General features: G+C 36.0%; 1 pseudogene; it reads left to right on the top strand.

Annotated features, from left to right (window-relative positions):
* Positions 1–36,467: 36,467 nt before the first annotated feature.
* Positions 36,468–55,654, top strand: LOC100685144 (annotated as a pseudogene).
* Positions 55,655–72,089: the final 16,435 nt, after the last annotated feature.

The raw sequence follows: 72,089 nt of genomic DNA, 5'->3' as shown, positions 1-72,089 counted from the left end.
CAAAGCCTGATTAGATAAATTCCCCAGTATCCTTGCCAAATTTCTACTCTCTGGTGGTTTGACTCCAATTTGGGAGTCACCTTCTAAGCTGTTCACCTTCTCTGGCCCTAGCTGAGATCATCCACGCCATGACCCATCACCCTTCCTTAACTCCATGCCAAGACCCCACATCCATTATGATCCCCGTATTTGGCTTTGAGAGAAATGTATTCCTCTTCTAAGGCAAGTTATTCATCCTCGTGTTATAATCCTCAAGAAAGATATATTTCGAGACAATCTGTTGATTTAGTTGGAAGCAGATGGAGAGAAGAGAGAAAGAACACTGGTAGCCTTCAGGAACATTTTCTCGCTCCCGAAATGTTACTTGAAGTCTTTATCAGTTACAACTTCCCCTCTTTGAGTGTCCTTTCCTAGCACCTGACAAAACATTTGACCCATCAGAGTTAGTAGTGTGGAGTACTGCTGTCAAAGTGCACGGATTTGTAGTTCAAAAAACTTGACTCCGGATACCCCATCACTTTTCAGTGGTGTGATCTTGAACACATTGTCTTATTTTTCTCAGCCTATTCCTTCATCTGAAAAATAGTGACTAAAAATACCTATCCGGAAGAATTGTATGAGAATAAAATGTGCTAAAATATGTGAAGTACTTCCTTCAATGTTGCGTGAAATAATGGTCCCTAAAGACTTATTTACGGTATGATGATAGTTATTTAACAATACTTTGCTGATGTACTAAATAATTACGGCCTGAGATCAGAAATGTTGGAAGTATAGCAGCAGTCAGGTACAGGAATGATTCTGTAACTCCCACCTATTCAGCATACACTTATAAAATGTGGTATTTTTCTCACATGGATTTCCTGCAGGGGCTCCTCCAGGGTTCCATTTTATTTTCCTTTGCCATAATTCAGGGCCATGAGGAAAAGATACCAGGAGAGAAAAGCATTATTCTCCTGCAGAGAAGCAGCTCAAAATCTGTCTCATCCTATTAGGATATGTAAAGCTGTTTCCTGATAGTGATACTCATATGCTTTCCTATAATACGCCCCGTACATTCTATATGCTATTCTGATTTTATCGAGGTAATTTAAAAAGAGTTGTATGTAATCCTCAAAGCTCTTTTCAGAGCAGTGCTTTGTATAAATAGTCAGTTATCGCTTTTCTTATTTTGTCACTTCATTTTGGGTGGGCTGCTTTTTCCTAGAGCAGTGTTTCTCAGTCTTGGTTATACATCAAAATCACTGGAGATTTTTTTTAAATACCATGGCCTAGCTGTACCCTAACCAGAGTAAGCCATGACCTCTAGAGGTGAGGTACATGCTTAGGTATGCTATAAAATACCTCCCCTCCCTGGACATTCTACTGTGAAGGCAGGGTAGAAAATCACTATTCTAAAGGAAATCAACATATTTTTCCTGGGCTAACAGCTAACCTAACTAGCCACATTAGCTTAACCAATCACTTTAAGTGACACTTTAAATGAACAACCTAAAGGTAGTGATAGAGGCATTTTACCTAATGAAAAAGCAAAAATAGCCAAAGCAAATACAGTTATGAGATATTGGACAACCTATAATAAATAAGCAATTGACTACTTTGGTTCAGTGGAAAAATCACGGAGTCTGAAAATCTGGGTTCAAGTCCAGTCTTATATTAAAAAAAAAAAAAGATCAGATTATAGACACTATTCTATGCTCTGGGTACACAGCAGTGAATAAGTCTATTAAGGTATTGCACTCACAGAAATAGCTAGACCAAAGAGAATAACAATAACCTTCCTCTACCCAAAAGGAAAATATTTTAGATTGTGATAAATGAAGCTAAAAATTAACAATGGGACATTGGTAAGTTGGCTAGACAGTGAAAGTAATAGGAGGTACAGAGGTAGTAGTTGGAGTCTCCAGAGAGTGGCTACTTGAGGATGTGTTTAGTTGAAATCCAAATGATGACCTGAACACAGGCAAACTTCAGGTGACACCTCCAAGCAAAGAGAAAATTGAGTACAAAGACACAAGGGCAGGAATAAGCTAGAAGTGTTAAAGTTACAGAAAAAAGTTACTATATATCTGTAAGATAGGGACAGTGTGTGAGTGATAAAGGATTTCAGTATATCTCACTCCAGACAGTCCCCACCTGATCTCATTTAAGTATTTCCCTAATGTCACCCCATCAGGGACAGAGGCAGAAAGGCTTTTTTTGACCATCCTATTTTAAACATCCAACTGTACACACACACACACACACACACACACACACACACACACACTGTCTTTCCCTTTAGTTGTTCCTTTCCAACCAATATGTCAGTTCCACATGAGCAAATACATGATGGATCTTTTGGAGCATATGAAAGGTGAAAAATATTTTTTGAGTGAATGAGTGGGTAAAAGAGGGAGGCAGAAATCAGATTATACATGGATATTCAGCTCATGGCAAGGGATTTGGATGTCACTGAAGCATACTAAACAAGGAAGTGCTGTGGTCTAAGGCATAATTTTAAAAGACCCTTCTGGTTTCTGTGGAGAGAAATGGTCAATACGGAGACAGGAGTAGAAGCTGAGCATTAAGACCTCCCTATTGTTGTCTGGATGAGAACAATGATGTCCTGGGAAGTAGCATAGCAGATCTGAGAATGAAGTCAGGTAGACTGTTTAGGTATTGGTGAAGTTCAAAATGTGTAGCAGATATGCAACAAGAAAAGTTGTGTAAATAGATGAAGGTCAGTGGAGAAGTTGGGGCTTGAAATAGAAATGTGGGCTGTATTATATTTTAGATGGTATGTAAGTTATGTGACTTGTGAAATCATCCAGGGATGTAAGTTATGTGACTTGTGAAATCATCCAGGGAGAGAATTTAGATAAAGTACAAAGAGAGGGTCTAGTGTCATGGCCTGGTGGAAATCCTTCATTTGGAGGCAGGTGAAGAAGGGCCAGCCACACTGAGGAGTCATTGTTGGGATAGGAGAAAAATCAGAAGATTCTGGAATTATTAGAATTATTAAAGAAATATTTCAAGAAGAAGGGCATGCTCAGCTGTGTTGAATAATGCTAGATGAAGAAATAAGATGAGGATGGAGATCTGACCCATGGCTTTGCAAGATGTTGATATGAGGCCATCATAATCAGATCCAATTGAGTAGAACCACCTGAATAAAGTATACTGAAGAAGAATGAGGAGGTCGGTAATCTCGGGAAAGATTTTGAGCCTCTGTTTCCTCCTTTCTGAACTGGAAGTAGCAACATAGCAGATGCTCTCCTGACTCTACACAGTTATGTATGTTAAAGTCTCTCTCCACAATCTTGACATATATGCAAAATATTTACTATCATTGTTGTTATTATTCTGTGGCAGAAGAATACTGTCATTCAGATGACATAATAAGTTGAGACAAACCAGAATAAAACAGATGTTATACTTGACATTGTATTAATCTCTAAAAAATAGCTTTTAGTCACATTATAAATATCCAATGGTTTAGATATTTCCTTCTTTCTTTCATATCTATATTTTTAAATCATTATTTGCCCATGTCATCCAAAGTGTCTAAGAGCATACTAGTAGATTCCAATGAGTTAGTTTCTCCACCTCTAAAATGTCATGTGAGATGAAGTGTTTCTGGGTCACAACAACAACAAAAAGAAAATATCATCCCCCAAAGCTCCCCAACTTCTGGGGTGAGAAGTATGACGTGATTACTAATGAACAGGTATTGGTTGTGGGAAATGGCCTCCTAAATGTGTTTTTCCAGGGAATTAGAAGAGATTTTCCAGAGCAACGGTTCCCTACCTTGGCTACACATTGATATTACCTGGGAGTTTTGACAAAAACTGATGCCTGGGTCTCACTCCCAGATATTCTGATTTAATTGGACTGTGGTGCAGCCTGGACACTAGAATTTTTAAAAGGACTTCACTTGATTCTAATGTACAGTCAAGACCAAGAATCACTGGAGTAGAGGCAGAGAATTACAAGCACAACGCAGCCCAAAGAGGACATTCTCCTATCAAGGCAATGCAATAAATCCTCAGGTATAGCTCAGGCTCTTTTCACCTTGACTTTGTTGCCCTACATTGTGTCATTTCTTTTTTAGAGAGCACTAAATTCTGTTACTCCTTAAAGGGAATAGTAACTGAAAAAGAATGATTAAAGGAATGATCAATGCATAGCATTTATAGGAAAAAAAAGGAAAGAAAAATCCAAAGTTGGCTTTTAATATAACCATTCCCTTTGCTGGGCAAGTAATAACAGCTCAAGGGAGAACGGACAAAACTCTACACTGATAGCTTTAACTTATTAATGTGAAAGTTATTTCCTTAAATTCCCCAGTGGTGATTTTTAAAGCGCCTTTTTCATTCACTTTACCAGAGGCTGCTCGTATTTAATCTGAGGTTACAGTGCTTTCAACATTTAATTCAAAAAGGAAGTACATTTTTAAAATTTTCTCTAATTATATTCCCTTCACTAAACATGGAAAGGTATGTCTGGCGCACTAATTTCCATGAGTAATGGAACATTTTTTTTCAACTCCAATGGGGTTAAGGTTTTACAGCTAAGTTTTCCACTGTGCTTGAATTTTTAATTAATATAATGGATCAAAAAAAAAATCAATGTGTTTTCAGTTTATATTTGTATGCATCATTAGAATATTTGGTTTAAAATGTGAGGAAAGAAGACATTGGAAAGTATATAAAAGGCTCAATATTTTGAACCATTTGAGGATGGGATAGCCTAAATTAATAAAGTGTCTAAAGTACAGACTGATTTAAAGGAAATACAGTCAGACATTCACAATCATTCAGTCTCTGGCTAAAATGAATAGATACAGTAGCCTTAGCTAATATTTACATACTGCTAATTATATTCTCTCCACATATAATGTCTATACAAGCACTAATACATAAAACCCTTGTATGAATCCTCTGAGATAGGTACTTGTGTATCCATTTCACAAATGAGAAAACAGAGGGACAGAGAGGTTAATAATATATCCAAATCCCACAGCTGTTAAGATTCAGAGCTAAGATTCCTACTCAGGCTGTGGGGCTAGAAAGTCTACATCTTAGCCACTCTTATTTTGTGTTAAAGAGTACACAGTGCATAGAAGCAGTCACATACCAACTCACCAACTAAGGTTCACTCTGTTCAAAATGCAGTCTTCTGTACTATAAAAGATGGAGATTACCTGAGCCACAAACATTTTGATCTCATTGTATATTTGACAAAAGTTCACAATAATAAAATAGATGTGTCATATAGGGAGACTGGCTGCCAACTCTAAGCAGAGTCCTATATTATGGCAGTATTGTGAAGTTGTCACCGCATAGGCTTGGGTTCTTAATTTTACACATTAGAGTAAATCTGTATTAGAGTTGATCAAGCTATTGGGGACTGATTTATTAAACAAAGTTCCAGCAGGACAATGTATTCATTGTGTATTAGGGGCTACATTTACCTTTTGAAAGATTGCAATATTCGTGTCTTCCGCTTAGGGAATCCTCAATACTCCTTGGAAACTAAATCCAGCTTATGAGGTTTCTTGTTGAACATGGACTCAGTGCAAAGGAAACTGAATGCTACTTTCCAAAATAAGAATCTTTTTAAATATAACACAAGCCTTTTTTACTATAGAGAAATGAAATACACTAAAATATACCTCACCAAAAAAACCTACTATCCAAAATATCTTTGGTAAACATTTGAAGGTAAACAGTTTTTTTTCTATACTAAAGAAAACAGTTGATACCACATATTTTAAGGATGGCTATAAATTGATTTTTACCTGAAAATATAATTAAACATGCTCATTAGTAGTAATTAGAAGTAAATTAGATAATTTACATATATAATCATATAGCTATGTATAATTATAGTTACATATTATAATTACATAACTTTGTCTATAAAAGTAATGCAAAAGTAACACATACTCATTATTAGAATATAGAAACTTCAGAGAAATATAAAGAACACAAAAATTCCTTATAACCCTAAAACTGATTCCACAAATATTGACTGTGCATCTACTATGCTTTTAGCACTGGGCCACCAGCAGTGCAGAAGGCACTCACAGAGACGTCAGAAAAAGTGAATGTTCAGTTAGCATATGGTATGATATGCCATCATGAAGTAATCATGGAATACACGAGAACACCGAAGAAGGGAGCCTAACTCAGAATGCTTTCTGATTCAGCAACATCCAAGCTCAGACCCAAGGGCAAAACAGAAACTGAGAGAGGCAAACCTAACTTACTTAAACACACTTAGGCAGGTACCTTGAAAACAATCTGGCTGTTTCTCAAAAGGTTAAGGATGGAGTTATTATGTGAGTTATCAGTTCCACTCCTAGGTATATTCCCAAGGGGGGAAAAAAAAAAATATATATATATATATACCTGTAAAAAGTTGCACAAGAATGTTCATCAGCAGTATTATTCATAGACGCCAAAGAGTGGAAACACAAAAATGTTGATCAACTGGAGAATGGAAATATAAAATGTGGTCTATCTACGCAATAGAATATTATTTGCCTGTAGAAATCAATGAAGTACTGATATGTGCTACAATACGGATGCACATTGAAAGCATTGTAATAAGTGAAAGAAGCTAATTACAAATGATCACATATCAGATGACACCATTTATATAATAAAATCTCCAGAATCTATAGAGACAGAGAGTAGATTGATTAGTCACTGCGTGGGCTGACAGAGGTGGGTGAGGGGAAATAAGAGGATTGGAAAGTGAGCTAAAATGTGTGGGGTTTCTTTCTAGGGTAATGAAAATATCCTAAGGTTGATTATAGTGACTGGTGTTCAACTCTGTTAATATATCGAAAACACTTGAATGGCAAACTTTAAATGGGTGAATTAAAGGTATGCAAATCATATCTCAAAAAGAAAGGTGAAAGAAAACATACTTGGGAGGAGCTATCATTGTTAAATGCACCTCCTCTAATATAGGATCTCCATTTTCTGGATTTTGACCTCCAAGAAATCCTATGAGAAGTGTATAGGTAAAAAGAAAGAGTGTGGATAGGTAAACTACATTTCTGTGGCCCATAGTTTATAACTAATAGTGAGTAGTTGGGACTGATACTCAGAGCTTTTGATTTCACAGAGTTCTCTCTTGAATTCTTTGTAGCTGACCTAAAGTGCATCATTATCTAGTACAAGGAATATAGTGATGTGATGTTTTACGTACAATTTATGATGTTTATATTACTTTAATATTTGCTTTAGAAAGTGGAGCTGAGACAAGAAAGATCGTGATTGCACTAATACTGGGCACAGGGAGGATAGTAGAATACTATTTGCACTGTACTGGCATGTGGAGAGGAGGCCAACTGGCCAGGGAAGGGAGTTTGTTTCATCCAGAGGAACTGACCTAGGCCATGCTTGTCATCAAAGGGAAGAGGTAAGGGCGCAAAGGTAAGTTGCTTTAGAGGGTATACCAAGAGTTCTACTTGTGGCTCATTTCCTTTTCAGTTGTGTATCCTTAGTCTTTCCTGAGAGGCTACTGTAGGAGAGAAAACAAAATTGTCCTATACTCTTCCAGGTTCTTGGCTGAAATCTCCCTGTAACAAAAAGATCACAGGAGAAAAATACATGTAATCCTGTAGAAGAAACCTACAAGAACCCAGATTCAAAGAAGTGATCAGAGCAAGAATCTTTTACACCAGTTAGACAAAGAAAAAATACATTTGTGAGGAATTGACAAGGCAGATGGATGTGGGCTAAGGGTGGTAAAATGATGGAGTAACAAGGTTTGGTAAATTCTTCATCCCCAGTGATAAGCTTGCCTTCTTCCCTCCAGCTAGAAAGAGGGTGCCTTTCACATGCAACATTTATCTCCTGCTTTCAGGGGAACCAAGAAGGTCAGACTATCTTTCTTGCACTTGAAAAAGGCTGTTTTTCAAGTACCTTTAATTCAAAATAATTAATATGTCAAAGTGGCATATTTTTGGGTGACACGGACTGAATCACCACGCTATAAACTCAAATCTTCCCCATTAAAAAAAAATAAAAGCCATACCTAAACTACTTTCCTTTCCTGTTGCCTTATCATTTCTTTTCATAACATCATCCTCAAAATAACTACTCACTCCCTCACCTCCCATGTGTGAAAATAAAGGAAACTTGATTTCAAATGGAGTTAGGAAGTCCTGGTGGAGGTTGGGGTCGGGGGAGGGGGGAAGGTAGGGGGGAGCTCTCCTGCATAACCAGCAGGAAGAAGGAAGATCAGAATTATTTCCACAAGGAAGGACCCTTTTCACATAGGAACTCATCTTTTGCTTTTAAGAAAAGGAGGGAAGATCCCTCGCTGACCCAGCAACAATACACCAACCATTGTTTGCACCCAGTGAGAAACTGCCCCAACTTCGAACTCTTGTTCTTTTCCAATAAACTTTTGTTCAAAACAGCCTCCCTAATTTCCTCCTAAAACCTGATAAAAGCTGACCTTCCTTTTATCTCTTTGGATTTGACTATGGTTCACCATAGTCTGTTTGTCCTGAATTGTAATTCCCCCGCTATTCCTGAAGAAACTCATTTTTTTACCTAAGTAAAATTGCCTTTTGCTCTGTTTAAAGTTAACCCATGTATCAATACCGTGAAGCCTCTGGCAGTTAGCACCACTCCACTGAATCGCAGAGAGCACTGCCAACAGCTGCCTAATTGCCAAATCCATTGTTGTTGCCTCAGTCCACCTCTTAATTGAATTCTGGCAATAAACTGCTGACCACTCCATTCATCTCCCACCACTCTCTGCTTGACTCTCGAGAACCGTCCCCTTGTCTCATTCCACAGAGCCAGCAGGCCCTCTCAGTCTCTTTCTCTGTCTTTACTTCTTAAATGCTCACATTTCCTAGGCCACTATCTTCAGCCTTATCTTATAGCTTGAATAGGCTAGTATGTCTCAAACTTAGCTCACTGGAGCATCTGGAATATTAGGGTCGCTGCTGGGGTTGTGGGGTGAATAGTGGGCAAGTAGTATAGCTTCTGGAGCCTCACTCCAAACCTGCTCAGTGGCCATCACCTTGTAAATACCAACTTTTTTTAAAAGACTTAAATGGTGTCATAATTTGCCTTCTCTATGAAGGCTTTTCAGACCACTCTTCTCTCTCTAGGGCTGCATTACTATTGGAGATAGTAGCCACTAGCCACTTAAATTTTAATTAATTAAAATTGAATTTAAAGTTCAGTTTCTCATTTCAAGTGCACCAACCATATTTCAAATGTTTAATAACCATGAATGGCTAGTAGCCACCATATTACATAGAGTAGACACTGAATATTTCCCCCTCACTGCAGAAATTCCTATTGAACAGTGTGGTGCTCTAGTGTTTGAATTGACCATTTTTGGGGGGCTTTTTTCTGGGTTTTTTCACCAGTACATACTTCTATTATATTGCATACAACACTTTATGCTCTTTTTATTTGTGAACTCATCAAAATATGTGTATCCTGATTCTACTCTATGCCAAGTACCATGGTAATTGTTGGAGAAAGAAAGACAAATAAGGCCTATCCAAACATATCAAGGTAATTTTGTCAACTGGAATATGGTTTAAAACAAGAAAACTTCCTAATGAATATACTTTAATCAGCATAGAACAGATAAGCATGTATAAACATGACTGATGTTTTCCATTATTATTCTAAAACTCAGTCCTTAAATTCATAGCTCTAAATTCAAAATGGAAATGGCCATTAATGATTTGAAAGTTACCAATTTCGTCAATGAGAAATATGCTTTTAATGTATTGGTGACCAAAATACTTGCTTCTAACATTCAAAACTAGACCCATTAGCAATGTTATATCTTCCTATATAATAATGTGAGTCTAAGTGATGTAATAACTGAGGTGCTACTGCTGTTTATATTGGAATTCCAAATTTTAAATATCAATTAGAAATCAAAGTTTGACCAAATCCAGTAGGTTTCCCTACTCTAAAACCAAATTAATCATGTGTCTCCATTATTCTTATTGTAAAGAATCATTTTCCCCCAACAGTCCCTCAACTGTTTTAAATCATTATGATGTCACAATTTAAACCTATTACTATAATTAGATCCCCAAAACTTCTTTGAACACACATAAAATATATAGAAATGCATATAAAATATGAAGAAAAACTATATTTTTTCAAAAACTAAAGTTTCCAGATTATATAACTTTTTAAAAAGCAATTAGATTTAGAGATAATGGTTTGAATAATCCCGTAAATCAGTGCTCCTTAAAGTTTGGCCCCCACCTCAGCAGCATCAGCAGCATCATCTAGGAATTTGTATGAAACACCAATTTTTGCCCTCTCCTCCAGACTGACCAAATGGGAAACTCTGCAGTGAGGCCCAGACAAATGTACTTTAGCAGACTCTCCAAGTGATTGAATGCATCCTAAAGTTTGAAAAGCATTCTCTAAAAGAAGTCACAACAACTAATCTGATTGAAATGTCACAAATAAAAAGGTAAAAACACGAGGAAAACCTAAGTGGGGATTTGGAGTAGTATAGCATATGCTATATGTACCAGATTGAAACTTGAAGTGTTAAGTCAATTTTGTCATATTATAGATCAAATTGAAAGCACAGTTATATCAAGCAGGTTGGGCATACACTCAAAACTCAGAAGCCACCGCAGAACAGCTATATACCGTAGACATTTCACTCTATAAAGGAAATTCCAGTTGAAAGAAATACAGCTAAAGAAAAACTGTGCCATGTTTTCTAATTTAGTCCTGATCCAAAACAAATCTTACCGATTTCAAGCCAGGATTTTAGTGCTCCCTTAGCATTTTTAAAAAAATATGTCACTGATATTTTATAGAATTTTTATGGTTAAGTGCATATATAAAGTATTTCAATCTTTGAACATTAAGGGAATACATTATTTTATTACTTATAGGAATAGTAACTAATTATTTGGCTCTAAATTTTCTTTTTTCTTTCAAATCTATGCTCTAAGTTTCCTTGTCTTGCAGTCTGTCCTTGGAGGCTGACTTGTATGGTGATAAGGCTCTCCTACTTCTGAGATATGGCCAAAGGGACTCATCACCAAGAGACAGAGGAAAGAACGCCAGAATGTCATTCCCTGCCCTCTTCTTATGTGGCTGCCTAGGCCTGATTGTTTCCTTAGACCAAAGGCTAGAATTATTTCTTTTTTTTTCTTTTTAAAGATTTTATTTATTTATTTATTCAAGAGAGACAAAGAGAGAGACAGAGACAGAGACAGAGACAGAGACACAGGTAGAGGAAGAAGCAGGCTCCATGCAGGGAAACCCGATGTGGGAATCGATCACACCCTGGCCCCAAGGCAGGTGCTAAACGCTGAGCCACCCAGGGATCCCCTAAAGGCTAGAATTATTTCAACACAGCCTCCCCACATGACTCTCTTAGACAAGGTTCCAATAACCTACTCCTCACCTACATATGTTAACAGTGTTACTTGCCTCAGAATATTACACTGTCTTATGTTCTGTTTTGTTTTTTTTTTTTTTCTAAATCCTGCTTATACTTTTGTAAATATTATTTTATTAAACCTTAAATTAAGTTATGCTATTTAAGTGTGGCAACTAGTTCCTGTGTAGAGCCTAGTTGGTATAGTTACTCTTGATCACAGTAATAGTGATATACAGATAACTATTACAAAGGCAGGAAAATACTATCTTTCTTCACTAGAAATGGTAAAGGGAGAAGAGCTGGAAATAATTGCATGAGATATTTTCTGTTGGGTGTTGTAAGTTATGAAGGAAGATTCAAGACACTGTCATAAAATTTGATTGGAGAAGGGCTTAAAAAGTGAAAGTGGTTGATTAGAGGGAAAACAGAGTAGCATGAAGTCCTATTAGGAATCGATCAAAGGTTTCCTTTGATGACCTTTTCCACGCTCATTATGTGCCATGCATGGTGCAGCTGTGGCATTGTGGATGTACAACGATGAAGCTGGAAACGATCCCTGTCCTGAAGGATGGAGAAATATGGAGGCAATGTCTCTGATGGAAGAGCATGTACAAAATCTTAGGGTTGGTAGGGTGGAGGTGGAAAAAGAAAAAAAGGGCCCATTCTAGTAATTAAAATAAGTTTGATGTGCTTGATAAGTTTGATGGAATATAGAGTTAGAAAAGGTGAGACATAAAGCTGGCTTGCATCAATATTTACATCATTACTCACAGTAGAAAGAGTACAATATGAGAGTACATCCATGGAGAAAGACTTTGATAAGCATGAGAAGCAAGGGATATTAGAATCTGTTTTCAACCTTGCTACCTGCCTTTCATCTTCAAATTTTGAGAGTTAAATTTTAAAAAGTCCATAGCTCCAACAGATGAACAGAGATAATAATCTAACTTGGAACAGCTCTTATTTTCTCTAATTTATTAAAAATTGCTTTAGACTCTGGAATTTTCTGGATGCGTTCAGATAGCAGATTTGATTCCTTGAGTAACGAATTTGAATGTTTAAGTAGTATGTCACTTACTTGTATGTTCCATTTAGAAAAAGATATGGAAATACAATTTTATATATTTGATACATACAAATCACAATTTTTTAAAAAATTAAGTTCATATTTTAGACCAAGAAAATATGGAAAATATTTATGATTGATATTTTCAAGACACTCGTAACTTTAACAATAATAAATTAAAAATTTACCTTTTAAAAACATTTGCAGTTTAACACTTTTTTTTATTTTTTATTTTTAATTTTTATTTATTTATGATAGTCACAGAGAGAGAGAGAGAGAGGCAGAGACATAGGCAGAGGGAGAAGCAGGCTCCATGCACCGGGAGCCCGATGTGGGATTCGATCCGGGGTCTCCAGGATCGCGCCCTGGGCCAAAGGCAGGTGCCAAACCGCTGCGCCACCCAGGGATCCCAAACATTTGCAGTTTAACACAGAATTAAGATCATCCCTCAAGAATAGAGAAAATATATTAATATATTTGTGTAGAGTATCTCTATGACAGTTGTAAAACCCTAGTGAGTTTACACACTCCTGGTGAAATGTTGGTGCAAGGACTAACATAATCTGTTTTATTTGAAGCTGAGGAAACTTCCAAAGAATGATGCAACAATGACCACAGCAGGGGTTACAGGGGTGGTCTAAGCAGTCTCCAGGAAGACTCTCTCTAGTTTCTGACACTGGATAGGCAGTCAGGAAAGGATGACAAATAGGTCAGAATCAAATAGGTCAGAGCCTGGGCGGGAATTCCACACAGATGCACTAAAACTCTTGTCTTCTTTTGTAGTCCTCCTTCTTCTTTTCTTCTTCTTCTTCTTCTTCTTCTTCTTCTTCTTCTTCTTCTTCTTCTTCTTCTTCTTCTTCTTTTTCTTCTCCTTCTCCTCCTCCTCCTCCTCCTCCTCCTCTTTCTTTTCAAGATTTTATTTAGTACTTATTTATTTATTTATTTATTTATTTATTTAAAAAGGTGGATAGAGGGGCAGAGGAGAGGGTGAAAGGTTTCCCTTTTGAGTGCACAGTCTGATGTGGGGCTGATCTCACCACCCCGAGATCATGACCTGAGCTGAAATCGAGAGTCTGAAGATTAATCTACGGAGCCACTAGTTTGCCCCCACAAAACCTGTGTCTTTTTTTTTATTGCCTCTGTCATCAGTGACTGGGCATGTGCTGAGGATCCTTGTGCTGGGGACCTTATCATGGAAGTAAGCACACATCTATCCCAGTAGTTAGAGAAATGGAAGAAAAAATCCAGGGAAGACAAAGCAGCCATAGTCTCAGCAGCTAAACAGCAGAGAATCTCTCCAGCAGCCTGCTATAACAGGTAATATTATATTTTTAAGTGGCTAGACAATAGGTATACAAAGATTATAATGTCCTTTCTACATTTTTGTATATTTGACTATATTAAAATAATATGTTTCCATGGAGATCCCTGGGTGGCTCATCAGTTTAGCACCTGCCTTCGACCCTGGGTGTGATCTTGGAGTCCTGGGATCGAGTCCCACGTCGGGCTCCCTGCATGGAGCCTGCTTCTCCCTCTGCCTGTGTCTCTGCCTCTCTCTCTCTCTCTCTCTCTCTCTCTTTGTGTCTCTCATGAATAAATAAATAAATAAAATATTTAAAAAAATAATATGATTCTGGTTTCAAAATGTCACTCAAAACAGGTGCTCCAGAATGGTCCCTAGCAATGTTCTGCACTAAGGGAGAGCCCTGGAAGAGCCCCAGAAGAGACAGAGCAGGGCAGCACAGTAAAGCTGTCCGTCATTAATGACTCCTAGCAGCCCTGAGTGCTATAGCTCTATGACTGTGGGAAACAGGCTAACGTTTTGGAGTATTTATGAGACTTTCCTAGAAATTCCCCCAAAATACTTGTAATGTACATGTGGGGATTTGCAGAAAACTGGACATTTTCTGTGAGTAAGTAGGTTTACCACATAGGACAGTTCAGGTTACATATAATTTCTTTCAGATTTATTCTCAGATACTTAGTAGTAGCCATGAAGAACCATGAACCTAGAATTTTAAATTTTGTTCATTATTAAATGACAACAAAATGCTGATTGATAACAGGTTAATGGATGGGACAGTAAATATTTCCTTGGTATTCAACTTTCCAGGTTATTTTAATTCCATAAATATAATTAATGATACCTAAGATACCCACTTACTTTGAAATAGTCTGCCTTAGTGAAGATATGAAAAATAAGTGTAATGAGACATTGAATTTAAATGGAATGTACTTATCATCTAGTCTGCGTACAAAATAGTAGTCATTCAGTATAGAATATGGAATGTAGTGTTTATAAAAAGAATTTGTGGACAGTATTTTAAAAGTAGAAAGATAAAGGAATTTAAGGTCCTCTCATTAAATCAAAGGATTTACCCCTAAGGTTTACAGGACAGAATGCAGGCAATGTCTTCATCCTTTTTATCTTTAAATATCATAGTTGCTTTCAGAAGCCTTTTGAAGGACTGACAGTTTTACTCAGGTGCAATGCCCCCCCCCCCCCCATCCAGAAGCAAAGGTTTGCACCAGGGATAAAATAACTTTTGAGCTCTCATAACAAAGCAAAACTTTTCCTACCCCAAGTTGCTCATTAAAGACAAAATGCATAGACATACTGTACTTAATAAGAGATACTAGGGGAGATTTGAGAAGATTTTTTTAATAGACAAATTTAGATGTGTGGCATTTTTTTTCTAAAACCAAATAAATAAGAGCATCTATTTAAGCTTATCTCTTATTTATTACATTTTATTTTGCTGACTTTGGAAATTTTATAATATTCTCCTTCATTTCCTCAAAAGCCCTCAGTCTATGGAAACCCCTCCTCCCCCACAGCACACACGCACGTAGATATACACATAGGCACAGAGGTATACGCACATGTTCTTGAGGAGAAAAGCTTTGCATAGATCAAGTATAGTTTCTCTTGGTACTTGAAATAGATTGCTGTCATTTATTAAGTACTATTATGGAAAAGGTGAAACTCTTCCGAGTTCTGCTTTATATATTTTTTATATGGCATATACATTTTCTCTAAATTTTGTTACTATGCACAAGTTTTCTACAAAGACTTGTGCTATCCTGAGTTGGCAGACAAAACAAACGTCATTTCTTAAGCCCTACCTGGGAAATTGGGAGATATTAAATGAGCTTGTAAAAGAGTATCTAAAAATCCAGTAAATCAACTGAAGGAACTTTGTGTGTGTGTGTGTGTGTGTGTGTGTGTGTGAGTGTGTGTGTGAGGGGATTAAAATTAACTTGACTGGATGAAAATGTATCTCTGTGGAAATTTTGTCAACTATTTGTACTGTGCAAACCTGGCACTTCATCCGTTATTTTTGTTTAAAAAATTATTTCAAAATGAGGAAATGTATTTAGGTACAAAAGAAATAGAAATCACTCTAGGCCTTTTGATGAGATCATGATTTATGTATCCTCTCTTTACTTCTCTCACCTGCCCACAGCATCCATGGAATTTTCCAGAAAGCTGTGAAACTGTAACAATTGTACTTTTCCAAAGAGGTACCAGAAACTCTCAAAATGTTGCTATCACAGTTTAGTAGTCTGCCTCTGAGATTAATGGACAACTAGTTTTCAGAAACTATCAGAGACGGGAAAACTATCCCTTCTCTAAAGAAGAAACTATACAGAGAGACTGTGAAATGCTTTGATAATCTTATGCCATGTTCCCAATCATGAGGAAGTAGGCTTGAGGGCAGAATTTTATCTTACATTCCTCTTTCATATCCAATTCCCTGCTTGTTACTCATCTAACAAACGTATGGAGCAAGAATTATGGATTTAACACTGGTCCTGTAGAGGTGAATGACTCATGGGAGAGAGTATGTTAAGGAAAGCACACACATTTAGAAGCCAATGAACCTGGGGCACCTGGGTGGCTCACTCAGCTAAGCGACTGCCTTCAGTTCAGGTCATGATCCTGGAGTCCAGGGATCGAGCCCCGCATCAGGCTTCCTACCGAGCAAGGAGTCTGCTCCTCCTGCCCCACCTCTGTTCATGCTCACTTTCTCTCAAATAAATAAAATCTAAAAGAAGGAAGAAGCAGATGAGCCTAAGTTTATAGAACAGCCTCTCATCTGCTGGGGTACTGAACCTTAGTTTTCTCATATGAATAATGGAAATTAGAAATAGACATCTCAAGAGAGGTATGGTTGTGGTATCATGTATAAGATGGCAATTAAAAAAAAGAATAGAGAATGGGAAGTGGAGTCACAATGGGAATGTGCTCAGCTAAAAAGTTTGGGTTTTGTTCTTTAGGCAATAGCAGGAAGCTGAAGGATTTGAAAAGACATTGGCATCCATGTTTACTTTGAAATGCAAGGCAGGTTGGTAGGTTAGGAAGTAAATCAACATGCTCCCAAAGCACCACATGATGCATTACAAAAACAAGCATATGCATATAAGTTAGGTTACCCAGTATTGTTTTGAAAAAATCTTTGCCACTCTTCCTCTTCATTATGGGAATGATGACTTTCAAACTTATTTTTTCCCACACAGAACCCTCTCTTTAGATGAAATCTTAGCCAGGAGCATAAACAAATAAAACAGATAAAAGCAGGGTGATGCTGTTGAAGATGAGTAAATCAAAGGGCTCTTCACCAGCAAAGTACTAAATATTCTCTTCATCCTATGAATTTACATAGTACTCATTGTCTACATCTCTCACCTCCTGCCAAATGATACACTCCCTTGAATTTTATTTTTATGTGATTCTATAGTATTCCTTTAACAAAATCAGGAGCTCTCTGTAACAAGGATCACAATTCCTAAGGCATTATACTTCTTCAACACATCCAACGATGTCTTCCACATAGTAGGTGTTTCCTACTATTTATGTGTTTCTGGGTTAATTGAATATGATGTGTAGGTTTACACATGAAAATTCATTTCCATTTTTCTCTACATTTTCATTTTTCTCATCTCTACATTTCTACAAGATGTCTTCACTTAGGTTTCTTAGATACAGACAGTTTAAAAAACAGTTGTATGTATGTGTCAAAAATGTATATCAGAAAAATGACATGTATAAATTTATCAAATTAATTTCTCAGAAAACTAATGCATAACATCATTCTTGATAATGTTTTAGATAAAATATGGGTAACTAAGAAATATGAGAATTGTTCCTTTTAGACTGTTGATCAGATGAAATTATTTTTACTTACTGAACTGGCTTAGCTTTCACTAGAGGTAAAGCTGACTTACTGTCAAATCCAACCAATTTGTAGTTCTCTCAAGAGAGAAGAGGCTGGTACAACTAGCTTAGTACAAACAATCAGGGCTTGAACTATAGGATGGCAATGAGCATTAAAAGAAAGAAGAGATGCAAGAGTTGTGTCTTCTCTGTTCTTAGCTCCATATTGCACTAAGCTTGTATTACATACACACACAAAAATAGACACATATTCAGATGGGAAATTTCCTGCAATTGTCACAAGGCTTTCTATGCGTTCAATTTGTTAAATATTATTTTAACACTTTCAGAAAAAAAAAGTATCTTTGTGTTTATTCTTTTTTTTTAAGATTTTATTTATTTATTTATGAGAGACACAGAGAGAGAGAGAGAGAGGCAGAGACGCTAAACTGCTGAGCTACCCGTGCTGCCCTCTTGTGCTTATTTGAATTAAAATAGATCTCACTAGTAATGAATAGCAGGAATATTGTAAGTCCATTCTGAATTTTAAACAATACGCTACAGAGGAACACACACTCATACACTCCTAGCTTGCCTATACAAAAGTGGGGGAAACAATCAAATATATGTAATCTGTATTTCATTTATTTTACATGCTCTTCATCAGTAGTACTTTGCAGTGCTTCCCAAATAACTGGACGATTTAAGTTGGTAAACCTCCTCAAGTGTCTTTTGAAAAGGTTCATTGGAAAAGCGATAGCAATTAAAATTATTGTAGCCACATTTCATACTTTGTTTACATAAGTTAGCATCTTAAAGGTAGTTAGCATCTTAAAGGTATTCTATTTTCAGTATTTATATGAGTATTCAGTAATCTCTGTAGTGACCTTTTTAAGGCATGTGTTCTTCAAGAAGGAATTATAGTGACTCCTGCTGCCCCCTTCAATGACTTAGAAACCATAAAGGTCTGTCTATCTTGACTTTAAAATATGTCTATTTCTTAGGCACCTGGGTGGCTCAGTTGGTTAAGCATCTAACTCTTGATTTCACCTCAGGTCATGATCTCAGGGTGGAGGGAGTGAGCCCCACATCTGGCTCCACACTCAGTGAGGAATCTACTTGAGATTCTCTGTCTCCTTCTCCCTCAGCCCCCACTTCTAAAACAAACAAACAAATAAATAAATAAATCTTTAAAAAAATCAATCAATAAAATAAAATATGGTTACTTTTTGAGTGATCTTTGGTCTTTAAGTTGATGTATACTATTTAAATTTAAATTCTTCTTCTAGTTTTGCCTAAATATTTTGTGAAATACCATTAAGTCAAAGAGCACATTTATGGCAGTCTAATAAGCATTCCTGAGGTCCCTTTGCTCAGAATTTTAGGCCAAACCTCCCAAAATATTTACTGATATAAATAGCTCATAATTTATTAGAAGTTTTTATAATCACTCTGAAATTTCAAGATCAAATGGACAAAACATTAGCATCACCTTCATTAAAATACACAGAATTTTGGAAACCTTCTTTTGGAATCAAATGGTGAAACAAAGATAGAATAGATTCTTAAACAGCCAAACTAAGCAAAATGGTTAGGGTATTGAGACAAATAGGATAAATAATTTTTGGTTTTACAAAGGAGATTATGAGTTTGTGAATTTTTAATAATAATTACCAAGCTAATATAAAATGAAATAGTGATGATAAAAACAAGGGCATAAGTGACCAACAAATATATATGTGAGATACCCTCTAAGGACTCAAAAGATAAAAGTATAATCTCTTAAAAGCATAAAATGGCAAGATATGTCAAACTTCAAAATGACTTGACTGGGGATGCCTGGGTGGCTCAGCATCTAACTCTTGGTTTTAGCTCAGGCCATGATCTCAGGGTCATGAGATCGAGCCTCATGTTGGGCTCCACGGTCAGCAGGGAGTCTGCTTGAGATTGCCTCCCTCTCTCTTTGCACCTCTCCTCACTCTCTGTCTCTCAAATAAATAATTAAATCTTTAAAATGAATTAAAATGGGGCACCTGAAAAAAAAATGGGGCACCTGGGTGGCTCAGTTGCTTAAGCACCTGCCTTTGGCTTAGGTTGTGATCCCAGGGTTCTGGAATTGAGCCCCGCATCGGGCTCCTTGCTCAGTGGGGGGTCTACTTCTTCTTCTCCCTCTGTTGCTTCTCACTCTGCTGTGTGCTCTCTCTGTCAAATAAATAGTCTTTAAAAAAAAATAAAATTACCTTCCTATTACAATTTTGAAAATTTATTATATAGGTATATTTTCAAAGAATACACCAAAGTATGAAGATTCCATTGAGACATTGCTTGTACTGTCTCATGATTTATAAAAATGGAAGCAGCTGAATATAACAATAAGGAATTTGTTGAGTCAAATATAGTATATCCATGTGATGAGACACTATATGTTCATGAAAAGAAAAGAATAAGACAATGACAACAATAATAATGTTACTAAGGACATTAGTCATTATTAATTGAGTCCATGCTATATGTGTTAAGAAAGTGGCATAGTGTAGTTGTAGGGAGAGCATTCTGGAACCTTATTGCCTTGGATAAAATCATATACCTGTCGCTTCTGAACTCTGTTGGCCTCAGCTTACTTATCAGTGGATTTAACTATAGTCTCTGTTTTATAGGTTGGAGAGACAAGTAAAGGAAAAGTTAGCTCAGTGCATAATAAGTATTAGCTGCCATTATAATTAGTCATTTATCTTTACATGTCATTTTACATATACCACATGTGCTAGATAATATTATTATCCCCATTTTTATATATGAAGGACAAGGCTGGTTATCAGAAAGTCATACCATTGATAACTTCAATTATTTGTGAGTGATAAATAATTGATACATTCATCTTTTTAACAATATTATCAAGAACCTACTTTATATTAGGGCTTGGAGAATATGGTGGTAATAAAGCCTTCAAAGTTCTTATTCTACTGGAGCTCATCTTTCCATAAGAAAGGTAGATCAAAAAAAAAAAGATAAGTGCATAATGTCAAGGTGAGTAATGCTATCAAGAAAATGGAAGTCGAATCAGTTGTTACAGAGTGATGGACAAAAAAGTGGGGCAGAGAAGAACAGGAACTATATTAAAGGCGGTCTTGGTGATAGGCAAGTAGAAATATGTTTCTAAGAATGCTACAAACCATATAGATGGAGAAAGGGCTTTCCACACTAAAGAAGCCATAAGTTCAAAGCCCAAAGTGAGGGTGTTCTCACTATGTTGAGAACTCAGGCTTCAAACTAAAGCTCTGTTGAGTCTACAGTCTGAGGAGGCAGAGATACCGATTTTGAAAGGTATCTAAGATACATCTAAGAAGTGAAAGAGTTAGTTGTATACAAGAAGGATTATGGCATTTGTGTTGTAAAAAGTTATTTGATGTCAAAATCTATATCTATGTTTATATGGCAATGCATGCAAATATTTCTGGATAGGCAGGTCAAATTACATTATTGCCCTTGAAATTTTTGACATCACTAGATTGAACTACTGGCATTCTGTTATTGAATGCAGCCCAGATGCTTGCCCCCTCAACTGCTCCTGGACTGCTCCAGATGATGGCTCATAGCTCACTTGTACTTCTTCACATCTTGTTCCTGATATCTTTCAGTCTGCTGTTCTCACAAATGTCCCTCATCTCAGGCTTTTGACAAATGCCTCCAATACTTTGGACAACCCGTACATAATTTTCTAGTGTTGGAAGAAAACTTTCTTCTATCACTTTATGATTCATTCTTTTTATAGGGGCACTACATCAGAGTTACGTTGGGGGCCAAGAGTGGGCTGCCCCAAGATAGATAGGCCTCTTTGGCATGAAGATTATTTTGATTTAAAAAGCAATCAAAACCCAGTAGATTCAGGAAAAGTTCTTTTTTTTTTTAAGATTTATTTATTTACTTATTTATGATAGACATAGAGAAAGAGAGAGGGAGACAGAGACACAGGAGGAAGGAGAAGCAGGCTCCATGCCAGGAGCCCGACGTGGGACTCAATCCTGGGACTCCAGGATCACATCCTGGGCCAAAGGCAGGCGCTAAACCGCTGAGCCACACAGGGATCCCCAGGAAAAATTCTTTACCTCCTCTTCAAACACCTAAAAAAAAAGTTAGATAAAGGGCCTGCCCCAGAAGGAGCTATCATCGTAGGTCACTATGTGATGGTGTAAACTAGGTATGGTAGTCAGGGAGGAACCTAACAAGACCTGTTTGATCAAAGCTTTCTATGTCCCATCATTTCTGAGTGGTCCAACTAACACTCATTTACCAAACATTTACTCTTTTTCATCTTCCTGTGAATTGCATTCTTTCCCTTTAAAGTCCCAGACCCCTACCCCTTTCTCCTCAGTTCAGAATGACATCTGTATTTATTATATTGCCTTATTTTGCCTCATTGTCTTTGGAATTTCCTTGTTTCTATGGATTCCCCATAGGTTCACTATTAACTGATTCCTTCCTTTTAATCTGTTTCATGTCAATTTGATCCTTTGTCTGGCTAAAAGGACCCTGAAGGGGACAGGACATTTTTGTTCCCTCATAGTTACTAGGGCCCCAAAGCTTAAGTAAAACTATTTTTTGTTTGTTTGTTTTATATAAGTTTTTGTCCACCCTGCTGCCAAAGGGTGAGTCAGGGAAGTATTCAAATGATATCCCCATAATGTCCTTCTTCCTAAATTCATCCCTGGAGCTGAGTCCTGATATCCATACTTGTCTCCTTTTCTAATGGTGGACCATGCCAGAAGGACTCTGCAGTCTTGTCCACCACTTAGTTTCTGCTACCCTCCCCCAAATTCACCCTACTTGTTTATATATCTTTGAACCCTAAAAGCTCACACATTTTTTTAGCAGGCTCATAAACATGAAAATCAGAGAATGCATATATATTACAATGGTGATTGAGATACGTGTTTGATCTCTTTACAATCAACACCTCTAATAAAGCTATGTCCCTTTTGCATCATCGACTGTATTTCCTTAGCACTGAGCAAAAATTCCATAGCATCCTATGACATAAGGTTGAGAAATAGGAATAGGTTTTATCGAGGAACTCAGCAACCAAGGTTCATCAAGAATAGAAGGCACAGGTCCTCTGATCCTCTTTATAGCATCACACAGACTGGCATCGTGTCAGGGCTTTCTACAGCTTGGGCAATGTATACCCGCGTTCCAGGAAAGGCACACCATCAGCCCTATGCTCTCCTTCCTTATGTGGTAATTGGAAAATAATCAACCTACTGGCATGATGGACAGATAGGGTAAAGGTACCAATGATTCTCAGCAGTTGTCTGCTAAGGGTCAATTCGGGTCCTCCTACTTGGGAAAGAAACCATTAGTCCTCTGAGAAATGTAATTATGATGCCCCCAGTTTTGCTGAAATGAGGTATAGGTAGAGGGAAGATCAAGGTTCTCCAAAATAGCTCACTGTCCAGACAACCCAGTGTGAGCCCCCAGGGTGATTTTCAGATATATCTGTTTGTCGTGCCAGCATATTTGAGTGTCTGTGATGTTCTAGCTGTCTTTCCTGCTATAAATAGTCCAAAAGATTGAATGAAATAATATTGAACAGACAAGTAGGTCAGAATAATTTTGTTCTGGAGTAGAAGCTTTTAACCTTTTAGAAATTGTGGAGTCCCATTAAGAATCTGATGAAAGCTTTAATTATCCCTGAAATTTGCATTTAGGCAAATAAACCAAGTCTACCACACTGAAAAATTTCAGGGGGACATTTATATGATTAGCTAACATATAAACTCAACAATGTATAAACCACATCACAAATCATAAAATAAATTTGTTCATACACTTGTGGATTCTTATGCTTTATCATGTTAATAACCCTTAATTTATTTCACCCCTAACACAACTCGCAGTGTTCTCTCATATTACACTAAAAATCATTACAAAGGAAGATCAAACACCTACACAAGTGCTCATGTGAAATGGGATATAAGTGTTACAGGGTTGCAGGATTCTTGTCTCATGGAGTCAAAGAATGAATCTCGTGGACACAAAAGGGTGAAGGAATAGCTTATTAAGTGAAGGTGAGAACAGAAAGAAATCTCTCCAGAGTGAGAGGAAACTCAAATGGGTTGTCAAATGATGTAGTTTTGAAATGTTGGTGAGGTCCAAAGCTGATGGCCAAGAAAGAATTCTTGAGCTGTTTGTGGTGCAAAAAGATGATATTATTAAGGCACAGAGACAGGACCTGTGGGCAGTAAGAGCTGCATTGGGGTCATGAGTGGCCCATTATATACTTTCAAGTTGGAGAGGGTTAGGGATAGCATAAGTCTCTAAGAAATTTTGGAAGCAAGGTATCCAGGACCTTGAGGGGCTAGCTATTGCTAGGAATATATCATTTATTATCATCTAATAAAACTTTAGTTATGAGACCTTTCACATATATATAGATGGGTCATATGCTTAGAGGGTGATTGCCAACATGTAGCTTGGGAGGTAGAGATAAAAGTTTCCAAAGGAATTTTTATATGTTAAAATAGACTTAGAGGATCTTGAGAGTCAGGCTAAGATTGACTCTTGCCCTTAGCAAAGTGTCAACATGCAGGCAGTTGAGGCCCTAGAGAAATTTCACTGCTTCATTCAAGGACTGGTCAATGGTAAGGAAATTAACAATTTTTCTTCTGTCTTTGTTTCCCATGTCATCAGGTTAAAGTTATCCTTGTTAAAAACTAATTGCAGTTACTTATTGTATTGTAGGAGCCAAGAACAGGACACGCCAAGATGGTCCCGTCTGGTATGAAGAGTCTTCTGAGTTGAAGGCAGTAAGACCCTGCAGGCTCAAGAGACACTTTTGCCCTTCCTTTAACTACACAGAAGAATCCAAATTAGGGATTTTTCTATTAGCAGAGATAAATTTTATCTGAGTGACCCATCTGTATAACAAGACAAACATCTAATTGCCAAACATCTGTTCTTCCTCTTATTGTCCTGCGAACTACATTCCTTTCCCCTGAAGTTCTGACTCCTACTCCATTCTCTTTAGTTCAGGATGACATATTTACCCCATTTTGATTGACTGTCTTAGGAATTCCCATGTCTGGGTGGATTCCCTGTATGTACACCATTATATTTGATTCTTTTCTATTAATCTGTCTCATGTCATTGACATCAATCTGTCTCATTGATTCTTAGTCCAGCTAGAAGGACCTGTGAAACAACAGGAATTCTTGCTCCCCTACATATAAATAAGTACAAAGTATTCAAATTTGATAAGTCAAGAAAAACTGTAAAGGACTTTAAAATGGAAAAAATTGATTGGTGGTATCTTGTCCAGAACACTCAGATTACTTCAGCCTTTAATGATATTCAATGTTAATATAATCTGTGAATTGTGGAAAACTAATAGTAACATAAATAATTATTTTCATTAGAAATTCAAATGAGTTTTGTTCAGTAGAGTTGTAATTGATCATTGCCCTGTGACTATTGCCAAAATTTGCATGTATTTCCAGCTTCACTTCAATATCTCTATTTGTTTACAGATGTGTTCTTCGAATTCTCCTTTGAACCAATTTTTATGTTACCTGTTCCCTCGTTAATTATTATGCTAAATAAGATTTGTAAAATGTATTCATTTTATATTTCTATGTCATAATTTAATGTTTAAAAAATTCTTCTGTACATTTTGTAAGTACTCATCAGAAATAAAGATGAAAAAAATATATTTTTTTCATGGACACATGCGTTAGATTTTTGTGTACAAAAATTTTGTGTGTAATTCTATAGCTACTATTTAGTACCATGGACAAGAGAGAGAGAAAAGATCAATAATTTCAATTATTTACTTTTTTTTAATTTAAAATGTGGAAAACTCCCTTTCTAAAGTGATATGATTTACCTAGACCACTGTCCTGAAGTTTTCTACATTTAACCAATTAAAATGTTCTTTGCTATTACATGTTTTGTTTGCATGTAAGAGAGTTTAATAACACAATTTGCGTTCTTCCAAATTCAATAAGACAAGATTATTCTGGGCACACTTGGCTTTGAATATTGCCAGGTGGCATTGTAGACTGAAAAAAAAAGTAAAAGTAAAAATTATATTCACAATGTATGCTTTTATTGAATGAAATATACATTTATTACAAGATAGTTTTTATTTGTATTTTCACTGTTTTCATTACAATCACATTAATATTTGTTAGGTATTGTTCAATCTGATCATTTGGCTAAAAATCAAATGAGGTAACGGTTCTATTGTCTGATTTCTGTGGAGCAACTGCATCTTCTGGGAAATGAATTATGACAAAGTACAAATTCATTTCTGTTCTTTCAAAAAAAACAAGCTTCAATTAAATGTTAACACCCCAGGTGTTTTACATCTCTTCAATGGAAACATTATCACTTCAGCTTTTGAGACAGAGGTATGTCAAAAATCCAGATGCTTCATGCTTTTTTTTTTTTTTTTTTTGGAATTCAATGAGGAAAGTTAAGAAAACTATCTGCATGTGAATTACTTTCTACAATGGAAGGCATCCTGACACTGATTAATTGCTAAGCAAAGCCCATATTCACTGGAATGGCAGTAATATGCAAATATCAGAGGCCAACTGGAGAAGGCCTGGAATGACATTCTCCTTCAAGAAATTTAATTTTTGAGAAATAAATGCAGCACACTGAGATAGTAAGGCTTAGAGAAAAATAAACCAATATAGCTTAGAGGTATAATTTTATTTTCTTCTTTTTGAATTATTTCTCACTTTATATGTCCATGAAAATGACTTAAACATTTTTTTCCCAGTAGAAAGCATATTTATTGATCCACAGAATTTCTCCAGAATAGACTTTAGGAAGAGCTAATATATATTATTTTCCCTTGGATTATGGAGACCAAGTATAAAAAAGCGTGCCAAAGAGATAAATGAGAGATTTTTGGAAGCTAAAATATAATATCTCTGTAATTATAATTTCTTTTGAAGGATGTGGGACTGACACCAATCTAGTGCAAATATAACATTAGCAAATGCTAGAATGTTCACAAAGGGGAATTTTAAATGAGAGGTAGAATAACCCACTCCAAAATGATGCTACTTTAATATAGTAATTATTTTGAGGTGAAGGCAATTGAGAAATAATACACAGAGGAAGAATCCTTTACCCATCAATTTCTGCCTAGAAGTAGAGCCTACATTTCCCATTGTGACTGTGGCATAAATTTCCATTTGTAAATTCACTAAGGCTTTCCCTTTCATACACTAAGGCTTGAGATGACTCTGAGATGAGTCTTCATTACAAACGTTAGTAAGAAACACTTATTTACTTACCATGTATTTCCTAGTTACCTTACCACAATTTATATCCCTTTGTTAAAATGGTATACAAATCATCTAGTCTAGGCACTTCTTTGGGTTTTTAATTTCTTTTCTATGAATCCCTCTATACATAGAAAATATTAACATCAAATAATGATTGCATATTTTTTTCTTCTGTTAATCTGTCTTTTGTCAAATTAATTCATGTACCACTAACAAAAAAGAAAAGAAAAATGTGAGAGGGTAGAGGAAAAACCATTGCCTTCCTTACATTTCCATGCAACTCAACGTATATTAAATAATTATCTTCTATTACATTCTTTTATCAGCTCTAGGTATACATAAAGGAAAAAAAATGTGAATGTGTATGATTCATTTTGAGAAATATGTAACTGCCAAGGCTAATTTGGCCTGACTGAAATATAGTACATACGGATTGTGGCAAATTCAGGCAGGCGTTAGATCATGGCAAGCCTTAGACTACAGTGTTTGATCTTAAGCAGATTTTCAGAAGTTCCCAGCTGGAGCTCAGTCACTCATTTGCTCAACAAATGTTTACCTACTTAATTGTGTATTTAATATATATTTATTGAACACATTGTATATGCCTCTTACTCTTTTTAGGTGCTAAGAATAAAACAAAATATTACAGACAAATTCTCTGTCCCTAAGGAGCTTACAATAAATCAAGAGAACTATAAACATTTATAGAAAGTTGATAGTATTGTTTATAACAGGAAGTGTTAAGGGAATATATAAATGTTTGACATTTATGTTAATTCTGGAAATAGAGATGTCAAGGAAAACTTTCACTAATTTACAACTTATTTATGATTTGTCTTCTTATCTGTACCCAAGACTTATTATTAGTGTGTGGTATTAATACAAAATAATATACATATAATTTTATATATTTTTAATTTTTTTTATTATCATTATTTTTACAGACCCTGGAGAAAATAGTCTGCCTTCACTGGCCCAATAGCTGGAATCATGGGAATGCCAGCTCTGTCACAATCCTAACTTACAACTCTACTCAAAGTGTTGAAGAAGGAAAATTATAGAATGTGATGTTTGCAGAAACATTGTCTCTTCCATGATCACGACTGACCAGGCCCACTCACCATTGGGATGATGTTCTGATGGAGTTCAGGGCACACTTTCCCAAAATATGGCACCTGGGCATATTAAATATCTTAAGCTGAATAAATTTTAGAAAATAGTGGAAATAGAAAACTGATTCTGACCTTTTCTCCTCTCCCTTCTTTTCTGAGACAGGTCATAAAACCCTTATGTGAGAGATAACCTCCAGAGGAAAGAAGCATCCTTATTTGTGAAGACAGAATGACATTGAGAAGAATCTGAACTAACAAGTCTTGCTAGGTTTCCTGGTTGACTCCACTTACCTCACACTGTCTTACCTATCATATATCTATAGGACAGCCCACTCTTCCTCACATCTAATATAAAAATTCTCAGATCTGTTTCTTCAGGGTTTAATTTCCTTATGAAGGCTTTTGTATCACACAGAACTGTATTAATTAAATGTATATGCTCCTCTCTTGTGAATATGTCTTTGTCAGCTTAATTTTCTGACTCCACCAGGAATCCTAAGAATGTTGAGGAAAACTTTTTGCTTCCCTACAGTCTAATTGCTCCTAAAATAGCAAAGCTGTGTATGTTGTCCTGAAAGCCCATGAAATGAAATGTTTTCCACCTGCAACAGCTCTTTCAATGTTCCAAGAAATTGAAAAACTTTCCTGTTAAGTATTTATAATTCTCCTATTTTGAAACTTATGTTGAGTACTTTGGGCGCCTTTATTTCATTAACCAGAGGTGATTTTTGACATATATTTCATTTTAAAAAATCCAAACTTTCATAAAACATGTGCTTTTTTTCCCCTAAAACACTTCTCACATGCTGAATTGAATCCTTAATGTAAGTGAATCAAATAATGAGCAAAAACATTAGCCTATCTGATGTCGATTCTTCGAGTCTGTGCAACTAATTGAGGACTTTATTATATTTCAGAATTCCTTTTTTATTACATGAAAATGTAAGAATAAAACAACCACAGATACTAATAAGAAAAAATATCATTCTCAGGATAAAACTGAAACAAAGTAGAATATAAAACAGGATATCTAGAAGTATTTCACTGAAATTGTAACTTTGGCAAGGTTTTATTAGAGATTTATGATATTTCTGGTTCTTATGGAATAGAAACCTCTTTATTCTATGTAAGTCTGTTTTTCATCCTACTGACATTCAGAATACATACATATTTTCAAGAAGACATTATACACAAGGTAGGAACTGTCTTTATTATGAATAACACTACAGTGAACATCTTTATATATAAATTGTGGACTGCATCTCTGATTATTTCTACATGTCTAATATCATACTATCTGCACTACGGATAACATTGCTGTGAATATTTTTATACATAACTGTTTGACAGCACCTATCTTTATGGTAAATTACTTCAAGTGAGATTACTGGATGAAATTGTATAAATAACATGAAAATTTGGGTTATTTATGCATATTATAGTCAGTTCTACTGGCAGCAACAGATAAAAATGGATGTTGGCAATCTTGAAGGGACTTTTATACCTTAAAATTATTTTACAATTGATTGGCAAATAAAATATATTCCCATATTTGCCTTTCTTTTTTTAATCAAGGTAGACTACTATTTTACATATTGATAGGCCATTTGTATATATTTTCATAATTTTTATGTTGTGGCATTTATCTAATTTTTATCAATCTGTATTTGTTACAAAAAATGAAACTTTTTCATATTTATTACAATATTTAATCCAAATATTTATTTTTTAACAATTACACAAAATTAAAACTACACTAATGTGATTATTGTCTTTTGAATTTCTACATACATGGCATTTTTGTTAAACAGCCCCAGATTTCTTCTGCCCTTGAATCAGCTAGTGATTAAAATTATTAAAAAGTGGCTTCAAAAGGGAGAGTTGTTCAAATTTCATTATATACTTGGATTTTTAATTCTTCGATGAAACAGGTGATACTTTGCAGCAAGAAAGGCAAGATTGTAAAGAGAGAATTTTAGAGAATTCTTCATCTTATATTTGACCCCAGGTTATAAGCTTTACATAAGGAGAATGGTGTCTGAAAAAAAAAAAAAAAAAAAAAAGGTAAAGAAGAAGACTGCCCAGGGCCACCTATGTAATTGACAGAATGAAAATGCAGGGTCCCTTGATCAAAAATCACTAAAAATATCAAGACAATGACAAGAGGGTATTAAACCAAGTGTGGGACCCTGTACAACTGCATAGGCCACATGCCAACGAAGCCAGTCTTGTTTCTACCTTTTCTGATCTTGTTGGATTGTGGAGAGAAGGAATAAAAAAATATAGAGGTGGTAGTTGGTCAGAGATGTGCCACCATCATATTTCTATCTCAAAGTACAGTGCTTGTTTTATAGGTTCAGGGAAATTCCTAGGGTGAGGGGATCATCCTCCCCCACATATACACTGACATTTGGAATTTGGGATAGAAATCCCAGTCTACCCTTTACCTGGTTCAGTAACAATCTGAAGGGAGGTCACATCAAGGGGAACTCAGCTCACCGCTCAGTCAGGCAGAGTAAGCCTTCAGTCAAACTTCTAGCTTCTCTGTTGGTGTCAACAGGACTCTGTGCCCTGAAGGTGAGCAAAGAAATTAGCTGAGTTGAGAGTCAGCATGATGCCCAAAGCATCTGGGGAAAGTAGTCTTAAGCAAAGGAATGAAGGAAGGAGGAGAAAGCCCGGCAAAGCTGCCCTGTCTCAACGTTGTCCGGGTGGTGGAGAATCCAGCAGCTGTATTTTGCTGATGCCTATGGGGTGACTAACAGAAAAAAAAGGACAAAAAATGCTGGTTACAATAATTTCTCACACAAATACTTTACAAAACATCCTGTTTAACAAATAAGTGAAAATAGAAAAAATTTAAAAATCAACATCTTTGCAAAAACTTTAGGATGTACCTTCTGAATAATACAATAGTTGCAACTCTTTTGGTCAAAAGTTCTCATTGCTATTAGTAATGTCAGCTGACAACTCTTCAAACAAAACACCACAGTAAAATGTTGATCATAGAAAGTTCAATTGATCAACTTATGGCAAATAAGGGAGAGCATCACCTTCAGAGACATTTAGTTTCTTAAAAGGGGAAGATGGGAAATAGTTATTTCTAGGGTTTAAAGTTTCAGTGGCTGAAGCCAGGTGCTTAGTGCTGAATCTGCCTTGGATTGGGTGCAGTTTCTGGTATAATGGTTTAGGATCTGTGGACAATTCAAGATAAGCCTCTTAGAAAAGTGTTCCTGAGTTACCAGTTTTCTGATGAGTGACCTCTTTGCCCATTTGAGCAACTTACTGTCCTGAGAAGGCTGCCTTACCTAAACATAACTGTTGTCCTAGGAAAAACTTGATCACATTCCTTTTATTTTTTATTCATTTATTAAAAGATTTTAATTTACTTGGGAGAGAGAGAGCACATGGGAATGCACACAAGCAGGGGGGAGGGGCAGAGGGAGAAGCAGACTTCCTGCTGAGCATGGAGCCCACTCCTAGCTTGATCCCAGATCCCAGGACCCTGAGATGATGATCTGAGCCTAAGGCACACACTTAACCTACTGAGCCACCCAGGTATGTGCCCTGAGCACATTATTTTTAGATAATTGAATTTGGGAGAAGATCCTGAAGCAAACAATGAAGTTATTTACTGGTTTATATCCTTAGCTTCTTGGGAAAGAATATTCCAGAATAAATACTAATGTTGATGGAGGTAGTCTTCATTTTTAATCTAGAGAGTTAGGTTTTAAGCCTGCAGTTCATCTTGGTCCTCACTAAACTCACAAACATAATGTCAAAGGCAGCTCCTCAAGAGAGTGTGATTTACCTCTTATGATCTGGTAAGAGCATCATACACTTTTAAAGTAATTGTCAACTGTCATTAATATGGCCAGATCTGGGCAAAATTTAAAGAAATTATAAAGTTCTACTACTTTCAGTAACTTTGTAATCTTATTTCTCCTCAACCTCTTGAATTTCCACCTCTGTTTTAGTTTGACCCTTCTCCTCATCCACCAAATTCTTAAATACTCTTTCCCCAAGGTTTTCCTGTAAGAAACTGAATAGAAATCAATAAACTTCCTTTGAAATTAGAATTCCTTGCTCTCAGAATATTTATTTGGTAGTTGCTGCACTGCTTTAATAAACACTTCTGAAAATATACACATACCTATCTATTGACTTGCTACAGTTTGTCCCATTAACCAGAATGTATAACGCAGAATTCATGTCTTTGGGGAAAATGAATTACTTAGTAATATGTATACTTTCCAGATATATTTATTAACTGCATAATGGATTGAATAGTTACTTTCTTCAATATTTTTAAGTTTGGATTTGCCCCCTTCAGTTTCAGTTGGCTTAAATAAAATATTGAATTGGCGTTTTCAAACTAAGAGAGATTGGATTAAATAGTCATAGCTCATCAATCACTTTTCTTTCGTTATTTAGTGTAATGTTGTAAGGAAGCATGGGATTGAGAGTGAGAAAATCTTGGTTTTAGTCTTTATTCTGCCATTGACTGTCTGCAGAACTACATATAGCATTTAATTACTCTAAATTTCAGTTTATTTATTCATTAATTGAAGAATTATACTAACGGGTTTCTAAAATTAATGCCAGCTCAATCTTCTCTGATGAATGATCCCAAGTTGTACAGCATCTCCCATGTGAGCTGCTTAGAAAAGTCTGTTTTCTTACCTGCATTTGCCAGTCATTTGTGCTAAATCTGAAAGGTCATTCATCACACATTGCTGGTTTATCATAGCTTTTTCTGAGTATCTGTTTAAAGTGTCTACAATAAACATTTCACAACAATTTGTGTGTTTTTAGAATATTCTAGAAAACATAGGAAGACTCATATGTCAAGAGCACATTGAGGAACTTATTGAAGTAATGAAGAAAATTGGGGAGCCAACAGGGGGAAGGACTGTTGATTAACTCTCCAGATTTGCTACTTTGTTTCTTAGCTCCGATTCAGTAGAATATTATCTATTACAGAAAGATACCTGTTTTCTAAAGTAATAATTAGAGACTGGGGGAGGCGTTAATTAGTTCCAAATATTACTCTGACTTTCAGGCATGGTTTAGAGAAAATGACATTGTAAAATTTTAAGATAATCAATATTTAAATGGTAAAAGATACCTAACTTGTACATTGCAATAAATGGTCATAGGAAACATAATAAAATAAAAATCCTAAAATAGAAGCAAAATTAAGTTTGAGATCCTCTTTATTCTACTACAGCCTAGATTCAAACCAGGAGCAATAAAAAGGGGAGAGTTTTATTGCTACCCACTGTTCTACCCTTCTGGGCCATGTTTCATTTTTTCTGTTTTACACCTCATCTGTCTTTGCCCTATGTTGGGAGGAAGAGAGTTGAATAGAATTGAACTTCCTATGCTGTCTAAGGAAGATAAACTCAGTAGAGCATATAGACCTAAAGTCTATGTATGTAATGTATAATAAACTAATTTTTAAAAAGGAGTTTCATGCGTGTGTATCTAACTCAAACGCTATACTTTCTGTGTCTAGACCCCATCATAGCTGCTGCCTGGACCACAGCGAGGTGGTGGTTAAAGAGCCAGGCACACCCAACAAAGGAGTCTGGCTTTTGACCCTTTGGACTCCTGGCGACCACAAACACTTCCAGATATGGCTTGTTCCCTAGTGCTGATTCTATTGTTTTACAGCAATATGCTCCCTCAGGCATTCTCAGTAGTCATTTCCTTCTTTAATTCTCTTTTAACTATTTTGGACTTCCAAGGATTCTCACAATGTGTGAACCAATGAACTACATCTTTGTCTTTTTTTTTTTTTTTTTTTTTTTGCTATAATTTTGGGTTTATTGCCATTTGTTAAAACCATTTTTAGGGACCAGAAATATAAGGGAGACAGGCTGTAATATGCTCAACCCATTATCTGGCAAGTGTGGCAATCAGATAGGTAGATATAAAGTGCAAGTGGCAAGCTGAAGAGCAAATAAGTATCCAAAGAAATTTTTTGTAGTGTTAAAAACAGAAACCTTGAGGTAAGGCAACAGACTGAGCACAAGAATGACAGGAAAGGGTGCTGTGGAGCAGATGGGTATATGGGTATGTGCTGGGTATGGCACAGCCACCATCACCCTCACAACACTGTAAATTACAACTTCACCCAAATGAGAGGATAAAATCTTAATCAAACAGGCTTAAGATAAAATAAATTTATACACAATGAACAATTTTATAAATAACATCAAGTATAAACCCCAAAATGTCCTCTTGCTCCCTGAATGTCTCTGGTTGAAATGAACATCCTCAACACTCTGTAGCAGCTGCCTACCCAAGCATTTCACCCCTTGTGTTTTTTTCCCCCTTTAAAGATGTTCTGATTTTACACTGGCATCTAAGTAAGTATAAAAACCAAGAATTTGGGAGGGATTGTATTAAAGGGGAAAGGACTCTGTATTCTTTGCCTTATTTTATCTCAATTAGTTCAGATTATCTTGGTATTTATTGCCCTGGACAAAAATAACCCAAATAGGTTATTGGAGGTTTGTAAAACCAAGTATTCAGCTTGCTTAACTATGATAGATGATAGATAGATAGATAGATAGATGATAGATAGACATTTGAATTTGTTACAAGGTTTATATTACACATTTTTTTTTTTTGCCAGAGTAATTATGGAAGATCTATACAACTTTTGAAAAAAGGACTTTTCTTTTTTGTTTTCAGAATTAATTTTTTTTTTACATCCTCTTCCTCCAACGTACTACATAGATGTTCTAAAGGAAATCATATATTGGGATGTTAGTTTCAAACAGAGATGAATGCACCAATTTATTCAACAGGACTTTTATATAGAAAATATCATCAAGAATAAAATTGAACTTAGGCATTATGCTTGGATGAACAAAAAGCAAAACATTTTGCTTTGAATTTTATGCCAAACAAGAGTGATGAAAAGTCAGTGTTTTTTTAGAATTCTTCAGTGCTACAAATATGACCTATATCTATATGTTTCAAGGAGCTCTAGTGTTTAGCATGTATGTTGCCCTATGTTTTTTTCTGTTCTGTAACTTATTTCTGAGTGCAATTTAAGTGAACGCTAAACATGCAGCCTCCCAAAATATAAATACGTATCATTAAAAGTCTCTTTCAATACTTTTCCATCAACCTTCATTCCATATTGTGAGTGTCATTACAGTACACTTTTCAAAAGGTAACAAACACACAAGTGTCAAAGATTTTATTCATTTCATTAATAAGGGAACCAGTAAGATGTTAAACCTAGTTCAAACAGATTTCAAGAAATGAAGATTTATATAGTCTGTGACAGTAACACTGAAAATAATTTGCAACTAGATGCAAAGCTGGTTAATATCATGTATGGCAATAAACCCACATTCGCAGTTACTTTTTCTTCTAGGTGGATATAATTTCAACATTGCTGTTGAACAAGAACCAGCTGTAGTGCTCCCATTCCAGGAAGGATTTCATTAATACCAGCTTTCTACAAGTTAACCTCTATCCCTACAGAGCTATAAAGTATGCTAATCAATAGTAAAAAGACAGTTTAATGAAGACAACCACTCCTAGAAAATGAGCTAATCCTCAGTCACATTATGTGCACTGCTCAGTGCTCAGCATTACATGGATGGGACACCCAGCAATCTCTGAAGCCTATGCCCATGTCTTGGATAATCCTTAAAAGTATCCATGCTCATGTGGATATACAGGTTGGGGCAGATGAAGGCAAGGCAGTCGTAGGATTATTCCACCAAAAGGCAGAAAGAGTTAATATCCAAGTTTTGACACCTAATATAGTGATGGTAGCACGACAAACAGTTTAACAGTAAGACTGTTTCAAGAGAAATTCTATCTATCCATTTAACATATCAAGGAGAGGTCTGGAGAATGTGATTGCTGATTTTTACCTAAGGAACATTTCAAGAAAGAGAAATGGAGTAATATCCACTACCACCCACGAACCTGGTAGATTAATGGAATCACAGGAGACAGAGCAGAAGAGGCAGGCAGTTGGGTATATGGAGTGAGGGATAAATTTCTTTCATTTAGAGAAATGCCAAGACCCCAGAAACTTCTGCCAATTTTTCTTCAGGAGTCCTGGCAGGGTCAGCATGGTGGGATACTTCAACTGTCCCCAAGGACAGCCGTGTAGAAAAGCTTTGGTTGTACAGTTTACCCAGGCACGGAGAGGGCCTGCATTCTTCTCATTCAGTGCTGCCTTGCAATTTTCACAGACAGTGGGGGGATCCAGAAGTTCTCGCCTGCAGCTAAGGAATTTCTGTAACTGTACTTTGGCTTGGGGCAATGGGACACACACTCAGATCCCAGCAGGCTCCGCAATGAGGGCCAAGATGTGTTCAATTTTTCAGGGATGGCTGCCAGAACCTTGACTAAGGTGAGAAAGGACTTTTCCTAGCCAAGGATTTCAGCAGAAGCTAACGATGGGTGGCTTAGAGGGCAACAGCTATGAAGACTCAAGCAATAGCAGCCGAAACTTCAAAGGGAAAGCTAGGGATGGAGGGGCTGAGATGAAGGTAGGGAGGATACTATGGGACTCAGAGACTTTTGTCTCTTTCCCCAAAGACCAAGCCCTTAAAGCGATACCCCTCCTCCCTGTACCCAAGTACCATCCAGGAGAGAGTAGGTGAGCAGAGTAAATCCTGAAATTCTATCCAATATTTCCTTCTGGGTTACCTCAAAAGATTTCAAGACATTTCAAACTAATCTTATCGGATTAGAGTTTATTGCTTGTTTGTTTTGTTTGTTTTTTGTTGTTTCTGTCCTGGCTTATTGGGGTAGAAACATGTGATAAAAATCAGATAGCTATGGAAATTATTCTGTATTTCCCTATGTAGCTGACCGTACTGACATAGATATGCAATCCTGCTGCTAATCTATTCTCCTTTCCGTGTCCTAAACTTTCCACTTTTCTTGAAAGCAAAGGAAGAAAGGGAGAATGGGAAAGGAAAGAAGGAAAGAAAGTTCTGAGCGCTTTTATTTAGCTGGGGCTGGGTGCGGAATGGTCATCCTATTTGCGAACCTTTGCACAACATACCCAGGTCCTTCATACGGAGTCATCCACGTGTCCTCTTCATTTGAGTGCTGTAAAAGCTTGGAACCATACCAGAGTTCCCTCTGAAGTGTGAGGAGAGATAAGAGAAGGGCATGCTCTACCTGGGTTCTTGTCTGGGAATCCAAATGGGGCACACATGCAGAAGGCCCCAGGAGAGTGTGAGTGAGCAGCAGAGGGACCTCAGACGTACTGGCAAGGGGAGATGGCCCTCTAAATGTCGAGCTTTTGCGGAATGCTGAGGTTTTCACTTATTCAGTTGTGGCTCAACTAGGCAAATACTTTGTTAAGAACTATAGGCTGGATCACTAGTAGGGGCTTAGGGAGATAAAGCTGCTTCCGTGAGGGAGCCTCCACCTAAGACGTGGATGGAACTGGAGGGTATTATGCTGAGTGAAGTAAGTCAGTCGGAGAAGGACAAACATTATATGGTCTCATTCATTTGGGGAATATAAAAAATAGTCACCCCCACCCCCCACCCACCTTCCTTTCTACCACCCCTTGTTCATTTCCCAGAGTTAGGGGTCTCTCATGTTCTGTCTCCCTCTCTCTTATTTCCCACTCATTTTCTCTCCTTTCTCCTTTATTCCCTTTCACTATTTTTTATATTCCCCAAATGAATGAGACCATAGAATGTTTGTTCTTCTCTGATTGACTTATTTCACTCAGCATAATACCCTCTAGTTCCATCCACGTCGAAACAAATGGTGGGTATTTGTCATCTTTAATGACTGAGGAATATTCCGTTGTATACATAAACCACATCTTCTTTATCCATCATCTTTCGATGGACACCGAGGCTCCTTCCACAGTTTGGCTACTGTGGACATTGCTGTTAGAAACATCGGGGTGCAGGTGTCCCGGCGTTTCATTGCATCTGTATCTTTGGGGTCAATCCCCAGCAGTGCAATTGCTGGGTCGTAGGGCAGATCTGTTTTTAACTCTTTGAGGAACCTCCACACAGTTTTCCAGAGTGGCTGAACCAGTTCACATTCCCACCAACAGTGCAAGAGGGGTCCCTTTTCTCCACATCCTCTCCAACATTTGTTCTTTCCTGCCTTGTTAATTTGTCCCATTCTCACTGGTGTGAGGTGGTATCTCATTGTGGTTTTGATTTGTATTTCCCTGATGGCAAGTGATGCGGAGCATTTTCTCCTGTGCTTGTTGGCCATGTGTATGTCTTCTTTTGTGAGATTTCTGTTCATGTCTTTTACCCATTTCCTGATTGGATTGTTTGTTTCTTTGCTGTTGAGTTTAGTAAGTTCTTTATAGATCTTGGATACTAGGCCTTTACGTCATTTGCAAATATCTTCTTCCATTCTGTAGGTTGTCTTTGAGTTAAATTGACCACAATAAGCAAGCAAGTAGCTCTGAATCAGAGTTTAAGAAATAAAGAATAGCACTTTTTTTTTTTTTCTTTCATACCCAAGTTTACCACCAGGGTTGTAACTATTTAAATATCTATACATGTCACTTATTAAAGTGGAAGAAATAAAACCTGAATTCTAGTTCGGATGCTTACATCATTAGAGCCAACCCTGTATGTAAGATAATTTTCACAAACATGAGAATGTGGTAAGTGATACAAAACCCATTATTGTGTCACTGTCTGTCAAATATTTTAATTTAGAGGTTTGTTTTTTTGTTTTCATTCTGATGCACAGGAGTGTACGACAAACATTGGCTACGAACGAAATGACAATCACAAAAACCCCACTATAACTGAGAGATAATTGTGTTGTACTAAACTGTAAGAAAGCCCAGCATATTCCTTAGAACAGAGATGATGTTAACAAAAGAGAAAAAGAAAGAAAGAAGGTAATCTAGCAATTAGAACAAAGCAGCATGGAGCTAAGAGGTAAAAATTTGATTGGCTGAAGATCATGCCTAACACTTTGAAAATTTGAAATACCCCAGAGTGTTATTTTTTATTATGCCTTGAAATGCTGCTTCTTTAAATCACAAAACTATATAAACAAAAAATTCCCTTTTCAACTGCTGCAAGTAGCTGATAAGAATGGAATGTCTCTTCCAACATGGGGTAGGCCGTCTTGCTTTAGTAGAAATGTAAATTTCTACTTTGTGTAAATTGAATCATAACTTGTTGTATTGTGTTAAAATACACGTAACATAAAAATTATCACTCTGAAGTGTACAATTCAGTGACATCAAATACATTTGTGATGTTGTACGTCCAACATCCTTATCAGGTTCTGCAACTTTTTCACCACTGCAAAGGGAAACCTCATGCTCCTTAAGTAATTATTCCTCATTCTCTTGCCTCCAGCCCATGGCAACTATGCACCTACTTCCTGTCCTTATGGGCTTATCTGTTCAGGATATTTCAGATAAATTGAATCTTGCAATATATTTGCCTTTGTGTCTGGCTTCTTTTACTTAGCATAATGCTTTTAATGTTCATCTATGTGGTAGTATAGATCAATACTCCATTCCTTTTTTTTTTTTTTGGCTGAATAATATTGCATTGTGTGACTATATACATTTTGTTTATCAATCATCCATTGACCAATATTTGGATTATTTCCATCCTATGGTTATTGTGAATAGAGCCATTATGAATATTTGTGTACCAGTTTTTCTTTGAGTACCTGTTTAGAATTCTCTTGAATAAAACCTAGGAGGAGAATTGCTTACTAATATGATTATTCTATGTTCAGTGTATTCAGAAACTGCTAAACTGTGTTCTACATTTTACATTCCTACCAGCAATGCATAAGGATTCTAATTTCTCCATATTTTTACCAATACTTTTATTTATTTTTTATTGTGATCATCTAACTGGATGTAAAGTGTTATCTCAATGTGGTTTTGCATCATCCTACTAACTAATGAGGCTGAAAATCTTTTAATGTGCTTATTATCAAATTTCCTTGGGACAAGTGTTTATTTAAGTCCTTTGCCTGTATTTTCAGTTGCAACGTTTGTATTTTTGTTCTTACATCATTCAATTTTATACAATGACAGTAAATTTGAAATCATCTTGACAAACACTCCAGTGTTTTTAGTGGAAACCCCACATGCTAGCCAAGAACAGGTCACTCCAAACTCAGGTCTTTTAAGACAAGATAAACAGGGAGCCAAGAAATGGGAGCTATTGAGACACCACGACTCTGTATCTACACACTAAATGGAGAAAGAGTACTTCCCAGTTCAAGTCCCTTACCACAGAAGACTGACAAATCCTGGTTCTCTGCCCACAATCCCCTCAAGTCTAAATGTGATCTGTATGTCATGAAAAAAACCTCCTGCCTTCAGCAGCTGGTGGCAGGGAGGAGCATGGTTCCTTCTACACAGGAGCCATGGGAGCTCTAGTCTTGTAAATGAGGAAACCAAGGCAATGGCAAGTTATAGGACATGATCTAAATTCCCCCAGTTATTACTGAATCTGGGACTCAGAGGCAGTGTCCTGTCCCCTATGCCTTCATGCCTTCCCTAGCTACATCATAAAACTAACAAAGATTTTTAAGATAAGTGACTGAGATTAGTAGGATAATTTTGAAAGAATGATGACTACTTGAGGCAATCTTAAAAACTTGAGAATTACACACATTATTTCAACTTAGAAACCAAATTTCAGGTTTAATTAAGGAATTAAAGGAATACATATAAAACATAACATCCAGATCCATCAAATATATAAAATACATAGTTTGAGTACCATTTTGGGATATAGATAAAAGCCAAAGAAAATCCAAATCATGAATTGATTTTAATGAATGCAACCTAAATACAGTTTAAAATATCTAACAACATAAAATAAACGGAGAGATCAATTTATGCTATAACATACGTAATATGAAATATTAAAAATTAGTTCATTCTTGTGACCTGTAATACACTCTCAAGCCTTTTTGCTTAGATTTTTTTTTTTAATTAGTGATGAGACATGAAAGAAAGACACAAAATAAATGAAAAGCTTAAATTTGCAGCTTAAAAATGGTTGATCATTCTCCAGGGACTAAACTTCTTTTGGCAAGATATTAAGTAGAGTGCGGGGAGGCCAGGCCTGTCCTGTTCAGGGCTCTAAAGCCAACTTCGCAGCTCTGTATCAATCAGAGTGTGTAGGGAACATCAGAAACCGAGGCCAAAGGTCTAAAGCCACCGAGATGGGAGATAAAAGATGGAGCTAATCAGATGCTTAGATGGTTCTGGGACCAAAGCATGAATTTAGGATAAAAGCACACAGCTATTTCAGACACAGCAAATAGAACAGAGCATGACCTTCAGGCTGGGGAGAGGATGCACCAAGCCCAAAATTTCTCAGAGGTCAGGGATTATAGAGGAAGGACCGTTGATAAAAATACGGACAGAAGTAAATTGCCTTAGTGCTTTGTGACCTGAGAAGTATATTTGCCCTGCTATTCTTTCCTGTGTAAGAGAGGACATCCTTTATCTCAGCCACCAAAAAGCATTCTAACATTTTCTCCTGGAATCTCCATTCAATTTTTTTCCCATTCATTTTTTCTTTTTTTGTAACTGTGACATAACGAACATTTGTTGTTCAATTTATATTAGAAAGTCTTTAATGATTATCAAGCCATTATTCTTCTGAGTCTTTTTAAAGATTTTATTTATTTATTTATTTATTTATTTATTTATTTATTTATTTATTTTAGAAAGAGTGTGTGCACGCTATTGCGTATGTGAGTAGGGGGAGGGGCAGAGGGAGTGAGAATTTCAAGCAGGCTTTATGCCCCACCTGTGGCTCAATCTCATGACCCTGAGATCATAACCAGACCCCAAATCAACAGTTGGAGATTCAAGTGACTGAGCTATTGAGGCGCTCCTATTTTGTACTTTTTAATAACATGAACGGTTAAGTGGAGTTTGTGGACCATCTGGGGACTATTCCAACATTCCTAATAAGCAGGCTTCTTCCCTTTCCTTTTGGTAGAGAGGGGCATAGTGGAGCAGCAAGAGAAGCTATTGAGATAGCTACAGATGAACTGGAATGCATTGGGAATCACATTTCTTCTTTTTTTTTTTTTTAAGATTTTATTTATTCATGAGAGACACACACACATAGAGAGAGAGAGAAAGGCAGAGACACAGGCAGAGGGAGAAGCAGGCTCCATGCAGGGAGCCCGACATGGGACTCGATCTCAGGTCCCCAGGACCAGGCCCTGGACTGAAGGCAGCGCTAAACCGCTGAGCCACCCGGGCTGCCCATATTTCCTAAGATTAGATAGGTAATTTGCCTTGAAGACAAGGGAGTAAACTATGTAGGAACTCAATTTTCCATCGGACTCTTATAAATTTCTCCCTATAGATAATGCAGACCATTAGTTTTAAACAATAGGCTATACTTCCTAAATAAAATATGTTTTCATTTGATATCTGGCAAACTGAAAGCAAAGCCATGCAGCTGGTTGCAGAAATTAAAATATGGACGCAATTATTTTGCTATGGAGAGTGATATAATTCATTCATATTTTTCTATGCCACCTTCTCAGGCATTTTGTTTTTAATTTTTAGTTTTAAGTAGTTGTCTTATGTCCAATTTATAGAGCCAACTCTAATTCACAGATATTATTATGTAAGCCTCCCTGCCACTTCTCCATTTGCCAGCTAAAATATAGTGCAAGGGAGAGGTATATGGAATATGCAATTCTGGGAGGAAGGTTTGTAGGATGTGGCAATCTTTGTTCCTCAAAAAATGATGTCACAGATATAGCATACAATACGTAAAATCTTTATATATTCCTTGGTAGAGAGAAACACAATCTATTCAGATATCCAGCTTTCAAACATGATCCTTGTGCTAGCTCAGAGGTAAATCCTGATTTATCTAAAGTTCCCACACTGTCCATTAGGAATTTCTGTTATGACAGAAATATTCCATTTCTACACTGCCCAGTATAGTAGCCATTAGCCTCATGGGGCTATTAAGTTTTTGAAATGTGGCCAGTAAGACAGCAAAATGGAGTTTTATATTTTATTTAATTTTAATACTATTAATTCATTAACTTAAAAAACTCTTCATTTAATTTTAATAGACACATGTGGCTACCAGCTATTGTATTGGGCAACCCAGCATAACTAATTATGATAATCCCATTGCCATTGCCAATAACTAGATTGACATAAACTATATGACAAAACGTTTGCCAACAGATGGGAAGAGAATGTTGTTGGCAAATGAAATCGTTACTTCCCCCATTAGACAATGCCTTCTAGCATTGTTGCATAAAACTCTGACACTAAACTTATCACACCATGAATTGTAACACTGGGCCGAGCAAGGATGCTTCCACATTGCTGTGAGACTTTCTGTAAATGAGATAATGAATTTTTCATATAGCCTAAGCCATTTTGATTTGTGTGTCTTGTTATTTGCAGAGGAAGCACCATCACTCACATGAAGTGTCTTCTAGATTATATAATGAAATCGTTAGAGGAAGTATTTTTTTAATCTTTTAAATTAGAATGGGCTATTGTTTGAACTTTAATAAAGATAATTTTTGTATATAGTATATATATTTGGTATGATAAGGGTAGAGTACTTATGTAGTCACCACAATAATAGTGAGGATCAGACTTGTGAATGTTTCATATTTGTTGTCTAAATTGAAATTCATCTTCAAATCTTATGAAAAGATAACACATGTGAAACATATATGCTATTTTGAGGGCAAATAAATTAAAATTAGAAGATGCTAATGAGGTAAGACAGCTCATAAGTTGTAGGGCTATATCTTAATTTTGGGTCTTTTTTTATTTTTCCCCAAAAAATACTTCTTTTTAATTTAGATTCCTTATCTCTGTCATTATCCTTTTTGTTAATGGATTCCAAGGAGAAAATAAAACTGACCTTTTAGATATTTGTATATGTAACAGTCTAGTTGTTTTTGTTTCTAATGTATCTCTAGCCATATCAAAAGCAGTGCATTTTTGATTCATGTAGGACAGAAAATGCCACATTCAAAAGAAGAATAATATCTGCTTTAATTATATTAAATATAATTCAGAAAAAAAGTAATTTAAGTTGATTTTCAGAAAATCTATAAAGTATGTAAACATATGAAGCTACATGCACTGAGTGACTCACAAAATTTTGCAGCTAAGAAATTGAAAAGACCTATTCAAACCATAGGTCTTAAAATATCTGCTATTAGTTGCAAATGTTTAGGTAAAATTTAGAAAATGTTCTTAATGATGGGAACAACACGTTTTGCTTTCATATCTTCTTGCATTCAGAGCAAAAACTATTTCCCTTTGCTTTCCAGGAGGAAAGAAAACAACTTTTTAACAATAACAGAGGCTCCCTAGTTTAGGCATTTTGTTCTTAGGCCCTAAAATAGCTTGATGAGGCTGACTTTGCATTTTCTTTTCTAAAGGCATTTAAGTAAAAATCTGATCACCTTTTGTCTGCAAAGTGTTTTCATGTGAACCCCTACATGAGGATAACACAACAGATAATAATAATAATAATAAATAATAATAATAATAATAAACTACTCAAAGTTCTTCCAAGCTTTATAACTTTTTAAAGTAATCACTGTGCCCAACGTGGGGCTCAAACTCACAACCTTGAGATCAATAGTTGCATGCTCCACTAGCTGGAGCCAGCCAGCCCGGTGCTCTTCAAGTTTTATGATTTTATCATTTAACTGTATCATTATGAATGTAATGATCAACATATTCATATGATGGTGGAATTAAATATTTTAACCCTTTTGGTTTGCCACTAAGAAGCTTTACTAATTTAGTTCATAAAACATAATTCCAAAATGCAAATGTGATAATGACCCATGTGAGGGTAGATGGAAGAAGAACTGTTATTATTAAGAAACATATTGCTAGATATCAAGAAGATACAGGAACGCTTAACAAACATCTGTAAAAATAAAAAGTAGTTATAATAATTATCAATTTTTTATGCCAAAATATTATATATATGTATATTTATACTACAAGAGTGAAAATGGTATAATAGAAGACATCCATTAAGCCTTTATTTTGTGCTAGACACCAAACCTAAGTGTTTTTTTTTGTTTTTTGTTTTTTTTTTTTTAATGTGCTGGGTACCAAACTAAGGTCTTTAGTAATCTTATTAAATCCTTATAGCAATCTGATCAATCTGATGTGGTAGGTTCTAATCTTATCCCTATTTTACAAGTAAATAAACTGAAGGTTAGAGCCAAACAACTCATTTACTAACATAATAGTAGAAAAGTTGAAGTGATTATTGGGCTGGCTTTATTTGTTTTCCTTCTCTTGAACATTGTCATCCTGGTCTGCCATTGCCGAGTATTGGAAAACCGTGATTTTCATTTTTTCTTTCATTTTGCTAATCACACATATTGGAAAAGTAAGTCGGGACCCTGTGTAGAAAATAAAGGAATATTAGGGGGTGACATGGAAGGAGTAGTTGAAATATTAAAATAGATTTGAAGATTCCAAGATCAGTGGGAAATTTTGTTCCCCTTCCCATTCACAGTCAAGAGAAATGGCCTTGGTAGGCACACATGGCTGATAGGACCAAAGATAACTTCCCAAAGATTTCTGTGCTCTAGATTGGCATGCAAGCTGGGATATCATTTCTGTGTCCTAAAACATGGCACATAACTCATGAAAGAATGGGTGAAATTGAACAAGTGAAGGAGTATTTTAGCCAACACACTCTATCTACTCCAGTTGACTTCTCATCTAATCAATGTTTTGGTACCATGTAAGCCTCCATCATTCAGAATTTAGACAAGCTCGTAGGGAGAAAAAACCCAAGACTACCTACATTTCAGAATCTGCTTTCCTAAAGGTATGGGAGCTTAAATTATTAATTTTCATAAAAACAACAATTTTATTTTTGCACTCTTGAGTTGTGGGTTCCCTAATAGCTAATTACTCAACTAATGTAATGTCTCAAACTTGTAAGTTAATTCATAATTTCTACAACATAATGACCGTGTATGTCTCTGATACTTGGATACTGGCAGTCAATGTATGTATCATTTCTGGATTTGAGACTTAGCATGTGATGGTTAATGTTAGTATACAGCTTGAAATGACTGAGTCAGAATCGTGATATTTTGGTTATGACATACAATAATGTATGATTACATCATTTACCACCCAGTATAAGCTCCATAAAAGTAATGAAAATGACTGTATCCTGAGTACTTAAGAATGTCCCTGTCTCTCAATTAATATTGAGTGAATAAATGCAATATATATATATATATATATATATATATATATATATATACCAAAGATCTGGTCCAATAAGGAAAAAAATGTAAATGGTATAAACGAAGTTTTCCTTTCCTTCTTATTTTACTTTCTTCTTGAAGTGCCCTTAGGGCTCAAAGAACTCACTCTGAATCTTTGTTTAGGTAAAAGAGCGTGCTTGACTCATCTAGAATTTTGCTGGATGAAATGGACAAATAAATTAATTTCAGTGTGGTTAATAAGTAGGTTTACATATTATAATTCTCTAGCGATTTCTGAAGATGGTTCCTAACAAAGCAATGTCTTTAATATATGAAAAATATGAGTACTGACAAAAATAATTGGGGCCAAAATGACTTTCAAGAGACCTTACAATCACTGCATATGGCAGTGCCCCACAATCAGACACTTGGCTCAAACTAATAAAATAAAACATACATAAACTATTCTTATTGACATTTCAGCTAACGGTCATGGTCTGTTAAGCAAAGTCCACTGACAAATTCTTTCTCCAATAACTCCTGAGGTTCGTAGACAGGATTGTCAAAACATACCTCTTGCATTTCCCAAACTTTTTCAGTCTGCTTTTCACTGAGGAACAGATGAGATTATTTGTAGATAGAGAAGACTTCCTAACCGGCTTTCATTTTTATTAACGTAGGTCCACATTTTAGTAATTAAAATATTGGGCAAAGAATTGATAATATTTCAAATTTGGAAAATATTTATGGAAAAGATGTCTTTCATGTTATCCAGAAGTTGCACAATTATATATCTTGCTTTATTTTAAGATGTAAGCATTTAACCCAACGAGCCTGCATCTACTGGTATGAATTAAACCTACACCGAAAGGTATATAAAAGTGGCAGAATAGAAATGAATATAGACAAAGAAAAACCCTTCAAGTTTCTCACTATAACAAAATATCTCCACTGTGATCCAGAACAAAAGGATAGCTGTTTCAAGTGCCAAATAGGGAAAAAGTTCAAAAGAGTAAGCGTAATTATTTAATAGAGTTCCGTCGGTGACATTGATTAAATCTGTCTCCCCAATAAAATCATTGTGACATCTCATAACTATAAAGGATAGGGCTCCTGTTTTAAGCAGTTATACTTACAACAGGTAAATTACTTTTCAAGCTGTCTTCACATTTGCTTCCAATCCAGTGCGGACAGAACAGAAGGAAATGGGGCTATAATACCATCTGAGTGATTTACGGTGGGCATAAGAAAAGGCACTACTCCCTGAAAGTTTATACACTCACAGATAAAGGGGTTGCATGACCAGGGTGATATACATCTGGCTCTGCCCAGAAGTTGAGTGACGCAGTACATCATGATTCTGGGTGTCACCAAATGAATGAATTGGCAGCTAGAATTAATACTGTGCCTTTGAGCAGAGATTTGAAGGGAAAAGGGAAGAGCAAACATACTGGTCCTATTCTTATCAAATTGATGCATCAATGCTGGATCTGGGTATCTTAACTCAGCACCCAAAAGCAACTATGGATGAGCTTCAGGAAATCTATGAACAACTTGAAATTAAATATGCGCCATTTTATAGGCATTTTACAGGGGAAGAAGATCTGTATATTTCACTGGGTTCTCTGTATAGGCTACAGTCACAAACACAAGAAAAAGATTAAGCATCACTCTTTGTAAATAACTTGAAAATTAGAGAAAGGAAGATTTGCATGCTTTAAATTTGTTGTAAACTATTAATTAAAAAAATCTACCACAACTTCTGACGCTCATGTTCCAACATTTTTTCCTCCAAGCATACTCCCTATTCCACTTAAGAAATTGTTGAGTCTGAAAAACAATCAAATAAGTACAATTGCACTCTTCCCTGCCTTTAGCTCCAGACTCCATCTCAGCACAACTTGCCTTCCTCAGGCTCTCCATCCCAGGGCTATCGATCCCATGTAAGTTCCACTGTGTCTTGTGTCCTCCTGACCTCCTCACCTTTGCAGACACAGCTTTTTCCGCCTGAAATATTACCTCCACCTCCAGTCTCCAACTGATTAACCCTACTTGTCCTCCAGGATTTCTCTCTGGTGACCTTTGATCAGGACCCTGGGCAAATCTCTGTCAATGCACATATCAAGCTGCATTGAAATAATGTGCTTTCACAGTTTCTTTTTTCCATTACTAAATTGCAGTGTTCCTTGAAATCATTTAGAAATTCATTCACTTCAGTGAGCTCACAACATCACACAGCATCTGGTACATAGAGTAAATAGTCTTTACTGAATATACATGGTTTAGAAAAAAATGAGTTGTAGTGACCAAAAAGGTTTAAAGAGTTTTCCTTTTTAGAATGCATATATTTTTAAACAAAAGAAAATTATAAGCTAAAGCAATGAATGGAATCGATTTCATGCAGAAAGAAACAACGTAGAAAGATATCTGGCAATAAGGGAATCTTCCTGAAGCCACTGAGTGATTAAATTCCTGTCACATAGTTGACACCTTGAGGCCCACTGTCTCTTGAATCATTAATCACATGTTCCAGTTGAAAGTACCTTACAATTCACAATTTTTGTAAACAACACATATTGAAGTTCATAAGGAAGAGATGGAATTCATATTTTGTCAGATAGCTAACCTAGCAATATTTTATTTTCAAATTTGAACTTAGCCAAATTCCACCTACTTACTCTCCTAATTGTTTTCTTAAGAGCAGTGATTTTCCACTGGTTGTGCAGTAGACACAGTGATACACCAACCATATGTTTCTTTGGAACTGGAGGATTTATGACACACTTACTGATTGTGCTGCTGCTTCATAGCTTCCAACTGTGACATGTAACTCTGCTTGCTGCAGGGAGCCTGCTCATCCAAGTCTCACTCTGTCTCTGAGAGCAGTTTACATTCAATGAGTGGTTCATGGGGAACTAAAGGCTCTACCACTCCTTATGTCAAGACCACTCAGAGGACTATTGCAGTTTCAGAGATTCTTGTGGGATTGAGTGACCTCTTCTGAGACGCTCTGGTAGCCGATCTTTTCCCTTTGCCCAAAGATGCTCCTTTGCTTCCTCTCTCACCATTCCTTGACCCAACAGGTGCTAATTCTGAGTGTGTTTCCCAACAAACTCTGGCTCTTGTGTCAAGAATAGACTCTAATGGACAAAAATACAAATATAGGAATTAGCTTGGAGACTATTGTAGTCCTGGGAATCAATCTTTTTTTTTTTTTTCCTGGGAATCAATCTTGATCATAGGGGGTGCAAAATATTTGGATTTGGAATATATTTTGAAGTTAGAGACAACAAATTTCCTGACAGGTGTATGTTGTAAGAGAAAAATGGGGACTCAAGGATGACTCAACTTATGATGGCATAGTACTGAAAAAAATAGTGGGGCATGGCCTATATTTGGGGCAGATACAGGGAGGGGTAATTGAGAATCCATTCTGAAGTATGTTCAGTTTGAAATGTCAACTAGACATCCAGTAGAGATGTCAAGTAAACAATGAGATTTATGGGTCTGCAATCTGATGGAGCACTATGAGTGGGAGATGCAACTTTAGAAGTTTTCATATACTAATTTTTAAAGCCATGAGACTAGATGTGACCTCCAACAGGATAAACAAAAAAAAAAAGAGAAAACCAAAGTCTGAGACTGGAAATGCTCTAATTTAGAGACTGAAGAGAAGAGAAGGAACCTGCAAAGGAGATGAAGATGGAATGATCATTGAGGTAGGATAAATCCCAGAAATAGTAAAGACTTGGAAGAAATGTGGGGAAGTATGAAAAAGAGAAGGGTATGGTGAACTACTTCACAGGCTACCTATAGGTCAAGTAAATTGGCTTTAATTACTTTGGTAGTGATATTGATGATAACATTTTTAACAGGTGATGAGAAAGAAAACTGGATGAAGTAAGAACATGTGAGGAAGGGGGGGAAAAACACCTGTTTTAGGCATTTTACTCCAAAGGGGGGCAGAGTAAGAGTAGTTGGCAGAGAAAGTGGAAACTGAAAAACTGTTTCTCTTAAGAAGTAACAGTATATGTGTATGTTGATGGGAATGATCCAGTAGAGAATGAAAAAGTGATGATATAAGATAAAGAAGGAATTATATCTTGAGCAATGAGCTTGGGCTAAGCAAGAGACAGTAGGGTCTCTATACAAATGAAAACAGTGGCATGAGATGTAAGCATGAAAATATTGTAAAGATAAGAAATATTGTAATATGTTGGAAAAAAGCCAATATATACATATAAAGTGTTACTTATGGTGATGGGCTTACAAATTATCGGTTGAAGTGGTTTCTATAATTTTGTTAGCCAGAAAAAAATACAGCCTATTCAGGTAAGCCTGCTGATATTTTAAAGCATAAAGTAAAGACTTTTAAAGATTGAATATTTGAAACCTTTTGTCAGTATTATAATTTTAACAGTTAAATGATAACCTATTTTCTTAATATGCAATAGGTCCAAAACCAAATATTATATGCATCATTAGAAATATAACTGGGGGTCTCCTAGGTGGCTCAGTTGGTTAAGCATCTGCCTTCAGCTCAGGTCATGATCCCAGGGTCCTGGGATAGAGTCCCACATTGGGCTCCCTGCTCAGTGGGGAGTCTGCTTCTCTCTCTCCCTCTGCCTGCCACTCTCCCTGCTCATGTTTTCTCTCTCTCTGTCAAATAAATAAATAAAATCTTAAAAAAAAAATACAGCAGTGACCAAAGTGTGTTTTTTCCTATATATTAATATAAGGCAAACACTTCAAAGCACATGTTAATGGAGAAAAAGCTGGAAAATATGCTTAGGAAAAATAAATATTGTTAAGGATTTTTTAAATTAATAATCAAAAACAAAACACCAAAATGTTTTGTTTAAAGCTAGGCTTTAATCATATATTACACAAAAGTAGTCAAATTACTGTTATTTCCAAGGGCATTTGGGAGGTAATATATTGCCAAGAATGGAAATTTAATATCAAAACAGATTAGAAAAGGTAGTTAGCATTGTCCATATATCCTGATTTGACTAATTAGTTTCATGTAATCCATTAAATCATCAGCCAGATTTACAGTAGCAAATCTGGTAGCATTGGATCATACTACTTAAAAACAGGAGCATCTGGCAACAATTAACCTAAGAGGAAATTTCCTTTTCCATTTTTATTATTATCACATAAGTTTAAACTCCATTTAGGCTATCATTTATGTTTATTCAGAGACAGACTACTTGTAAACATATCCTTTTCTTCTAGCTCCTGCTCGTCTTTTAAAAATTTTTATTTCAAAAAAAAAATAAAATAAAATAAAAAATAAAAAATAAAAAAAAATAAAAATTTTTATTTCAGTTTTGATCTTTGCCCCCATTTCCTCTTTGGGTTACATTTTCTCCATTATGGGTTTGCTGGAAAAAAAAAAATCTCAACTACTATCATTTGCACCAGAGGTGAATTACTACGATTAAGTGAAGGGATATTTGTTGCAGTATAAATGCCCTATTTGTTAGACAAAGCAATCTAGTCGTCCTAAGATCTTCTGTTACCACAGAAAAGCTGGAGCTCTGAGAATAGAAATCTGGAGCTAATGCTTTACAGGTGACTTAAAATTTGCAGTTGGTCTTGACCCTTGCAATGTCAATCCATTTCCTTGTATAGATCAACTCCAATCAATTTGTTTGTGTGAGTTTCTGTAAGAATAACTTCCCTTTAAACTGCCTCCCGGTCATTTACTCTTTGTCAAGCAGGTGGTACAATTGTTTCCGTAATTGCTAGTAAGCAAGGAAGAGTGGTCAACATTACGGTAAACTGAGATGTCTAAAGTCTGAGAACTTTTGCTTCCTATGAGGTCTTGGTGAGTAGCAGTTACACTTATCACTGCAGAAACAGAGATGAAGCGATTGATCTATCATCTGTCTATCTATCTATCATCTATCTATCAATCTATCTATCTATCTATCATCTATCATCTCCCATTTCTCCCCATATATATGATCCCCCTGCTGAGGTACTTCCTCCAATCCCATACTTTTAAGAATCCCTGGTTACAAAGGTCCACCATTACTAAGCACAAAGAGAAATGGATCCTTGCACTCTGGCCGGGCATTTTTAAAAAGTAAATAAATAAATAATCAAATCTATTTTTTGAGTGTTTGTGTGATAAGTATTCAAAACACATCTTTCATGATGAATGAATTTTGTACAAAGTCTTTAAGACATTGATTTTTTTTGTTTTTGTTTTTGTTTTTAATTCCCTTGGTCATGTTTCTGCTAATTGAGAAGTCTCATTACAGTTGAGAAGTCCTTTGAAAACGCCATACTTTTCTCGCTGTTGCTGCGTGGTCAAGCACTGTCAGGTTTCTGGTCTCAGGACATGGAATCAAGAAAAGAAATAGAGAAAATGGTATTCTATAGGGCCTCTTCTTCGTTTTACCTTTTTTTTTTTTTTGGTAGACTCCCCACTCAAACTAGAGCTTCTTACTCATTGAATAATCTACATAAGCTATTAATCTTATTTGCTTCTTCAGCATATAGAAAGCAAGAAGATGATGAAGTTAGGTATTTGTAGCTGTTTCTTAAGCAACAAGGCAAAAGTTTAAATTACTTGTTGCCATTAATATTGAAGACAAATATGGGAAATTGAGTTGAAATTGTATCCTTTAGGAGCCGCCTGGGTGGCTCAGTGATTGAGCCTCTGCCTTTGGCTCAGGAAGTGATCCCTGGGGTCCTGGGTTTGAGTCCTACATTGGTCTCCCCATTGGGGGACCTGCTTCTCCCTCTGCCCATGTCTCTGTCTCTCTCTGTGTCTCTCATGAATAAATAGGTAAAATCTAAAGAAAAGAAAGAAATTGTATCCTTTAAATAAAATAGCCTAGGAAAAATAATTCTATATTTTGCTAAAACATCTCTCCAATACCTATTTAGGCTGATAGCCAGGGCTGTTTTCTTGGTCTCAAGACTCATGCTAAGCTTTAAAGCCTGTGTGAGTTAGTCGGCATGTGTGTGTGTGTGTGTGATTGTGTGTGTGTGTGTGTGTATACATGAATACATCCAGTAACATTTGAAATAAAAACTTCTATCACTCAACCATGCAACTCAAATACAATGTATAATAGAAAATCACCATATGGAAGATTCACACACTGTGGGGTGTAAACATCAAACCCAATGTCTTGAAATATTTAAAGCCATATGTGGTAACAAATGTTTGCATCAGTAATCTGGGTGTAAACTGAATTTTTGGTGCAGTATTTGTATCCCCTGGCTTAATTAACCTGTTTCATTTTTCTCTATATTTGACAATATGAAAATTTACAAGTGCATTTTAATAACTTCTCGTCTATTTTCCTATGTTTCCTGTATCTCAGTAACAATTGGAACTCAAATTCTTTGGCAGATCACATTTGTTCCAATTGAAAATAAAAATGTGTTCTGGGATGGGAAAGGCAAGCTGGGCTAGGGACAGAGATGTAGTCAGATGCTTTTGGACCACGGTTCATGAAAACTTCATTCCTTCTGGTGAAAACCCAGCCTGATAAATTGAATCCTGTGACATGGAAAGTCATGTCATATTATGAATTCTGTTGACAGAATGCTGATGACAAAAAGTTTACAGATTATTTAAGTAGCAGAATGAGAGCTTTTCAGATTATAAATTTATGTTAATATTTTAGATTAAACCTGATTTTATGAAATATATTGTTTCTTCAAAAATTGGAATAGGAAGAATTGCAGAAGAGCAATGCAGCTCTTAAAAAGCCACAGGCAGCCCAGCAGAGAGCTGTAGGGCAAACACTGCCTATAGAGGAGTATTGTATAGAGCAATTAGCAGGAGGCCCTAATATGCCTATCATGCTCAGTCATTGGCTGGGAGCTGCCTAGGGAGACTGCTTTTGACTCAGATATAGTAACCGAACCCAGAGGTATGGTAACTCCAGGCTGTTATCTGACTGAACCCTCTGCAACAGGTTGATTCTTGAAGATATATCTGAGTGGTACACATTTATTGCCTCCGCATTAGCAAATACCAGATTTTTAAAATACCATTTATAATAACAACAAACATTAAATGGTACTAGGTATTAATTTAACAACAACAACAACAAAGTACTGTAAGAATTTAAGGGAAAAAAAAAGTAAACCTAGGGAAATCATAATAGAATAATTAAATTTAGAAGTATGCGATGATCAGGGATAGCGATAATCCATATAAATAATTACTCTACAAAAAGTAATAATTTACAAATTCAATAAGTTTCCAGTTGATAGCTTAGAAAAATTTATAAAAATATTTATGAAATATTATATCTTAAAATATCCAAGACATTCGTGAGAAGACTAAAAAAATGAGGAGGTTTGTCCTACCAAATATCAGGGCTAATTATAAAGCCATAATAAATAAAAAAGTTAGAGAAAGTAATAGATCTGTCAGATGGTGGGGTCAGTGCTGCGAGAGAACACCCCTGCAGGGAGAAGCCCCAGAAAAGGCTGGCTGGGGCTGCTGAGCCTGCTGCTGGGCCAACAATAAGGGGCCAGGAGGAAAACATATCAAGACTAAGAAACCAGCAGCCCCATCAGCTAAAGTGAGTAACTCCAGCCCTAGGAAGACAGGCCTCTAAAAAATGTGGGAAGAATCTAAAGAGTTACTGGTTGAAAAAAGTCAGAGCTAGAAAGCGACTAGAGAAAGGTGTACATGGGAAGTTTGCACTGAGTATCCTAAAGCCAGCCCAATCAGACAGCATGCTGGGATGGTGTTCCCAACTGGCAGGACAGGCTGGCAACTTCCTTCCAACCATGAAGCTAAAGGAAGAAGCCTTCTTCTACCATCACAACTGCAAAGAGCCAGGCATCACAGGACTTGTGAAGCTTGTCAAGGAGGCTTACTCAGACATCCCATAGTTTGAGAAAAACAATCCCCATTATGACCCATCCAGCAAAGAAGACAACCTCAAATGGTCCGTGTTGGATGTACAATTTGTTCCCATGATGAAGTGTTTCATTACTCTAGCTGAGCTTAAAACCCATCACTGAGCCCTTAAAAAATATGGCTCTCTTAGAGAAGCAGACCATAAAAAGGGCTCTTAACTTAAGAGAACAAACTAAAGTTTGCTGGAGGGGAAATGGATGGGGGAAGGGCTAAACAGATGATGGGGATTAAGGAGGGCACTTGTGATGAGTACTGGGTATTGTATTTAAACTAACGAATAATGAATCACTAAATTCTACTTCTGAAACTAATATTACGCTGTATGTTAACTAACAGGAATTTAAATAAAAAACTGAAACATTAAAGAATATATATTTGCCTCTATTCACTTGCCAGAGACTCTCAATTCAGTCTCTGACCCTAGAAGAGTTTGATTTTATTGAACCTGGAAAAAAAAAAAAAAAAAAAAAGGAACCAAGTTAACTGGAGACACTGTTGCTGGAATGTGTAAGAAGTTAGCTACTCCAAAGAAGTCAAGCTTTTATAAGACAAAAGAAGGTGAGGAAGCTTGCTTGTTATGTTCACCAGAGGTTGTGTACATTGGTGGTTTTCAGGTACTCTTTTCAATAAAACACTAATATGAACAAAAAAGAAGGTAATAGAATTAACTAAGGACTTAAAAAGAAGCCTATCAATCTATCATATTTTAATAAACAATGAAATGGAAATATAAATAAATATGTAAAGGACAGGATCATCATTCAGTGTTACAGGACAAGTGATTTCATCAAATGGAGTTTTGGAAAAGAAATGGAGCCATATTTCATGTCATACTTAAAAGTTAAATACAAGTGACATCACCAAGATGATCACATCTTGGCTGTTTCTGACTTTGATCTTTCTCACAAGAGCGATTAACGTCTACTAAAGAACAAGACACCACTGAAATGATCCTAGAACACAGGGGGAGGCTGACTCACCCTTACACCTTGAGACCAAGACAGATTGCATTAGAGGGATAAGAGAAGAGGTCACATTTTAACCACATTGCCCTTCCCCCAGACAATGCAGACCATGAAGAGAGAACTCCTCTGAGACTTTAGTTCTTCCAGTAGGAAATGACAACCCAGGGGGAACAACCAGCCTCCGCCAGTATAGGGGTCATTCTATGAGACCCCTACTCTGATCTTGCCCCACAGGGATTACAGAAAATCTGTAGCCCCAAGCAGAGGTTATATTTACATGAGATAAAATAGACTTTAAACTAAAAATGGAAAAAAGAGACAAAGCCAAAATATAATGATAGAGAGGTCAGTACATCAAGAAGTTATAAGATTTTTAAATATTTGTGTGTCCAGTACTAAAGCACCTAAATATACAAAGCAAAATTAACAGAGCTGAGGGGGGGAATAAAAATACAATAATAGTTGAGAACTTTAGTACCCTGCTTATAACAATGGATAGACCGTCCAGTCAGTGAAAATATAAGGAAACTGTGGATTAGAAGAACACTATAGACCAAGGGGACATAACAAACATACACAGCACATTCTAACCAGCAACAAGCAGAATATACATTCTTCTCAAGTGCCCCGGGAACATTTTCTAGGATAGTTATATTAAGCCATAAAATGTGTCTTAGCAAATTCAAAATTGAAATTATACCAAGTATCATCTCCGACAACGAGGGCGTATAAATCTAGAAATCAATAAAAGAGAAAACTAAAAAATTTGTGAACACATATAAATTAAACACCACTCCCCTGAACAACTAATGGATCAAAGAAATTATAGAGAAAATTAAAAAAAAAGTTTTTTGAGACAAAAATGGAAACACAGCATACCAGATCTTATGCAATATACATAGCAATAGCGTTTTTTTTTTTTTTTTTTAAGATTTTATTTATTTATTCATGAGAGACACAAAGAGAGAGAGAGAGGTACAGGCAGAGGAAGAAGCAGGCTCCATGCAGGGAGCCTGACATGGGACGCCATCTCAGGTCTCGAGGATCACACCCTAAACTGAAGGTGGCACTAAACCGCTGAGCCACTAGGGCTGCCCAGCAAAAGCAGTTTTTAAGAGAGAAATTCATAGCAATGAACACCTATATTAAGGAGCAAGAAAGATCCCAAATAAACAACCTAACTTTATGTCTGAAGGAACTAGAAAAAGAAGAACAAATTGAGGCCAAAGTTAGCAGAAGATGAGGGTGTTGGAAGGGGAATTGGAGAAAGGTGGTCAAAAGTTATACAGTTATACAACAGTAAGTACTAGCAATGAACGTACAACATGATGACTATAGCTAATGCTGCTGTATGACACATAGTGCAGTTGTAAGAGAGTAAATATTAAGATCACAAGGATATTTTTCCCTTTTTCATTTCTTTATTGTAACTAGATGAGAAGATGGATGTTAGCTGAATCATTTTAATAATTTCACAACAATGTAAATCAAACTATTATGCTGTGTGCCTTAAATTTATATAGTGATGTCAGCTATTTCTGAATAAAATTGAAAAAAAAAATCAAATACAGGAGGATGAGAATCTAAATAGGAAAGCTACTACTTTAAAATTTAGGAAAAAATGCAAAAGAATATCTTATGATGGGAAGGAGGAACTAATATTCTTACAGGAGAGACAAAAACATAGCCATAAGAAGTAGACAAATTTGACAATACTTAAAATTAAAAACTGTTAAACAATTAATAAAACTAAAAGCAGATAACAGAATTAGAGAAACCATTTATAACCTACCAAATTAAAAATTAGTATTTATATTTTTAAGGCCCCACGATTTAGTAAGTTTAATAAAAAGTAAGTAACTGACACATGAAGAGACCAAACAATTCTTAGAAGCAGAACTATGAATTATCAATACATAAGAAGAGTGGCTGAAACCTGTTAGTAATTAAAGAAATAACTATTTTTAAAGCCAGAAGTCAGTCACTTGCAATTCTTCAGATTTGGTAAAAAAAAAAAAAAAAAAAAAAAAAAAAAACCTCTACAAATATCAAGTATATTTGCTTATATATTGATGAGATTTTAAATGCACGCAACTATTTTGGAGACACATTTGTTGATACCTAATGAAATTGGATGGCACATTTGTTGATATCTAATGAAATTGAAGATGAGTATACTTTATAGCTCAGCAATTTCACAACAATATACATAGAGAAGTTTTCACAGTAGCATAAGAAGACCTGCTCCAAAATGTTTGCTATAGCATTGTCTGTAATAGCAAATATCATAATCAACTTAAATTCCCACTAACAGCAGAACAAATATTTAAATTGTGCTTAAATCGGGCAGTTTTGGCATAGTGATTTGCAATGATTTTTTTGGAGCTACACTGCCACTGTACGAAATCCAGCTCTATCAACTTTGGGCAATTATAGCTCTATGCTTCAATTTCTTCATTTGTAAAATGGAGGTAAAAATTGTGTCCGCTTCTTGTTTTTTTGTGTATAAAAATTAAATGATTCATATAAATAGAATTCAGATATAATCAGATACATAGTGAGCTTATAATAATTATGAGCTACTATTAATATCAGTCATATGACAATAGACAATACAACAGATAAAATGAATAAACCCAAACTATATCTATTAATGTGAATGGACTTCAAAAAGTTGCATTTAAGACATTTTTAAAGAAAAATATATAAAACATGATACAATTTACATACATTTAAAACTTGAAAATGGTACTATATATAATCAGTGAATATGTTCATTTATTTTAAAAGTTTAAATCATACATGGGAATTCATCTGTCACTGGAATATTTCATTTGAAAAAATAGACCTAAAGGACATGATGTCCAAGTGTATCTGAGCATTGCTTGGCTCTTCTCTATCTTTTTATTAATGCTTGAAATATTTGGTAATTAAATATATCATAGTGTTAATTTATTTTTTCACCAAGAGATCTGTATTTCCCAGGCTCTTAAGTTCAGTTCCCTGCATTATTAAATTTTTAGAAAGCTTCAATAGCTCTTAAAACTACAGTTTCATTTATTTATGTAAGTATTCTTTGGTAATAATTAGACCTAATCCATATGTGATATGAATTGATTTTATAATGTAAATATGTAATAATCCCATTACTGAAATGTATGCAAGTTAACTCATATAATATTTTGATAAGTACAGAACATTGGCTACAGAATTATTCCATCAAAAACAGAAACAAAAAAGTAAGTAGTACAGGACATTCAAAACAAGAATTGAAAACTGGGGCATCCTGCACATATGGTGAAAGAATTATTTCCTTCAGAGCTTCCAATGATGCCTGACCTGTGCCTATGCTCCATTTCTTCTATATGTTCTCATTTTGGTAGCCTTTCTGATAGACAAAATAGTCCCCATAAATCCTTCTCAGAGCCTGTGATGAGGGCCTTGCATCATTCAGACAAGGGGTTGGCAAACATTTTGTATGATGAGCAAGATAGTAAATATTTTAGACTATATGATTCATATGACCTCAACTCTGTAGTTGTAGTGCAGAAGACATAAGCATAAATGATTTGCACATGAAAGGACATTGCACAAGTAGGTGATTGACTACAATTTCCAGCTCTAAGTCTCTACAATGACATAGTCAGTCTCTCACACCTTATCAGAGCCCAGGGAGAGGCTATTACTTTCCTCTTAAAAGATACAAGATTGTGGTAGTTGCTTTACTCCAGAAACCCAACAACACTGTGTTGTTTTTCCACTTTGGGAAATGCCCAAGTAAATCCATATTCGCTATTGACAACAATTGTTAACTAATGAATAAGGACCAAGAAGAAAGGCCAACTGTTCCTAACTGTGCCAGGAGGATAGTAGCCTTTCTGGTCCCTGAATAATCTCTAGAGCAAATTTCTGACAGATTTATTACTTGGTGCTATAGTTGAGAATATACCAAACTATGATCCTTATCAAGTAGTTGAAGTAGTCATTTTTTATTATTCCTTGTAGTTTAGTGGAATAACCTAAGATTATCTTTGACCTTGGGAATGACTCCAAACAGCCCCATTCCTTCAATGATCTCTAAGGACTTCATTGTTGGTTGTCCCACCAATGGTTTTGGTTAAGTTAGTGGTCCATGAGTTCATCTACATCCTTTTATATGATCACAAAGGCTAGAAGCCTGTACTTTCACTTGTTTCCTTCTCAACCATGTTCATCCTATCACTGGTGTAATGTAATGTATTCAGTGCAATGAACGTTGCCATGACAAAAATGTCGGGAAATGCACACACTTGTATAGAATAAAAGACAAACTGCTAACACTTCCAGATAAAAACAAATTGCTTCAATGGGTCTAAGTATATAAGGACCCAGATTATTGCTTAACTGAGTTCATTACTGCAAATTGTAAACACGATGTCTTTTAATACAGTTACTAGATAATGATTACAGCAATGGTTGAGATATTGGTAGTCTATATCAGTCTCTAGATTATATCTGTTCTTTGATTTGGTGTTGAGGGAAGTAAAGGGATTTTAACAAACCACTCTTCTAGATTTCTTTGTTTAGCACAGTGTCCTCCTTACTTTCACCAACATGGCTAGATTTAGAGTTTACAAGTTGATTGAGGATATGTAGGCTTAATTTGACTACTGATTGATAGGTTTCCCATACTCCAAGTCAAAAAAATGTTGAGTATTGGCTATCCTTGTCTTCCCATATATGAATATTACTCAATAAAAATACTATTGCCCATAAAATAACAGCTATTATTTGTTCTGCATTTACCACGAGTCAGATATGCACCTAAACAATTTATATTAAACAATTCTTATAATTCTTTTGGGATATGGTCCTTTCTAGTTCTATTTTATAGCTACTAAGTCTGGAAATTAAAGATATTTAGAGAAATATTTAGAACTAATTCTTCTTACAATCCTATGGTCCTTACCACATTTTTTCATATCATCACAATTAGTCTTTTAGATGAAATAAAATCGATTTTCTCTACTATTCAGACATGTGTGGAATATTGAATATAACATAGATGTGTTAATGAGAAACAAAACATTCCTCTAAAAGAACTAAGCATTTGTCAGTCACCAGTCCAGCTCTTGGGACAGTGAGTTCTCAGACATTTAGTCTGCATAATACCGGTTGAAATGTCAGTTGTGAGTTTATGAATAGAAAAACAGATAGGACAGAAAGAAGGGTCAATTAAAACTAGTAAAACCTGATGTAGCAGCCAGATGGCTGACCTTTCTCTCAATATCATCTCAGGGTACCCAGGATTCTAATGTCCTGGTTTATTGTCCCAATGGCAACGCATTAGCATTGTTGGATCAGCCCACATCAAGCTGATGCACTTTCAAACTTTAAGCCAGCTGGAAAGAGACACTCATGGTTCTGGACCTCAACTCTGTGCTCTGAGTCAAGCTGTCAGGATAAGCTAAGAAGCTCTTCTTGAATTCTAACCTCTTGGCCAAAAAGGGAATACATTGCCTCTTTCAGCATTGCTAAGCTGTTTTCTTGCTCACAGGTATATGTAATGTTGGGCATGGACATGAGGTCTATTAATTGAATATGTCATTGGATAGAAAGAAATGGTTGAATCAGGCTTATGATTCAACTTGTAGGTTTCCCATTTCTTCTATTTCTGCTCTTTTTTGAATGCTATTTTTGACAGGTAATTCAATGTTTCTCTATCACTATTATAATGAGAAATTATAGCTTACATGGGTCCAGAATCCATTAGGGAGGAAGGAAGGAAGGAAGGAAGGAAGGAAGGAAGGAAGGAAGGAAGGAAGGAAGGAAGGAAAGAAGAAAGGAAAAAGAAAGAAGAAAGAAAAAAAGAAAGAGAAGAAAAGAAGAAAAAAGAAAAGAAAAAAAGAAAAGAAAAAATTTTTAGACAAATGTGTAGTGAAGAATTAACTTCACCCAGAAAGGTTCACTTGGCCTTAGTCCTGGCTCCTGGGAGTTAACTTCTAAACGCTTGAAATAATCTGAGTGTTGGAATGTCTTTATTCATCACGGCGGCTTCTGGGGCCACAGCTGATAGGTTATGCTAACAAGATGATTGGTGGTAGGTTAGGGTCCTCAGATCCCAAATGATCATTTTGCTAAATAGATGACTCATTGTGGGGACTGGTCAGGTCCAGAAATACCAACCATGTGATCAGAGAGTTAGAACTGTTGGCTATATGAAATCAGTCTGATCCCCAAGGGTTGGGACTAGAGATTGCATTCAACCATGTGGGCAGTAAATCATCTATGTCAACCTTATGAAGCCTCAATAAAATCTCTGGACAGTAGAGCTAGTGTGAGCATCCAGATTTGGCAATATTTCATGCACACATTGTTACACTTCAGTGCCAGGAAGGTAAACATATCCCTTGGGACAAAGAAGCTTTGCATTTGAAATACTCTTCCCAGTCTTAAATTCTGCCTCCTGTGTTCATAATAAAGTCATTTTGCCACAATAAAACTAATAGTAAATATAGTGCTTTCCTGAGTATTGTGAGGGAAATTATTAAATGTGAGGATGGTCATGGGAACCCCCACATTTTTAGCCAGCTGGTCTGAATTAAGGATGGTCCTCAAAACCCCCAAACTTGTGAATAGTGTCTAAATTCTTGGGCAGACTTGCAGTGTGGAGGCTGTGCCCTTAATCATGCAGGTATATCTCAGAGATATTGCAGGTTTGGTTCCAGACCATTGCAATTAAGTGAGTATCACGATAAAGCCAGTCAAACTAACTTTTTAGTTTTCCAGTGCATGTAAAAATGTTTACCATAACCTATAGTCTATTAAGTGCTCAATAGTATATGTCTAAAAAATATACATCTTACTTAAAAAGCACTTTATTGCTAATAAAATGCTGTCATCTGAGCTTTAAGTGAACTGTAATCACTGATCACAGATCATTACAAATAAAATAATGAAGAAATTCGAAATATTGCAAAAATCACCAAAGTGATGGCATAGAGACATGAAGTGAGCAAATGTTGTTGGAAAAATGGTGCTGATAGACTTGCTCAAGGTAGGATTGTCACAAAACTTGTTTGTAAAAAAAAAAAAAAAAAAAAAAAAAGAATATCTGAAAAGTACAATAAAGCAAAGCACAATAAAATGAGGTATGCTATATTTATGGATAAGATAAGGAAATAAAACAAATATATGTGCCTTGGTAGAAAGCATACATAATAAGTACGGTAAGTATTTAACATACAAAACAGATATAATTGTGAGAAGAAACTAGGATTATGGATGCTATATATTCAACTGTTTTATATGTTAAAAATTTAGTGATTGACTAAAGTAAAATGCGAGTTTCCCAGCAGCACAAGGTGTGGCCTTACTGCCAACTTACAAAATAGAATTGTCAAGTAAAATTTTGTTGTCTTCAAAGTTCAAGCTGCCACATGAGGTTGTATAGATCGTGCACTGCACAAGGGCACTCAAGAGTCAAGTGCTAGCTCTGTTTGCTCTGCCACTTGTCTTGGCGCAGGTTTGTACCTGGAGAGGTTCCGTTTCTAATTCCCATAAAATTATCACATGCACTAGCTACAGCATTTGCCCACCGTGGAAGAAGACTTCAGTTCCCGAAAAGAGATTTGAAGATATTCACTTTCCATATTCTCTTCTCTCTCGACTAGCATATTCAAAGTTAACTGTAAAACTCATGAACTCACAAAAAAAAGGATGTACTTGAAGTTACACAAAGACAGAACAGTAGCAAAGTTCATGGAATAATGAATACCAATATTCTTATTGGGAAATGAGAAATCTTCTCGAGAAAAAATATGTCAGGCAACTCCAGTCCCTTGAGTGACCTCTTGGGATTCCTATAGATGCTCTTTGCAGAGAGCACTTTTTCTGTTCGTTATTAAATTATTTCCCAAACTTCCTTCAATTCTTTATAGTGCTGTTTGACCTACAAAAAAGGTATTGAAATAGAAGTTTCTTTTCCCTTCTGACCAAATGAGAAGGGCAAGATTTGTGGAAGTTTTTCAAGAAAGGAATGAGCTGCTTATTACGGTGAATTATGTGAAGGAAAGGGCCAACATATAATTTGGTTTCTGCTCTTCCTATTTAATCCTATTAGTTTCAGTCTTTGTGATACATCTTCTGTGCTTTCCTGAGCAGTCAAATCCCCTTTTGGTTTGAGGGGGTGGCATGACCGGCTGAGTACAGTCATAACACAGGCAAGATTCTTCCTTTAGGGTTCATATAGCAAAATAAGAACAAAAGGCTTTTGTCAAGGAGGATGAAAACCATCTTAGAAGATATGGACATGACTGACCCTGAAGCAGATACCTTTTCTCCCAAGGTGGTCCTCACCTCACAAACCCGTCTTCACTATTCCTAGAGGGAAGTTTTAACCAAGATGCCCTAATAAGATTGACTTCTTAGCTGATCGGAATTAGAAATGTTCAGAGACTGGTGTTTTTCTGAAAGTAGTTTAAATTCGTCTCAAAAGTCAGCAATCTGTCTAATGGCCTCAGCCAATTCTGTCCCCATATGGAGGAACTAAAAACAATAATTGCTACATTGGCTAAACGCTTACTATGTGCTATGACATATTTGAGCACTTTACACGTATTTACTCCCCGACGACTCACAAAACACCATATGAAGTAACTAATATTGTCATCTACAATTTACATATGAGAAAACCGAGGTGTTTAGAGACTAAAATAACTTATCCACAGTTGACGAAATCTGAGGTGATGAAGTTAGATGCAAGCCTGGGAGTCGGGCCCAGAGTCCTGACCTGCAACTTCTCTGATTGATCAGGATTATATTCAGGACAAAGAATCATAGAAATGCATAGATCATCAATGTCAATACGCTAACTAGTGCTTAAATTATGTCTGCATGAATCCTATTAAGCAAACACAGCATCTCTGGAGATAACACCTCCACTCTCTTATAATTCTGGACATTTTATAGAGTTGGGGGGAAACAATTAACCATTCCTTATGTTCAGACTGTCTGCTTGACTTAGGCAAACTGGAGAGAAGTGGCCTGGGTGCTGGTGTCTGTTCTTACAAATGAGTTGAAAAATTCCAGCAATGTGCTATCCAATTAAATGGCTGCGTTCATGCGACACTTCTCATCCAGATGGAGGGTTTTGTTTCATTATTTGCTGAAACACTTTCTTCTCGAAGGCTACAGTGTTCCCACATGCTTCAAGTAGCATTTGTGCAGTTTGAAACAATACCTTCATTAAAAGATCTGGTGAAAACTCTTTTTTTTCTTTTTTTTCTTTTTTACAGGGAAAGTATAAATGATAAGGTTTCAAACTTATCTGAAATATAAGAAAACTTACAAAATTAACAGGAATATGGTATTATCTGTAGCGAAGCAGGTGACGTTGATGGTTTCTTTTCTTCTTCTTCTTCTTTTTAATCATGAAAAGGGCCTTGATGCTAAGCAGATGGCAGCTATGTTATTCAAACCGGATGGAGAATGAGTCTTTCCTTAAATCTCTCCTCAGAAAGTGAATACAGTTACCGATCAGCAGTATGTATGCTGTTTTAAAACAGCTGTTAGAGTGAGTGGGCAAAATAACACTCCACATAAGTAAACACTCTTTCAGATACTCACATGGCCTTAGAAATTAATTTAGCAATTTTGATTGTCAACTTCTATTGTCAGTCATTATCTTCCTTCCTTTTATGTGGGCTACGTAACAGCCTTCCCATTGAAAGTTCTACCTGCAATCTCTGTCATCAAATCCAGCCTCCACACATCTGTCTGAGCTGTTTCTGAGTCATATATCTTATCAGATCATTTCAGTGCTAAACATTTTCAGTGGATGCTTGATTGCCTGCTACCAGCCCATATTGTTCAATATGGAAAACAAGAACCTTACATTTAGCTTCAACCCTCTCCAGTCTGCAGTGGCGACACATCCTGAAGATAATTGTCTTCACTTCACAATTCATCCAACAACATGAGGATAGTAGGTAAAGGTAAGGGTACCAGTCTCCTCTAGAACACCACACAGGGCTGTATGATCACTCAGAGGTAAAAGTGGTGACGTGAGGGTTTTTATAGGTAGCAAGTCAGAGCAGGATTGATAACAGTGAAGAATTATTGAAAAAAAAAAAGTAGAAGGGCAAAGAAATTCAAATGCAGAAACATGTCCCAGAGCATTCATAGTCAAACATACTTTGAAAATTAGAAGTCATGAATTATCTGAAAACTGCAAGAAATAGGGATAATCTGCTACTATCTTTAGGTGATGTCATAGAGTTCTGCAAAGCTGTCATTTGAAATGCAGGTTGGAAGACATTCAAATAATGAGTTTGACAATACTTTAAAAACTTTTATCTGCCTAGAACTGTGATGACTTTCGAGGAAATAAATTGAGGATAGGTTTATTGCCTACAGATGCTTTATGTACTAATTAAAGATTTTTATTGCTTTTTAGATTTTTATCAAATAAATGTTAAACTTAAATCAAAACAAACTTTAAAATATCAGTGAAAAAGTATATATACATATCAACTACTCATTATTTTGAAACTTATCATGTAAAGTTAAGTGAAACATTTATTGCTCTCCGTAGAAAATAAATTGACATCCACCAACAGCAGCAGTGTTCAAGTGGTCCTGTTTCAACACACCCTCCTGAATACATTTGGTCAAATTTTTTGATCTTTGACAATCTTAGACTTGAAACATGATAATTCATTTTATTTTCTCAAATTCAAACTTTTCTAACATGAACAATGCTGGGCATATGAGTTCTGTGTTTAAGACTCATTTATATTTATTGTCTATGGGCTCTCTCCTCATCTCTTGCCCTTTTTCTTTTTAGGGAAGACTTTTTTATATAGTAGGATATCAGTCTATCTGCAAATAAGTTTTTCTCTAGTTTGTTATTTGTCCTCTTTGGGGGGGGTGTCATGTTTATTGTTTTTCTTTAATTTTATGTGGTCAAATTTCTTAGTCTTCTTAATTTCTGGGCTTGGGATAACACTTAAAGATATGTTTTGACATCAAGATTAGAAGATTTTCCTATACAGTTTTCTTTTAATAATTTTATGGTTTTATTATTTTACATTTAAATCTTTGATATTTCTTGAAAATTTTATGGTCTAAGGAAAGGATTAGAATAGTCTAACCCATGAGCCAAATGGGGTACACAATGAGCGAAATCCAGCTGTATCAATTATTCATGCTCTGTCTATAGCTGCTCTTTATTGTGCCGTAACAGCAAAATTGAAGAGTGATAGAAACCTGCAGAGCCAAAAATATTTACTATTTGGCTCTTCACAGAAAAAAAGTTTGCTGACTCCTAAGACGTGTAAATGTAAAATACTAGATATATTTTCTAAGTAGTTAAATGTTGTTTTTTTATGTGACTTCTGTCCACTAATTTCAGAGCTGTCTTTATAATACACCAAAATCATTAAAGATCTTTAGAAATGGAAGGCAAACACAATGTCCATAAGCACCAAAATTTCACAAAATCAGGTTAAATGATCTCTTTCAGCATCTTATGTAAACAGAGTTTGGATCTTTCCTTCCAGGAGAGGACTCTGGTGTGAATAGTAAGAAAACAGAATTTATGTTTAATTGAATCTTCTTCCTATATCAGACAGATCCCATATGTTTATCATGGAGTCACATTTTCCTTCTTCCTAAGATTTCTCAGTAGGGGAATGTTCCATGTATGTACAGCACAGATACAACCAGAAGATTACCTCTCATGTATGATCTATCCATCTGGTTGAACACATATTATCAATGCCATTAGTTTTTTGAGAGGATTATATTTATTCTTGAGTGTAAAAATGAAGGAAACATATTTGTTCTTTAATATTTGTTCATTTGTTCTGAATTTTTTCAGTAGCCTGATTGAATTGACAAAGACTTGTAATGATTTTGTCAGTAGTCTGATTGGATTGACAAAGACCTATTAATTGGCCTTCCTCTTGCTCCTCTTGAGATCCATGGTATCTATTGGTGACTGGGATTTGACTTACCTGGATTTGGAGATAGGGTCAGTCTGTGACGGAGGATCATTTTTCTCAGTGCAAAGATGTTTCTCAAGGGATCTTCAGAAAGATGAGAAAAAGGCTTACTTACATATGGTGAATTTCATCCACACAAACCCACACGGCAACCAAAGGAAGACGTTACTTGCCAATATTTGACCCACTTTTTGTTTTTTATTCCCACTTTTCATTTTTATTTCACACAAAGTACACTTCAGTGCCCCTGTGACTTTCATCTTTGACACACTCACAAGTTACTCATCAATATGCACAACCAGCCTCCCCCCCTAGGGGAAATCAATGACTAAAGATGCCCAACATGAGAGAAAGTGGAGGACTGGCAAGTGAACTGATACTGTAAGGAATAGAAAGAGGACTCTATCTGCCAAGTGGAATTCAGCTCTTTAAAGGAACAGTTAAATCTGTGGTTTTCAGGTAGCCTAGGAAGTTTTAAATGGCCGCTCATTGTGAGAAACTCATTTCGAGTACATTTGAAAGGCAGAACATCTAAACGTGCGGTGGCCTTTGCACCTCTCAGGAACTTTGATTGGGCCCTGGCTGCGAAGGAGAATGCAGAGAACTGAGTCACCAGCACAGCTTCTGTAGCACCCTGGGGTCCTTTGGAAGCAACTCCTCGTCCAACCTCCGTCTAGGATGGGTTAGAACAGTGACTCCTCCAGGCAGGGGTCTGAGATAAACGACCTCCAGAGTCCTCGTTCAGCCTCGCAAGGCTTTGATTTTGAACTGACGAAGTGCAAGCCGACTTTAAGTAGGTCATCCAAAGAGCTCACATCCTGGCATGTAGTTGGCATTCACTAAATACTATGGCAGAGAGCGAGAGCGAGGGAGCCGGCAATGGACGTTTTTGAAAGCAAATCTTTCTACCTATTTGTATTTTTTTCCTAAGGATTCTATGGGCCTCTTCCTTCCCTGGGAAGGTGCTCCTGTGAGTAGTAGCACCAATTAGCATGAGCACAAATATGAGATTATATGAGATCATTCATGGCACCCAGGTTCACAAAGCTACTACGGAAAAAAATTAGAGTAACAATGCCTCTGCTTGATTATATAATTTGTTGGTGAGGGCAGGTGGCTTTGGCTATTTTTTACTTTTTGGGCCAAATATTTCCATTGCAACCTGTAATTATATGATTGATTTTTTTTTTTTTTTTAAATTCATGGGTCTAATTAACTCTGGGACCTTAGCGACTGATACATTCTCAATCACATAACTCCTTGACCTAACAGCTTTATAGTTATTCTTTCACCTGCCCCACAAACCTTCTTATCTACTATCATCTACATTATATACCATAATATAATGTAGAAGAAAAGTCAGATGCTGCTGTAGGTTATTGGTATCTGTGTAACTTCCGTGACCTACATAATGATGCTTCTTTAATAACTTACATAACTCATGGAATCTCACAGTTACAGGAGACCTGTGTGATCACCTAATTCAATGCTTTCATTGGTAAAAATGGAGACTTTGAGATCTTTGTCAGTTTTTCCATCCCAGGTACCAAAGCCAATGTCTTTCACTTATTAATAAAATGTACATTTTGTCTTTATTTCTGGTAAATTGTTTTACCAACACAATTTCTTTTCAAAGCAGAAGATTAAGACAATTTCTTGCATAAATTCTCTTCTTCATGAGACAATAAAAGATAAAGATGATCATAACAAATCAGCACAGTTATTTGAGATGATTACATTTATGATAGAAAATAATTTCAAAATGATGCACATATTTTGTGTTTTTCTTTCCTCTTTGCTACCTTAAGCATTGACTTGAGTTGAGCTATCCTCTGAGGTTCTTTCTAAAAGAGAGTAAAGCTCATTGCTGTCTGAGTCAGTACCAAACTCATTTCTCTGGCTTCATTAGCTCACTCATTCTTTAATCATAGAATCTGGATTTTTTTTTTTTTTTAATTCTCTCACTGACTATCTACATTTCATTTTGATGACTCTCCTAGGCACTTCACTAGTATGAATAACATGGCTGACTCTTGGTTTCTTTCTTTTTTTTTTTTTTAAGATTTTATTTATTTATTCATGAGAGACACAGAGAGAGAGAGAGAGGCAGAGACATAAGCAGAGGGAGAAAGAAGCAGGCTCCAGGCAGGGAGCCTGATACGGGACTCAATCCTGGGACTCCAGAATCACTCCCTGAGCCAAAGGCAGATGCTCAACTGCTGAGCCACCCAGGCGTCCCTCCTGGTTTCTTTCTTAAATGAATTCCTATAGTTTTTGCTGTAATGTATATATGTACTGTGTGGGATGGGAGAGGCTCCCTCTGCATGGCTGATGTAAACAATAAGGTACCTTAAACCAAATTCACACACACCAATAAACCTACAAAAGGATTTATTTACAGAGTAAAGGATATCTCTTTATTTTTATTGTAAACTGTTTTTAGGGAGAAGGACATAAAGTAGGTTTCTCTTTTGTTTTTGTTTTCCAGAGGTATACGAACTATTTCTATTTTTAAAAAAATATTTTTTTATTTATTTGAGAGAGAGAGAGCACACTTACAGGGAGAGGCAGAGAGGGAGAGAAAGAATCCTCAAGCAGATTCTCATTGAACCTAGAGCCTGACACAGGACTGGATCCTAGGATCCTGAGATCATGATCTGAGCTGAAATCAAGAGTTGGACACTTAACCAACTGAACCACTTGGGAGTCCGTTACACAAACAATTTCAGAAAGTTAGGAATTTTGTAATTTGATAACCTGAATAGCAATATGTAAGCAAAAATAATATTTAGATTGTTTAATAAAACAGTGTGGCTTAATATGTTTTTTTTTTTTTTTAAATCACAAATAAATTCCATCTATTTACTATGGTGAGACTTTATGTTTTTCATTTTCTCATTATAATATATACTTAGAAGTAACAAAATTGGGGATCCCTGGGTGGCTCAGTGGTTTAGAGCCCGCCTTTGGCCCAGGGCATGATCCTGGAAACCAGGGATCAAGTCCCACATCAGGCTCCCTGCATGGAACCTGTTTCTCCTTCTGCCTGTGTCTCTGCCTCTCTCTCTCTCTCTCTCTCTCTCTATGTTTGTCTCTCAGGAATAAATAAATAAAATCTTAAAAAATAAAAAAATAAAAAAAATAAAATCTTAAAAAAAAAGGAAGTAACAAAATTGTTTTTGAATTTACATTTGAAATATGTTATCAACTCAGCCTTGTTAATAAGTCAAGTGCTATGATTTAGAGGGGCTTTTTGGTAGATTGTCTATTTGCTGCTCATATACTGAGCATCATTTCTTAGAATTCCAAATCCCGTTAGTTAATAATGATAAGAAATAACAAAGTTGAAGAAAATTGCCCTGCAAAGATAGGCAGCTACTCAGAACATTAGAAAAAGTAGCTTAAGTCTATTTCCCTTGAGATTAGTAGTTTCCACTGAAATAATTTGAATATTTTTAAGTGTTTTTGTTTTGTTTTGTTTTAAATAAATTTATTTCTGTTGGTAAATTTGAACTGGAGGGTATACAACCCCTATGAAGACTACCTTGAGCAATATAAAGAGCCATATTTTCTTCTGAATGAAATAACAGAAAATATGTACCCATCCAACACACATTTTTTTTTCAGATTTTTTTTTTTTTTAGTTCATAGGTGCCAAAAACATGCTGTTTCATGTTTTGTATCTCTGTAATAACACACTCACAGAGAAGACCATTCCCTCCCTCTTACCCATCAGAAGTATAAAGATCCCTTAAGAAACATCATGGGGATAGTGAAACTGCCAACAGATACCAAAATCATTTTGTTATTATTTTAATTATAAAGCGCAATAGAAAGCACAAGTATTTGAATATTCAAAGTGAATCATTACCATGTGTATAGGCAGCACATTTGGCAAATGATGAAAAATGAAACACTGAGGATTTGTGATAAAACCATAGTTACAACAAAGCTGTTGGGATGAACGTT

This window comes from Canis lupus, chromosome 19 (assembly GCF_011100685.1).
Source record: "Canis lupus familiaris isolate Mischka breed German Shepherd chromosome 19, alternate assembly UU_Cfam_GSD_1.0, whole genome shotgun sequence".
Classification (NCBI taxonomy): Eukaryota; Metazoa; Chordata; class Mammalia; order Carnivora; family Canidae; genus Canis; species Canis lupus.
This window is presented reverse-complemented; position numbering and strand designations above follow the sequence as displayed.